Genomic DNA, 72089 nt, shown 5'->3' with positions numbered 1-72089 from the left:
GGAGATCGATTGGGCAATCGAGGTTGTCATGCCCCTACGATGGAAATCGTTTCAGTTTTCAAAGGATGGACAACAAGGTTAAGGATAGCTAGTTCTAAGTGTCGATTGGAGTTGGAGAGACACTTAGAGTAGTTTAGGACTTTGTTTTTCCTTTGGCCGTACTATTAAGGGGGGTATGAACGGGTAGCTTGACCTAGTTGAGTCTAGTGAGTTAGGTATGGTGCACACTTGTTAAAACTAGCTCTAGGTAGCTCATATGAATGCCTAAGATCCTTTGGAGCAAACTTCATTCACATATGTTCGAAAGTTGGAAGTGAATGGAGGGTCAAATACTGACCGGATGCTGGCTCTGGTGCGACCGGACGCTGGCCGCAGGGTCCGGTCAGTTCATTTGACTGAGGAGAACAAGTCTGGTGTGACTGGACGCTGGAGGGTCGTTGTGACCGGACGCTGAGGGCCAATGTCTGGTTGACTCCAGTAAGGGTCCAGACTTGAGAAAGTGCGTCCGGACGCGTCCGGTCAATACTGACCGGACCCTGAGTATCCAGCATCTGGTCGAGTACAGTAAGCATCCAAGAGCGACCAAACGTGTCCGGTCATTGCTGACCGGACCCTGACAGCATCCGGTCACCACTTGAAAACTGTTGCGTGGGTTGAACTGACCGGAGCGTCCGGTCAAAATGATCAGAGCGTCCGGTCGTCCCACAGAAGCTCATAACAGTTCGTTTTTCAGACTGCCTTATAAATAGAAGCTCCACTCATGAGTGGAGTCACTTTTGCTCATTCCAACAGCTGAGAAACACGTTTGTGAGTGCTAAGAAGAGCAAGGTCCTAGTGAGATGTTTGTGATTTGAGAATCCAAGAGTGAAACCTCATTAGCAAATCAAGAGTAGCAAAGTGTGCATCCATCTTCTCATTAGGCTTCGCGTGGTCAAGTGAGAGTTCGTGCTTGTTACTCTTGGTGATCGCCATCACCTAGATGGCTTGGTGGTGATTGGGAGTTTGGTGTTCACCCGGCGGAGCTTGTGGGTGACCCAACTCAAGTTGTGAGCGGCTTTGGGTGAGTCGCCATGACGGAGTGTCGAAGAATCAATCCGTAGAGAGCACTTGATCCTTGTGCGGATCAAGGGAGAGCTACACCCTTGCATGGGTGCTCCAACAAGGACTAGTGGGGAGTGGCGACTCTCCGATACCTCGGCAAAACATCGCCGCGTTCCTTTCTCTCTCTATTTACTTTGAGCACTTACCTTGAGTATTTACTTTGAGCAATTCAATACTTGTTTTACATCCATAGAATTGCTTGCTAGAGTAAGTTTGGAACATAGGTTGCAAGTTCGTTGTGTATTAGTTTGATAGAAACACTTTTCTAGGCACAAGGGGTTAATTGGGCTATCCGTAGGATTTGATTATTGCAAGAGAATTTCGAATTAGCCCAATTCACCCCCCCTCTTGGGCATCTTGATCCTTTCAATTGGTATCAGAGCCTCGTGCTCACATTTTAAGCCTAACCGCTTAGAGCAAGATATCTCACGGGGATGGACCTCCTCCTATCTTCGAGGGGGATGATTTTCCATATTGGAAAATTCGCATGGAGGCTTACCTAGAAGCTCTAGATGTTGGAATTCTTAGAGACGCCTCTCAAGGGTTCCCAACACCTAAGAATGCCGCACAACTTCAAGGTGATGAAGTAAACTATGAAAAATGGAATGCAAAGGCTCGCAACACCATCTTTAGAGGCCTTTGCAAAGATGTGTTCAATCGTGTAAGGAACCACAAAGACGCCCATGCACTATGGTCGGACGTTTGTGCGCTCCATGAGGGAACCAAGAGTGAGCGTGAGGAATGCTATCATCTTGTAATTAAAAAGCTAAATTCTTTTGAGATGTTTCCCAAAGAAAGTGCTAATGAGATGTATTCTCGTTTAAATGTTCTTGTAGAGGAAGTCAATGGGCTTGGACTTACTCAAATGTCACCATCCGATGTTGTGAGAAAAATCTTGAGTGTCCTCCCCATTGACAAATATGGGCACATTGTGACCATGCTACATCAAGGTGATCTTTCCGCCGCTACACCGACACAAATCTTGGGAAAGATCAATGCTCATGAGATGTACATGCACATCACACCTCAAGATGGCTCATCCTCTACAAAGAAGAAAGAGAAGGACTTAGCATTCAAAGCTAGCCAAGATAAGGGCAAAGCAAGACTTGAGTATGAGAGCTCAAGTGATGAAGATGATGAAGAAAGCCTTGCTCTCATGGTGAAGAAGACCACCAAGATGCTAAAAAGGCTAAACAAGAGTGGCATCAAGTTTGACGGCAAGAAGAAGTTCTTCACTAGCTCAAGAAGAAAGCCAATCTCCGAGATGGATTGCTACAATTGTGGCGAACTTGGCCACCTAGCTCATCAATGCACAAAGCCCAAGAAAGACAAGTTCAAAAACAAGGGCAAGAAAGATGATTCAAGTGATGAAGATGAAAAGAAAAAGAACAAGCCATACAAGAAGAGAGATGGCAAAAAGAGGGACTTCTACAAGAAGAAGAAGAGTGGCAAGGCCTACATTGTCGGTGATTGGCTCACGGACATTGATTCATCAAGTGGATCATCCGATGATGAGAGTGACAATGAGAAGGTGGCCGCCATTGCTATTGATCGTGCATCCTCACCGCCACCATCGCCATCATCCTCTACACACCTATGCCTTATGGCCAAGGGTGAACGCAAGGTAACTAAGAGTGATGATAGTAGTGATGATGAGCAAGCTAGTGATGATGATAGCGATAGCGATGATGACTCACCTACATATGATGATATTGTCAAAATATTAAGAAAATACACTAAGATCATTAGAAAGAATAGAGCTACAAATGAAAAACTTGATGCTAAAAATGATTTACTTTTAGCTAAGTGTGATACATTAGAAAAGGCTAATGATGAGCTCAAAGAAACAAATGATTCTATATCATCCAAACTCAAGGAGCTAAAATCCTCTAAGAAAGAGCTTAAAGATAAACATGATAAACTTGAGTGGGTGCACAATGAGCTTATCACTAGTCACAACAAGCTAAAAGATGAATATACAACTCTAAAGATCAATTATGATACTCTTGTTATTGCACAAGAATTCTTACCAAATGAGCCACATGATGCTACTAACCATGTTGTTAAGATTGATATAGCTCCCTCATGTGATGATTTAATTGATGAGAGCATTGAGCATGGATCTAGTAGCAAAGGCAAGCAAGTGGTTGAGTGCAATGACTATGATGAGTATGTCAAGCTCAAGAGTGACAATGAGAAGCTCATGAAAGAATTTGAAGAGATGAAAAGTCACAACACCATTGTGCTAGAAACTCTTGATCATGACAAAGAGTTGATCCTTGAGAATGAGAAGCTCAAAGAAGAAAATATGAAACTCAAGGAAGAGAAGAACAATAAGACTCTCAAGGAAGAGAACAAGAAGCTCAAGATGGAGAAAGAGCATCTCAAGGTGGGATTGAGCAAGTTTGCTAGAGGCAAGCATCTCCAAAGTGAGCTACTCATGAATACCGTCATGAAGATGGATAGAAGTGGCATTGGATATATGGCAAGTGTAGAGAAGAAGAAGGCTCAAGCTCAACACCAACAATCAAAGCCAAAGCCAAAGCCAAAGAGATGTTTTGAGTGTGGATAAGAAGGCCACTTTGCTCATGAGTGTCAAACTCCACCACCACAACCCTTGCCCAAGTATGCTAGACCCTTTGCTTTCAATGCTCACTACATGCTTAGACAAGATTCTAGTGGAAAGATGAAAGTCATGTTCTTAGGACCCCCCAACAAGAGTCGGCCTAAGAAGATTTGGGTGGCTAAGTCACTTGTTGAGAAGGTGAAGGGCCCTCAACAAGTTTGGATTCCTAAAGTTTGAATCTCATGTGTGTAGGTAAACTACAAGACCGGTGGAAGTCATTGGGTTATTGATAGTGGTTGCACTCAACATATGACCGGTGATCCTCGTATGTTCATCTCACTAGATGAAGAGGTAGATGGACAAGAGAAAATAACATTTGGAGATAATTCAAAGGGCAAGGTTAAAGGATTGGGCAAAGTGGCAATATCAAATGATCATTCCATCTCCAATGTGCTCTATGTTGCTTCATTGAGCTTCAACTTGTTATCCGTTGGGCAATTGTGTGATCTTAACTTCCAATGCTTATTCACCGAGAAGGAGGTTGTTGTATCCAAGGTAGATGACAATCAAGTGATATTCAATGGATTTAGATACAACAACCTATATCTAGTTGACTTCACCTCCGAAGATGCAAACTTGAAGATTTGCCTATTCACCAAAACAACACTTGGGTGGCTATGGCATAGAAGACTTGCTCATGTTGGGATGAGCTCACTCAAGAAGCTTATGAAGAATGATTTGGTGAGAGGGTTGAAGGATGTGAAGTTTGAGAAGGACAAGCTTTGTAGTGCATGTCAAGCCGGCAAGCAAGTTGCAAACACTCATCCAACCAAAGCTTTCATGTCAACCACAAGAGTGCTAGAACTCCTATACATGGATTTATTTGGACCAACAACATACAAGAGTTTGGGAGGAAATCTCTATTGTCTTGTGATTGTGGATGACTATTCAAGGTATACATGGGTATTCTTCCTTCATGACAAATCCGAAGTTGCATCTTATTTCAAGAAGTTTGCCAAGAGAGCTCAAAATGAATTTGAAGTGAAGCTCAAGAAGATAAGAAGTGACAATGGCAAAGAGTTTGACAACACAAACATAGAAGCTTATTGTGATGAAGTTGGAATCAAACATGAAGTCTCCGCAACCTATACTCAACAAAATGGTGTAGTTGAGAGGAAGAACCGGACTTTGATCACTCTTGCAAGGACAATGCTAGATGAGTACAACACCCCTGAAGCTCTGTGGGCGGAAGCAATCAATACCGCATGTTATGCATCCAACCGCCTATTTCTTCAAAAGTTCCTTGTCAAGACACCATATGAGTTGCTCAATGGGAAGAAGCCGGACGTCTCCTTCTTTAGGGTGTTTGGTTACAAGTGCTACATCTACAAGAAGCGGCAACACCTAGGGAAGTTTCAAAGATGTTGTGATATAGGTTTTCTTGTTGGTTACTCATTGAAGTCCAAAGTATATAGAGTATTTAATCATGCCACCGGCTTGGTTGAAGAAACATATGATGTGGAATTTGATGAATCTAACGGCTCCTAAGGAGCACATGAGAATCTTAATGATGTAGGTGATGAACCATTGAGGGAGGCTATGAAGAATATTCTGGTGGGAGACATCAAGCCAAAAGATGATGAAGATGATGTACAAGTCATTAACCAACCTTCTTCATCAAATGTACCACAAGATGGTGAAAAAGATGGGAGAGTGGAAAATGAAGATACTCATATCTCCCATGAGCAAATGGTGGTACAAGCACAAGATGTTGATGCTCCACAACCTCCTCCTCAAGTGGTCAATAGAAGAAACACACCTCTCTTACAAGATCATCCACAAGATCTCATCATAGGGAGTCCATCAAAGGGTGTGATGACTCAATCTCAAAAACTTACTTCATTTATTGCTCATCACTCTTTTGTCTCTTGCTATGAGCCTACCAAGGTAGAAGAAGCTCTTAAAGATCCAGATTGGATCAATGCCATGCATGAAGAGTTGAACAACTTCACTCACAATGAAGTTTGGACTCTTGAAGAGTGACCAAAAGGTGCAAGAGTCATTGGAACGAAGTGGGTGTTCCGCAACAAGCAAGATGATCAAGGTGTTGTTGTGAGGAACAAGGCAAGACTAGTTGCAAAGGGGTTCTCTCAAGTTGAAGGTTTGGATTTTGGAGAGACCTTTGCACCGGTTGCAAGATTAGAAGCCATACATATCCTTCCTGCATATGCATCACATCATGAAATGAAATTATATCAAATGGATGTGAAAAGTGCATTTTTAAATGGCTTTATTAATGAACTAGTCTATGTTGATCAACCTCCTGGGTTTGAAGACCCTAGATATCCTAATCATGTTTATAGGTTGTCCAAGGCACTATATGGGCTTAAGCAAGCCCCAAGAGCTTGGTATGAGCGCCTTCGGGACTTCCTCATTGAGAAGGGCTTTACCATTGGGAAGGTCGACACCACACTATTCACCAAGAAGCTTGATGGGCATATCTTCATTTGTCAAGTATATGTTGATGATATCATCTTTGGATCATCAAATGAAGACTCATGCAAAGAATTTGGTGAATTGGTGTCGAAGGAGTTCAAGATGTCAATGATTGGTGAGCTTACATTCTTTCTTGGTTTTCAAGTCAAGCAAATGAAAGAAGGCATCTTCATCTCTCAAGAGAAATACACAAAAGATCTTCTCAAGAGATTCAAGATGGATGAATGTAAGCCAATCAAGACACCAATGCCTACTAATGGACATCTCGACCTAGATGAGGGAGGTAACTCGGTTGATCAAACTCTCTACCATTCTATGATTGGTAGCTTGTTATATTTAACCGCATCTAGGCCCAACATCATGTTTAGTGTGTGTATGTGTGCTAGATTTCAAGCTAGTCCTAAGGAAACTCATTTAATTGCCATAAAAAGAATCCTTAGGTATCTTAAGCACACACCAAGCATTGGTCTTTGGTATCCCAAAGGAGCTTTATTTGAATTAATTGGCTACTCCAATTCGGATTACGCCGGATGCAAAGTTGATAGAAAGAGCACATCCGGAGGGTGCCATTTGCTTAGTAGATCACTTGTGTCTTGGTCCTCCAAGAAACAAAATAGTGTGGCTTTGTCCACCGCCGAAGCAGAATACATTGCCGCGGGTGCTTGTTGTGCACAAATATTATACATGAAACAAACTTTGCTAGACTATGGAGTAGTTCTAGAGAAAGTACCTCTTTTGTGCAACAATGAAAGTGTGGTAAAACTTGCAAATAATCCGGTTCAACACTCTCGCACCAAGCATATAGATATCCGACATCACTTTCTAAGAGATCATGTGGCTAAAAATGATATATCACTAGAAGGTGTAAGATCCGAAGATCAATTAGCGGATATCTTCACTAAACCGCTAGATGAGGCTACATTTTGTAGATTGCGGAATGAGCTCAATGTACTTGATTTTAGTAACTTCACTAAAAATTGAGCTTGTGTTGTCCCTTGCATTCATTGTAATATACAACATGTTTAATTTGTGGCAATGCATATAGGGCTTGTCTAACATGGTTAAGATAACCGCCCAAAAGTGTGTGAAGAAGCTTAACCTTGGATCAAACTTGACAAGCAACTAGATTTACTTACAAGTAGTGCATATGCATGAATGTTGTTTTGTCGTTTTGTTCCATTTGCCCTCTTGTTGCCTATTTTCTTAAAAAGAATTATAGCCTAAGGCAAAATATTTTGAAAAATATGAGGGTTTGAGAGAGGTCACTCACATCAGTCCCAATTAGTGTTTATTTGGATCTTATTCAAGTTGGGACTTGATTGGGAACAGGCAGCGTGAAGGAAGTTTGAAGATTTGCTAGAAAAGGTGCACCGGACGCTGCACCGAATGCTGCTGTCCAGCGTCCAGTCAGTTCAAAGGAGGTGAACTGCTGGTGAAGGAGTGATCGGACGCTGCGTCTGTGTGTCCGGTCAGGAAGGGTTCAGCGTCCGGTCGATCGAAGGAAGGACAAGCAGTACTGACCGGACCCTGTCTGCGTCCGGTCATGGACCACCGGACGCGTCCGGTCCCGATTCCAGAGGATTTGGACCTCTCTGGAATCGATCGGACGCTGGGTGGTAGCGTCCGGTCACTACCACCGGAGCGTCCGATCAGTGGATCTCGCATGACTTCAGGACTCTTTTCGGTTTCCTTTTTTGTCGCGTTTGGGAGATTATTTAACCGTAGCCGTACCCTGTTCAGCCCTTCACCTTGCCTTTGCCCTAGCCAGTGCCGCCGCCTCCTCGCGCCCAAGCTCACCGTGCCGCCGTGCTACTGCCTCGCCGCGCCTCTGCAGCACCGCGTCGGCCACCTCGCGCCCAAGCTCGCCGCACCGCCGTCCAGCTAGCTTCTCCTGAGCTTTCCAGCACAGCCCGCGCCACCATAGCTCACGCACCACAACGCTCGCCCGGTCCTCTCGCCACGTCGCCGCCCAAGCCGAGCCCGCTGAGTTCTTCGGTGCCGTTGCCGAGGTTGCTGGTCATCACGCCAAGTGCCCTAGCCCTACCATCTCCTTGATTGGTAAGGCAAGATTTATTTTTCAATCTTGATCCCTACAATTGTGACCTAGATCAAATTTTCAATGCACTGATTCCCCATTGCATTCAGGGCTGTTTGACCTAACCCTAGCCGGTTCCGAGTTCCCCGCGCGACAACTTATCTTTTCTCGGTTCGCGGATCGTCAGGTAGAAAGCCATTCGATTCAAGTTCGCATCTACATTGCTTTCTCTATTAGGGTTTCACATCTATTAGACATACTATATTTATCTGTATATCCATCTATTCTATCGTGCAGCGAGTCGGTTCCGTTGTGGTTCTTTTGGCAGTTGGCAGTCAACTCGGAGCCAAGCTCATGAGTAAGGATCGAGGCCAAGCCTCGAGAGGTTCAGTTTGTCTGTTGATCCTCATCAGCGTCAGTTCATCATCTTGTCAGTTCAGATGGCCCGCACCAAGAATGTTGGTGGTGGCCCAGGTGATGATGATCAGAGGCCCTTGCCTCGCCAGCCAGCCGGATCAAAGGGCAAGTCAACCAAGCAGGTGACATCCAAGAAGTGGAAGTACCCCGATGCAGAGACAGCGAGAGCAGCAGCTGTTGCAGAGGCCGCAGAGCGTGCCGAGAGAGGTGGTGCCCACAGCGGAGTTGTAATTGCAGATCAGCCGGTTTCACCAGCACTGAGAGCTACGATTGAGGATGTTGAGCGTCGTCACGGTAGTCTAGCTAGGACTGCCACGTTTGTAGGACGACGGGTTGCCATTGAGGAGGGTCCGTCAGTAGCGCAGGAGCCAGTTCAGCAGACTCAGGAGAGCGAGCAGGCTCAGCAGACCCAGCAGACCAAGGAGACTGAGCTGGCACCTCATCTACGCCGCTCGAGTCATACCAGTGCTATAGTTCCACCAAGGCCAGTTACACAGCGTAGGGGGTCACGCCCTCCGCCCAGACCATAGGGTCCGCCTCCAGTGGTTCACCTCGACTTGAGGGCCGCTATAGCCAGGCAGGTTCAGCAGCTGCGTTTTGTTGAGTTTGAGGTTTGGTTTCCTCCGAGGAGGGATGAGAGAGTAGCTGAGAGTTTCTACACGCCACTACAGGAGGATTTCTACAATGCTTATCTCAACAGTGGGGCAGTGTTCAGATCGCAGAGAGTCTGCTGCATAGAGTCCATTGTGGCCACAGCCGGAGAGCACATTCGGCCTTACTTATCATATCTGCTAGGGTTGACAGATTTGATTGGACGGATGGGCATATATGTACCATCTTGGGTCTGTCAGTTTTATGCTTCACTCTACATCGATCCACATCACAGGTTTATTCACTTTGCTTTCAGAGATAAAGACTACAGAGTGATGAGTGGCAGGGCCAGAGAGATACTAAGGCTACAGGAGCAGCCCATCAAGATGCATGAGGTTTGTTATGGACAGCAGGGGCCTCCTAGGCGTCCTCATGGAGGGCAGGTGCCCCCTACATATTTAGTGCGCCATTGCTTCAAGGAGCCCTTTGGTGAGGGGTCGAGCAGGAACCCTAGTGACTTGACTCCTACAGCGAGAGTGCTAGAGGCCATCATCAGGAGGACATTGCTTCCTAGGTTGGGATACAGGGAGGGCCTGACTCGCTTATAGCTCTGGCTTCTCAATGCCATCTTGCAGCAGACAGTATTTGATATCTGGGATCTCCTGCTTTCAGAGATGGAGGATACAATAGCTGAGGGATTCAAGGGTCATAGGCAGCTTCCCTATGCTCACTAGATCATGTTCCTCATCCACATAGTTATGCTTGATAAGCCCCCTGGCATGATGGATGAGTATATAGGTGCCACCACAGAGTTCCTAGCTTACAACCTATCACAGAGGATCAGACACACCGCTCCTCAGGCACCCAGACAGCCTAGCCATCGTCCCGATGTGCTAGAGTCCATAGCTTAGCAGGATGAGATTATTAGAGGGATTGTCGCCACAGAGGAGGAGGAGCTAGAGGCACAGCAGGAGGTGAGCGAGTATAGTGACAGCTCTGACGACGACTACCAACCTATACCTCAGATGCCTCCATGCAGACACGATGCAGAGGCCGGTAGCTCCAGTTCTGCTCCACCTGCTCTATAGACAGACCCCGCTCTCATAGCTATTCTTGAGCGGATGCAGCAGGACTAGACACGATAGGCATAGGAGACAGCTGCCAACTTCGCGCAGTTTTAGGCTCGTCAGGACAAGTTCCAGCGGCAGCAGCAGCTCCTTCAGCACCAGCAGTTACTTATGCAGCAATAGCTCATGGGATTCATGCAGCATGTAGTGACAGCTATTGGGGTCCCACCACCATAGCCTTCGCCCCAGCTTGCACAGTCTCCTACCACTTCGATGACTCCAGCAGTACAGCCCATCGGGCTTCAGAGTCAGGGATAGCCTCTAGTTCAGTTTACTTCACCTCTTGTACAAGTGTCTCAGTGGTTAGCCTCACCTGGTGTAGCCCCACAGTTCACTCCATTTCAGACGGGCTTCACACCTGAGTAGTCTTCCTCGCTATTCGTGCCTAAGACGTCAGTCTCCAGGAGTCTTGGAGCATCCTTCAGCGAGTTAACCAGCATGCCTACTCCACCTCATATGCATACCGCTGGTTCGTCTACAGCAGCTCCAGCTATCATGACTACTCAGAGGCTCCCCTCGTCTGTTGCCTTGTCAGATCCTACGACAGACATTCTCGCAGCTTCACAGGCAGCACCAGCCCTAGCTCAGACCTAGACCGCTTCAGCGACACTCCCTGCTATAGAGGGTCAGTCAGTTCAGAGCTCAGGGTCAGATGATGATGGCGCCCAGTTCCATCTTGCTCCACGTACTTCAGCGCCTGACTCGTCCGCTGCAGCCCCGCCGACCGACCCTTAGGTTTTGGTGTTTGACGCCAAAGGGGGAGAGGGTTTGAGTATGTAGACTCAGGGGGAGCGAGTTTTAGGGGGAGCTAGTTATATAGTATTAGCTTATTATATACATTTGAAGTTTTATTTGTGTGATACACTATTACTTATGCATTTGTGTGTTTACTTTCATGCATACTATTATATTTATGTGATAGTGCTATCTACGTGATTGTGATATATGACATGTGTGATTTCTACTTTGCATTATCTATATGTCATATCACTTGTGTTATGCTCATTTGCTTTTGCTTCCGCGTTTATACTTCGAAGCAAATGAGCTTTGTGATTTGTACTCATGCTTAATTCATATCCTTTGAGTACATTGTGTTGGCTTGGGTCATATAAGCTTGCCTAACTCTTTTGTTCTTATCGACAAAAGCTTATATGAACTAAGCCCATCAAAAACCTCACTCCATAACATACTCGAGGTAGTATTGTCATCAATCACCAAAAATGGGGAGATTGAAAGCATCTAGGCCCCTAGTTGGATTTCGGTGATTAATGTCAATACAAGATTACTATGACTAACGTGTGTTTTGCAGAGGCAATTAAGTTAGGTCATGGTAATGGAGATCGATTGGGCAATCAAGGTTGTCATGCCCCTACGATGGAAATCGTTTCGGTTTTCAAAGGATGGATGACAAGGTTAAGGATAACTAGTTCTAAGTGTCGATTGGAGTTGGAGAGACACTTAGAGTAGTTTAGGACTTTGTTTTTTCTTTGGCCGTACTATTAAGGGGGGTATGAATGGGTAGCTTGACCTAGTTGAGTCTAGTGAGTTAGGTGTGGTGCACACTTGTTAAAACTAGCTCTAGGTAGCTCCTATGAATGCCTAAGATCCTTTGGAGCAAACTTCATTCATATATGTTCGAAAGTTGAAAGTGAATGGAGGGTCAAATACTGACCGGACGCTGGCTCCGGTGCGACCGGACGCTGACCGTAGGGTCCGGTTAGTTCATTTGACTGAGGAGAACAAGTCTAGTGTGACCGGACACTGAGGGCCAGCGTCCGGTCGACTCCAGTAAGGGTCCAGACTTGAGAAAGTGCGATCGGACGCGTCCGGTCAATACTGACCAGACCCTGAGTATCCAGCATTCGGTCGAGTACAGTAAGCATCCAAGAGTGATCGGACGCGTCCGGTCATTACTGACCAGACCCTGACAGCGTCTGGTCACCACTTGAAAACTGTTGTGCGGGTTGAACTGACTGGAGCGTCCGGTCAAAACGATCGGAGCGTCCGGTCGTCCCGCAGAAGCTCATAACGGTTCGTTTTTCAGACTGCCTTATAAATAGAAGCTCCACTCGTGAGTGGAGTCACTTTTGCTCATTCCAACAGCTGAGAAACACGTTTGTGAGTGCCAAGAAGAGCAAGGTCCTAGTGAGGTGTTTGTGATTTAAGAATCCAAGAGTGAAACCTCATTAGCAAATCAAGAGTAGCAAAGTGTGCATCCATCTTCTCATTAGGCTTCGCGTGGTCAAGTGAGAGTTCATGCTTGTTACTCTTGGTGATCGCCATCACCTAGACGGCTTGGTGGTGATTGGGAGTTTGGTGTTCACTCGGCGGAGCTTGTGGGTGACCCAACTCAAGTTGTGAGCGGCTTTGGGTGATTCGCTGTGACGGAGTGTCGAAGAATCAACCCGTAGAGAGCACTTGATCCTTGCGTGGATCAAGGGGAGCTACACCCTTGCGCGGGTGCTCCAACGAGGACTAGTGGGGAGTGGCGACTCTCCGATACCTCGGCAAAACATCGCCGCGTTCCTTTCTCTCTCTATTTACTTTGAGCACTTACCTTGAGTATTTACTTTGAGCAATTCAATACTTATTTTACATCCATAGAATTGCTTGCTAGAGTAAGTTTGGAACATAGGTTGCAAGTTCGTTGTGCATTAGTTTGATAGAAACACTTTTCTAGGCACAAGGGGTTAATTGGGCTATCCGTAGGATTTGATTATTGCAAGAGAATTTCAAATTAGCCCAATTCACCCCCCCTCTTGGGCATCTTGATCCTTTCAGTGATGATAGTGAAGGCAGTTCAGAAGTGGATTTTGTTGACATATGATGTTGATGATGGTGATGATGACCTATTTTGTGACAATGTTGATGAAGGGGTGGTTGATGAGGGTGCAACAAAAGGGACAATAGTCAGAGCAGGGAGAAAAAGAAATGCCCCAACTGGCACAGACAAGGACTCAGCAGGCAGAGAACAGGATGAGTTGAACTCTGATGAAGAAGAATTAGAGTTACTAGAATCTGATGAAGAGGGTCAGGCTAGGCAGAACATGAGAAGTTTCATACCAGAAGATTTGCACAACCCAATTTTCAAAGTTGGCATGAAGTTTGATTTAGTAGAGGTGCTTAGAAAGGCTATTACTGAATATAGTATCAAGAATAGAGTGGAGATAAAGATGACCAAGAATGATAGGATTAGAATCAAAGCTCATTGTGATGAAGATTGTCCATAGTACTTGTATGTTTCATTGGACAGAAGGGTGAACTATTTTGTGATCAAGACTTTTGTTGGGGATCATACTTGTTAGAAGAAATGGGTACTGAAAAGGTGTACTGTAACATGGCTAGCCAAGAAGTATGTAGACAAGTTCAGAGCTGATGAGAAGATGACTTTGACAATTTTTGCAAGGACAGTGCAGCTGTAGTTAAATTTGACCCCATCTAGGAACAAATTATCTAGAGCTAGGAGACTGACATGGAACATGATATATGGAGATGAAGTGAAGCAGTTTACTGACTTGTGGAACTATGGGCAGGAACTTAGGAAGACAATCTAGGCAACACTTTGTGTTTGAAATTGCTTGATGGTTGTTTTAGTTCACTGTATGTCTCATTGGATGTATGCAAGAGGGGATTTTTAAGTGGATGCAGGCCTATCATATATCTTGATGGTTGCCACATCAAAACTAAATTTGGGGGTCAGTTGCTAACTGCTGTAGGAATAGATCCTAATGACTGTATCTTTCCTGTTGACCTGTTGCAATGGCAGTGGTTGATGTTGAGTGTCTTGCTTCTTGGAAGTGGTTCTTAAGAGAAGTTGAAAGAGGATCTTGGAAAAGAGAACACTACACCTTGGACCATCATGACAGATAAACAGAAAGGTCTAATCCCTGCTGTGCAGCAAACTTTTCCTGACTCAGAACACAGGTTTTGTGTGAGGCACCTATACTCCAACTTCCAAGGACAGTTCAAAGGGGAAAATCTAAAAAAATTAGCTTTGGGCTTATGCAAGAGCAAGTACAGTACCAAGATGTAGTGTCATCCTTTTGTACATGAAAAATAGTTGCCTTTTGTGTAGCAGCTAAGGTTTTCTTTTGTCCAGAAGCACTGGCTGCCTTTTGTCAAGCAGCTAAGGTTGCCTTTTGTGCAATGATCATAGAGATATAGATCATATGCAATGACAATGTACTGTCTAGTTGCAGTTTGATGGTCATAGAAGGAATGGCCTAAACTATGGTATGTAATTGCAGTGACTGAATTGACACTGATGGTAATGGTATGTCAGCATGTTGATCTGGTATCTTCCAGTGCATGTTATCAACTTCTTCAATTGATGGAGAGAATTGCATAAAACAAACTGAAACAATATTGCATTCATACAAACAGAAATTCCATTCACTGAACATGACTGCTAACTGAAACAAGATGCAGGTTTTTCATAACACTTGAACACATAATTAATGAGATTACTAAGCTGCCACTTTTACTTGAAAACATGATTATTACACCTAGAACAACAAACACAGCAACAACTACAAGGCACACTGCTATAATTTTTCCTAGGTCTATCAACTTCCTGTAGCTTTTCAGCTACTCTATCACTTCCATTCTTCAGAGACAGCACATCATCAAGCAAAGGTGTCAATTTGGTCTTGTTGGCTTCTGGTACTCCCTCAATGCGTCCAATTGTAATCTTGATCTGCTCAACTTCAGCCAATGGCTCAGGCCTAATGCGGCATCAGCAGCCCCTCTCTTCTCAATAATCCCCCTCTTAATCAGCAGTTTCTCATACTTGTTGGCAAACAGATACCAAGGGCAAGTTCGAGGGTCCTACAATTTATACAGCAAGGGTTTAACAAAAGCAAAAGGAGCAGAAAGCTACAGGATGGTTCAAGGGTTTACATCTCTCTCATGAAGCCGACACTTGAAGAAGATGGCCCCCGGGACCTCAGATCCTGGACCCGAGAAGTGAGCTCCAAGATCTCCTCGCCACATGTGGGGCACGGCATAAGGGGCAGCCTAGTGCGCTTCTTGAATTTTGGGGCCTCAACCCTTTGCGCCGACGACGAGCTGCCGAGCGTCCTTGCAGAATGCATGGAGGCGCTGTATCTTCAACCTAACAGACGACGGCGGGAGGCTGCGTGCGTTGGACCAGAGAATGCGGGCGGCGCGGTGGCCGACGAGCCAAGAACGCTAACGAAGATTGGGGAAGAGAAGGCTACAGTACCCACTAATGAACAAAACATTCACGGGGGGCTTTTCTAAATTGGCCTTTCCATGGCCGACGAGCCAAGAACGCTAACGAAGATTGGGGAAGAGAAGGCTACAGTACCCACTAATGAACAAAACATTCACGGGGGGCTTTTCTAAATTGGCCTTTCCAAATGCCACTATGGCACCAACACGTCGGACTACGTGGCTCGCGTGGCTGCTTTTGGACCATAGATGCACCGCGGAAATAGCTCAAGAACCTACATAGTCACTTTAATAGTTCGAGGACATAGATGTAAAAGCACCAAAGGACCCACGGTGTATTTTACTCTTTAGGTTTCAAGATCACAGACGGTTAACAGGCTAGAGCTTCACCACTGATCGAGCACAAGCTTCTGCGATGTAGCAAAAATAGCATAAACCAGGCAATCAAGTAACAATCCACAAGCCATGTACGAACTGAATACAATGAATTACACAGGCTTACAGACGTAACGTCGTAGTCAGGATTGCTCGCGCTTGGTGCAATCTACATGTACATACAGGCTGCCGAGGCTGGGTGGTGTTCAGATGTCAATATGGCCACGCCGCGCTAGCCTCGACAAGTTCAAAGACCACTATGGCACACTTACAACAAAAAAGCTTCAGGAAACAGGTGGCGACGGATCTAATACACTAGCTAAGTTACAGTGACTGATACTGCGGTACAGGCAGTTCCGAGGATGTTGCGATTTTGAGGCAGCTGGAGAACAGAACTCATGCTTCTTCCACTTGTTCTTCCTCTTCCTGGAGAAGGTTCTCCCTGTTGTCATGGGCCCAGAAGCCACGCACATCTATAAGCATGCTGGCGATAGTCCCGCCTTGCTTGCAAGAAAGAAGATCCGACAGCGAGATCCTGAGAGGATCTGCGGGCTTCACCATGTCCCAAATTTCATCCCTCACATCTTCTATGCAAAGCTCATAGTTCCCGCCCTCAATCCACTTCTGGTGTACGTCTCTGAAAACATGAAAAAGGTTGCATGAGAAACATGAATGATCAAATTAAACAGAAAGCAGCCTACTGATGTCATGGGGCACATCATAGAATAAGTTCAATACATAAGCCTCCACTAGCATAGTGTTGTAAGAATTTATAGCACTACTTGAAAACATATTTTGAAGACTATTGAGAAATGAGTATCAGAATTCAGAAAATGATCAAATATCTGAGTTGACTAACTTGTTGTATTGAGCATTTTCTAGTATCAGCTATAATAGTTGAAACTATTTTTAATCAACAAATTACAGTAAAATATTACAGGACTTAATAAATACACATTTAGCTAGTTAGATTGCATAAAAGCTAAACAGCAACCGAGCAGCCCCTGTTCAAGCCTTCTGGGATAATACTTGTCAGTCACATCCCACGTGTTGCCTAACAACATTGCAACTGGTGATTCAAACTAAATTTAAAAGAAAAAAATAAAATAGAGGATGCCTGTGGCTGTGGGTGCAAAAGGGGAACAGAAATACATAACAGCATCTGGTGGTTAGAGATTAACTATTGAAGCAACTGATATACTGCCTGTTAAGGCCAGCAGAACAAACTAAAAGTTCAGCAAGCACATGGTTTTTATTGACTTGGTGAAGGCTTATGATAAAATACCAAAGAATGTTGGCTTTGGACAAACATAAAGTCCCAACGAAGTACGTCGGGCTCATTAAGGACATGTACAACAATGTTGTGACTAGTGTTAAAACAAGTGATGGAGACACGGATGACTTCCCGATTAGGATAGGATTACATCAAGGGTCAGCTTTGAGCCCTTATCTGTTTGCCTTAGTGATGGATGAGGTCACAAGGGACATACAAGGGGATATCCCTTGGTGTATGCTTTTCGCGGACGATGTAGTGCTAGTTGATGAAAGCCGGACAGGAGTGAATCAGAAACTGGAGTTATGGCGGGAGACTTTGGAGTCCAAAGGTTTTAGACTAAGTAGAACTAAAACTGAGTATATGAGATGTGACTTCAACACTACTACTCGGGAGGAGGAAGATATTAGTTTGGAAGGTCAAGTAGTGCCTAGGAAGGATACCTTTCGATATTTAGGATCAATGCTACAGAGAGACGGGGATATTGATAAAGATGTTAGCCATAGAATCAAAGCAGGGTGGATGAAGTGGCGCCAAGCGTCTGGTGTTCTATGTGACAAAAGGGTATCACAGAAGCTAAAAGGCAAGCTTTATTGGACGGCGATTAGACCTGCTATGTTGTATATGGTGCAGAATGTTGGCCTACGAAAAAACGACATGTTCAACAGATAAGTGTCGCGGAAATGCGTATGTTGCGTTGGATTTGCGGTCATACAAGAAGGGATCGAGTTCGGAACGATGATATATGTGATAGATTAAGGGTAGCACCAATTGAAGAAAAGCTTGTCCAACACCAGTTGAGATGGTTTGGACATGTCCAACGGAGACCTCCAGAGGCACCGGTACGTAGTGGAATCCTAAGCCAGGATAGTAACGTGAAGAAAGGCAGAGGAAGACCGAAGTTGACTTGGGTAGAGGCAATAAAATAAGACTTGAAAGGATGGAATATACCCAAAGACTTGGCCTTAGATAGGAGTGCTTGGAAAACAGCTATTCACGTGCCTGAACCTTGAATGCTTCTGCTGGGTTTCAACTCTAGCCTACCCCAACTTGTTTGGGACTTAAAGGCTTTGTTGTTGTTGTTGTTGTTGTTGTTGTTGTATTCAATCTAGGAAGATGGCATCAGGTAGGAATGTTAACTCTAACAGCCTCCTTTCTTTTCTTCCAGAATACAGGTGCTTCCCAAAATAGGAAACGAACAGAACCCAAGCTTTGTACTTCACAGTACTATTTAACACAAATTTCAATTTTTTTATTGTTATACATGTAAATCCATAATGATGACAGGCTGACTCTAGGCAGCTTGGAATAACAGAAATAGGTAGTGCAACTGAATCGGCGAAAGTAAGTTTCAAGCCAACCTCATGTAGTTTAAGAGTCGGTCCTTTTTCCCCTCTTTTACTTTTATATAGGCAGGTAAATTTTCGCAAAAATACAAATAACAGAGTAGAGCATCACAATGGAGCAAGTCAAAACCAAAGTTCGTTCGGTACTGCTTTCAAGCCAAATAGATTGATCAAAAGGGTATAGATTTTCAAACTTGAGTTTGAAATGTTATGCTAAAACACTTTAATTTGGCCATCAGAAAAAGGGGGGCTGCATCTGCATGTCCATGACTATGAACAAGTAGATCTATCATCAGACTAGTATAGTGTAAATTAGTCCATAAATAATTACATACCTAAATAGAGTATGGATATCTGCAGTTGTAAGGAACCCCCTTCCATTAAGATCAAGGCATCTAAATAAATATGTCAAGCCTTCAGGGGTATCTTTGTTTTCTAGAGCCAAAACAAAATCAAGAAAGCTTTCAAAGTCCATCTCGCGACTGTTTCCACCTCCAACTTTGCTCCGGCGAACATGCTCATCAAAAACTGAAAAACACAACCACATTGTTGTTATGCATTCATGAGCAAACTCTGAAAGACAGTTCATGATCTATGCCTAAAGACACTAGCTTTGGGACAACAATAAAGTTTAAAAATAACAGTGGCAGAGTTTAACCTCTTTCAATGAAAATCTCAGTCAATGTACCATCTGCATATTCCTTGAGCTCTTGTTTGCTCAGTGTACCGTTTGTATCCTTATCTAGTGCAAGAAACATGTCTGCGCAGGCATCAGGTAAAAATCAAACACTGACCATACACCACACTAGAATGGTACGTAGATAATACTTTTCAAATCTACGGGGCAAAACAACTATTTACGAGAATTCCAGCTGACATACCACATATGCGCTGAGCTGAAGTTAAGGAAAACCAGTTTTCTGCCTGCTCGGCATCGGTTACCTCTTCCTCGCTCTCCTGAAAATACAAGTGATGATAATCATCAAAATGCGCAAATCCCCAAAACCATGTGGAATACGAGTATGCAGCAAGATTTCAATGTAGAAGTACCAAGATTATCAAGTTCACCACATTGAACAGTGCAAAAAATATATTAAAAAGTACCTGATGTAGTTCCATTAGCTCCTGAAGACAATTGCTCAGCAACACTTTCTTTATGCAAGCTTTCCCTGCAAGCATAAACAGTATAATACAGCATAGGAAGTTAATCTCATAATGTTGTTTTGGATATAAATCCACTGTATAAGTCTAGTTCTTTTTTCTTATACCCCGTCTATGTGGATCGCAGAAGAAAAAGAACTTGCGTGCAGCTATGCGGCAGTACATCTGAACAAATGCAGTGGGCATGTCACGCAATTGTGCCAAATTGGGGATGAGTCCTCTAATATATGCTTCCATTTCCTATGAAAATAAATGAGTGAGTCCTCTTACACATGCTTCGATTTCCTACGAGAACAATTAAGGCATAAAAAACACTTCTAAGGTGCAAACAATCATCAACGTGTCCTGGGGTGACCTTACATGAGGCTGAAGGAAACCATCAGAATCCTCATCGAGCTCGCTCATATCAATTCTTGCTTGAGTAAGAGAAACCTGCAGAAGCACCAGTAAGCAAACGATCAGTATATAGCACCATAATTTGCACAATTAGATTCTAAGGTGTAGCCTAACAGTTATTTAGACAAACTTGGTATAAATAATGAAACAGAATAATTAATGGAGTAAAAAATTACTTCAGATAAGAGTAGAGAACGGAATTGCTAACAATGTGGGTTTTAACCAACCCACAACTATTAGACAAAGTGAAGCATGTGGGACAAAACTAGCTGGCAATTTTAACTACTCTTTCTTGCAGAAAATAACTCACTGTTCGCATGACATAAAGATAAAATGGTAGGATAGCAATCCTCCCAGAATCATCCTTCTCAAACTTCATGAAGTTTGAAGGGCTGAAGAAACGTTTGCATTTCTGACCAATCTGCTCCGTGCAGACTGTGGCGATATGGCAGAAATCTTCATAATTCATCTGCAGTATTCCAGGAAGAAATAAGAAAGGGTGATAGTAATAAAAATAGTGCTACATAAACAGCTAAAGAAACATAAATGGAGATCACGCATGTAGCTATTAGTGGTGAACCGGTGAGCCCGGAACGAAACTAGTATGCTGACATTCAAACATGCAACAAAAACTAAGACTTTACAAATGGATGTGATGTAAAATACATGTATCAAAAAAGAATCCTACCTTTTCAGCACCTGTAGCATCATCAATAACACAATTTTCTCTGAGACAAACCCACATGGCATCAAGATCATCAGCATTCAGCAGAAGTTCTGATTGTTTCTGTAATTGATTTTGAAAATCTCCCATAAGGCACAAGTCATGAAAAGGAAAATGCCAACAAAATAAAGCTTAGCATGTCATCAAAAGATGCTACCTTTAGAAACCTGTACTTGGCCAACCTCTGAACCCTAGAGCTAATGGATCCTTCTTCAGGTTTCTGGACACAAGATGGAGATTAGTTTAGTATCCACAACTAGGGTGTTAGATTCTACAAATAGAACTAAGTGAAATTACTGAGGAAACCCAAAAGAAATTACTATTCTCTATGCAGGCAGCTAGAGCTGCTACTGTTCTATTTTAAGTTAAGCTGTAAGTTCCATCTTACGAGGACAAATATAAAAGGACAAGAACACTCAGCAAACTGAATCATGCACCTTCTTGTAAAAACTTGGGATGGAACCAGCTTCAGCACTCTTCCGCTGCCGCTCCTTGAAAATCTCAAGCAATATCCTTTTAGTCTCCAGTTCTGCAAATTGCGCGTATAGAACAAATCATGAGTGTAGTGCGAAATGTATATGTTGATTAATAAAGCAACCACCAGAGTCTAGTGTAGCATTTTATTTTAAGCTTGTTTCCAAAGAGAACATACTAGTTTTTTGTATCAATTTCCTGCACCCATGGATAAGGAACTACCAAAACTACTTTAATTCAGTAAATGTGATAAATTACAAAAGAAAAAGGGTCCTAGTTCTCCGTACAGGTGCAGCGACAGAGAAGTACTAGCACTCAGCCCACTGTCCTGAGGCCAGGTATCCCCCTATCATCAAATAATGAGTATAGGTGCAAGCTCAAACAGCACACATCCAAAATCTATAGCCTTCCTAAACGTCACTACCTCTTCAGAAAGCACCATTCTCTTCCCCAATGAATCACCACCAAAATCAACAGCTGCAAATCAGTATCCAAGGTACCCGTGGGGCTGCATTACATCACCATAAACCCTATGGTGCACAGATCCCATCCTCCTACCACACACATTTCAACCTGGGGCGGATGTAAACCCTAGTCCTAGCACCTAACCACCACCACCTCGAAATCCAAAGCGCGCAACTCCGACCGAGCCTAGCCTAGCGCGGAGGCCGGAGGGGCTGGCTAAGGGAGGAACAGAGGCGAGAGGCACTGACTGACCCATGAGGGCCTCGGATCCGAGGCCGGCGCCCGTGCCGACGAAGCGGCGGAGGTTGCGGACCCACGGCATGGACGAGGCGGGCGGGATCCGTCTCCCGGCGGGCGCCGACGCGGCCGCCGCCGCAGAGGAGGCCCCGTCGCCGCCGGCGTCCGCGCCGTCGCCGGAGGCGGTGCTCATCGCGGCCGCGGTGGTGGATCGGGGGCGGGGGCGAGCGCGTGGGGGAGCAGTGAGTGGAACGGGCTCTGGCCGAAACAGGGTGGTGGCCCGACGCGGTCCGGTTTGGGCGTGTGTGGGCAAAGATGAGAAGGACAAAGATGTTGATCGGCGACTCTACAAGGTCGAGATTTGAAATTTGAAACGCGACGATTTTTGCATCAGCGTTTGGCTGTTGGACAAGATGTTGATCGGCGACTATACAAGATCGGCAAAAGATGGAATTGACTTGAAAGAAGAACAAGAAACTTATTTACGTCCGGTTCGTTTAAACATATTAGCATGGTTTATCAGACATCGTACAATATTTTTCTCCAACAACAAAACAACGTCTGAGCTATCAAACGATACTCAATAGCATGTACATTAGAACAGAAATATTTCGTGCAGGGCGTTCGTCCATGACTCTTCTGGACGTGGCTCCCTAGGAGTGGGCCCCATACAAAAAAAAAACAAATTACCATTCCCTTGCGCTTATCCGCTCGTCCCTTCCAAGCCCACACCTCACTCATTCGTGCTTATCCACCCGGCCTCAAAGCAGCATGGCTGCTCATACGTCCGCCCCCTTCTCCAGCGCGCGCTCATCTGGCTATCGCACCGTGCCCTTACCCCCATCACCAGCCACATCGCGCGCCCTCGCTCCCTGCACCGCTCACCTGTGTGGCAGTCACCTGATTGTTCGTTCGTCGCCCATCGCCGTTGGGCACGCAACTGACCCCGCATGGCCGCTGGGGCACACGTCCTGTGGCGCCTCTAGTCTTCCCTGGTCAAGCCAGGCACCCACGAGCGTGGCCGGTGCTGGTGGTGCTTGCGCGCCGGCTTGCCGCCGGCTCCCACCCCAACGCCCAGAATCGACTGGCCCGACCTTCTCTCCCATACGTTGCATATATATGTGTGTGTGTTTTCAAGTGTTTCAGACATTTCAAATGTATGTTGCATTTATTTGATCTTTGATGTTGCAAAAAGTATATCGGAGGATGTTGCACATGTTGCATATGTTGCAAGTGTTTCAGAGACATGTTGCAAGCGTTTGTTCAAAATATTTCATCTGTTTCTAGATGTCTATTGCAATCTTTCTTTATCTGGATGTTGTAGATGTTTCGAGATATATTGCAACAGTGTGTTCCAAATGTTTCAGTTGTTTTAGTCTTATGTTGCAACAAGTAGTTTCATGTTGCAAGTTGCAAATCTGGATGTTTCGTGTGTTTCACACACATGTTGCAAGTGCGTGTTCCAAATGTTTCATATACTTTCAGACGTATGTTGCATTCAAATATTTCCTATGTTGCAAGTGTTTTATATTGTACGGCCGGGGGCGAGCAGACAGGGCGCGGCGCGGCGGGGGGCTGGCGGACGGTGGTGCTGTGGTCTGGGCGCGCTAGGGGCGTGCTTGTCCTCAGTTGCTCATCCCGGCTTCTGAGTGCTTCCCGCGCACTCACGCAGAGAGAGAGGAGGGGTCAGGGGCGACCAGCGGGCGCAGAGATGGGGCGAAATGCGCACGTGGGATGGGGTGAAGGCGGACGGGGCGGGCTGCGCGGATGTCCGGACATCCGGGCGCTAGCCACGCCCATATTAGAATGATGTGATTTAAGATATTCTCCAACATTACTTCGATTTTCAATGGCCCAAGCTTTTTGTAACAACTAATTAATAATGAGAAACTCAAAAGTGCTCCAACTTTTTCTTTAATATGTGTGTGTAAGCCAACAAAAAACAAATCAGCAAAATCATTTTATAAATTATCAAATTAAAACATCAGTTTTTAATATCTCTAAATCTTTTAATGAAATCAAAGACAGGCCGTCACACCCTTGCTTAACCGATACCAAAGTGATGCTTAGCTGACGACAAGTCTTGTGTGCACAGATGATTAGGACTACCATGGATATAAAATGAAATCCAAAGGAAAGACATCCTGAGAGCAGGGTTCAAATGCACCAATTCATGTGGGACCTGCATGCTTCCATCACAATATCAACAATGGTACTCGATCAAAATAACAAAGAATTAATAACTCTGTGTCAGTAGATAATACGTTTAATTAAAACCTTAATTCATGTTTTTACACCATAATTATCTCCATCCAAACAAAGTCTTACATCATCCCATCTTAGGCCTGTTCGGTTGGTATTAAAGTCGGCTAATAAGTTGGCTAAAGCTATTTTGTTGTGAGAGAAAAAATACTGTACATTCTAGCTGATAAGCAGGCTGATAAATTCAAGCGAACAGGCCTACATCAGTTTGTAGATTGTAGAGCCCTCAGACCTCAGTCATCAGCTTGATTGAGCCTCTTGTTTGCAGTTTCGCCAACCATCAAGGTAGCTTCACGAACAAGTGCCGCATGAGTGTCACCTTAATCTCCCTACATCTTTTGGCACCCACCAATTCTTCGAAGACTTTCAGCCTATTCGCTTGCTCGTATCTGGCTTATAAGCCATGATTTATCAGCCAATGAATAGTATTTTTCTTTCACACCAAACCAGACAACAGTACTTTCAGTCATGGCTTATAAGCCAAATCAGCCTAAACGAACAGAGCGTTTAGCGACATTGTGCTTGATGATCTTATCGTTATATTTACTTGCATCTTTTTTATCTTCGATGGCTCATCTTTTGAGAACATCTGATAGAAACAGACATACACAAAACCTCAGACCAGGCAAGTATATGAGATTCGTATATATGACATATATACGCATAGCGACTGCATGGTGAATGAAGGCTGCGTCTGGGAGCGCTCCATGGATCAGATTCTCTAAGAGAATTGCTCCTCGGCTGCCAAACACAAAAATACGCTCTAGCTTCTCCAGTGAATTTGAGTGCTCCTCGGCTGCCAAACACAAAAATACGCTCTAGCTTCTCCAGTGAATTTGAGTGAATCGCTCTCTATTCTGTGTACATCCGAGGGAACGGTAAAAACATGCTCCCCCGGACTCACTCAGTCACTCCCGATCCCCACTATCTGAGGTTACAGACCTCCCCACAAACTTTCATGATATTTACCCACAAATGCCACTGATATAAAAATAGAAATCCCTTCGGTCTCCTCTCCCACACCGTCTCTCTGTCCCCTCCGTGCGGCGCCCGCGTCGCGACTCTCGCGCGAGCGACGAGCGGAGCGCGCCGGCCGCCGTTCCCCTCCCCGACGCCCGCTCCTAGTCCCGGTGCAACGCCCACTGCTCGTCCGCACCGGCCGCCGTGCCCCTCCACTGCTCGTCCGCGCCGGCCGCTGGGCCCCTCCCCGACTGCTCTCCGGTGAGTTGAAGGCCGATACTCATCCCATCCCTCTCAAATACGTTCTCTCCCTCATATCCATCTGATTTTGTCTCTGATTTGTATTGCTGCAGGCTGCCTCCTACCTCCTCTCGCTGCCGTCCAAGCCTCTCTTGCTCATATCTACAATTTGGAGACATGTTTCTTCTTGTATTATGGATTTTGTATGTGATGCTGGTGTGTAGCTAGCTGAAAATAATTTTTTTTGCATGAGTGTTAGTCCTTTACATGTTTGTGAAGTATGACTACTAATACTAATTCTAAGACATGAAACAATCGGCCTGTTCGCTTGTTGGTTTCAGTCATGACTTATCAGATAGTCAACAATGTTTTCCTCTCACAACAAACCAGCACCAGCTGAGCTTATCAGTCCAGAAACCAAACAGCGAACATGCCGAATATCAGCACCACGAAGGAAGACACTGCAGACTGGTGTGATGAGAATGTAAAAAATGTTTGTGTTAGTCCTTTGCACTGCATGCAAAAATCACGAAATACATGGAGAATTTCACTAGTCTCAATTTCTAACAAAACCATAATGTATCATACAAATATTGGGCATACTTCAGTTCAGGGGTACTATGGACAATTCTAGCAAAATCCTTCCTTTCAGGAATCACTTCGCAGACAACTTGCTAAACGATTTTATCACAAAGAATCAATTCTAACAGAGAATCACTCAGAATCACTTCACCGGTGAATCAGGGAGCACAACCGGAGAATCAGAGAGCACAACTCTGCCAAACAGGCCCGAAAACACACTTGGAGCGTGTTTAGTTGCCTAAATTTGGGAAATTGGGCTACTGTAGCACTTTCGTTTTTATTTGGCAAATAGTGTTCAATCGTGGACTAATTAGGCTCAAAACGTTCGTCTCGCAATTTCCAACCAAACTGTGCAATTAGTTTTTTTTCGTCTACATTTAATGCTCCATGTATGTATCGCAAGATTCAATGTGATGGGTACTGTAGCACTTTTTTGGATATTGGGGTGGGAACTAAACACGCTCTTGCAAAAGTAGTATTATGGCTCACCTCAGGAGGGTGCTCAACTTTTTCGTCTGGATAAGCTATCATCTTCATAGCAGTTGCAATCTTCATAGTATCCCAGTCCTGGCTGTTGAACCCAGATATCTCCATAAGATCTGAATCTGACATGTGAAGGCTCCTGGAATGCTTCTTTACAACCAAGTCACCAGTCATAAAAGAAGCAAGCTGTTTCCACTATTTCATCGTTGACCTAGATGAAGACAAATAAAGGGGCATTGATCAAAGTTAGGCATGACCCAACCTTTTTTAGATAACACAACAGGTTTGTAAAGAACAAGACAAATATTTTATCCCTGTGCCATAAACAAGGCATAATTCTTTACTTGTTTATAAAAACTAACCTCAGAAACTAAAATGAATAGGCAATAAAATGAGTAACTAAATGTATATCTATAAGAACTGTGAGCCTTCTTCCACCCCTAGGGGCTTGTTTCTTCTCCTCATTTCAATGAAATTGGGCATAATCTCGTGCCATTTTGTTAAAAAAAAGAACTGTGAGTCTTCTGTTTAATTACAACAAAAAAAGGTTTTGGGTCAACCATAAGGGTTTCAAGCGCACAGATCAGTACTTGACACATCAGGTAAAAGGTAACTAAAGACAGGCTCTGATGAAAACTCACCATCTCTGGCTTGACATCAAAGTTATGACAGCGCAGGATCATTTCCAGCCCATAGGGAGGCGCTCCTCCTTGGTCAGCACCTTTTGTTCTTGAGGCACTAAACTGCGCATGAGATTCTTCATTCCCCACATCATCTCCTCCACAAGATCTTCACAGAAGCACGTTATCCCCTGCAAAGAGCCAAAGACTACAGTGAAAATGGTGATGAATATTATCCATGTGTACAAATGCAATTGAAACTACTGGAGCCTACACAGATCGATTAATTACCAGCTCCTGATCTGCTTCAATTATTTCCTTATATTCGAGGCTTCCAACCAATAGCTTGTTCAAACAGCGGCACCAAACCTTCAGCATATCTCTCAGTTGTTTCCCAACACCAGTGGTGCGGTTAATGGCAGCCGACTTGTCCTCAAACTCTTGAAATTCTCTCAGCCCCAGACCTTGATGATAAACAAAAGCACAAAGATGACATGACCACCATGAGATGGTTCAACCATCACGCAGAACATATCTCAGCTGTGGCCACTATGGGAAAGGGAGATGTGCAGATGGAGAGAGAGAGAGAGAGTGGATGGGGGTGTTCGGTGATCATGCAATGCATCTCAACTGTGGTAGGAGAACAAATCCAGTTTGTGTGTTTTTTAAGTTTATGTTTATCAAAAGGTATTCTTCCATGTAGAGGTAGGAAACCGAATCATATATGTTACTGTAATGCCTTTTTTGACCAAGAAGTTACTGTAATGCTTTGTAATTCAGAAACAAGCAATGTAACATGTGTACACACATCACTCTAACAGCTATGGAATTGGTGTCACCTAGGTGTCCACCCATTGTGAATTGCTTGTAAATCAGTTCATTAAAAAGGTGAGTTTTGTTGGCCCACAGGACACCGGCTCAGGTGAGTGAACCACTCACCAGTCTTGCCGAGCACCCGCTAGTGTTGTCGAGCACCCACTAGCCGTGCCGACCACAAACAAGCATTGTCCGTCCCCACACACTATGGCTAGAGGTTGAAGAAGAGGGAGAACAGAGCATACATACACAGTACAAGACATCAGCGTTGGCCGAAGCCCTGTATGGGAGATGTCAAATCTGAACTCTCTTTACTGAGTTGCCATGGTATTCTATTTATACAGGTCTATCCATCAAGTCCTAGTACAGCTGTCCTGCTGGAACAGTGACTAGATAACACAGCAGGGCTAACTCTGTGCCAGCCTCTGCATGTGGCTACAGTGCTGCAGGTGAGCCGTACGGCGCCTGCACCTGCATCGCTACAGTATCACAGCAGGATGCCTTTTCGGCACTGCCTTCCCTTGCTGTGTTCACACAAGGAAAGCAATAGTTTATTCTAACAATTCTTCCCCTAAACCTATTGCTATCCCTTGTACCCCCTCCATGCCGATCATCTCCTTCAGCTCCGTGAGTCGAAGACATCTGAGCGGCTTGGTGATGACGTCCGCAAGTTGCCAACCAGTTTCGACAAACTCGATGACGATCTGCCCTCCATCGACATAGTCCCTGAGGAAGTGAAACTTCACGTCGATGTGTTTACTCTGGTCGTGCAGAACCGGATTCTTCGTGAGGGCGACGGCGGGATGGTTGCCCACCATCAGTGCTGGTGGGTGAGCTTCTATGTCGGTCAGCTCGCCCAGCAGCTGACGTAGCCACCTAACTTGGCACGCTGCTGTGGCCGTCGCTACGTACTCTGCCTCGCACGTAGATAGCGCCACCACCTTCTGTTTCAGTGACAACCATGAAATTGGAGCCGACCCGAGGAAGACGAGCACGCTAGAGGTGCTCCGTTGTTCGTCGATGTCTCCCGCCATGTCTGCATCACTGAACACAGTGAGCTGCAGCCTACTTCCACCGGTATTGGGAAAGATGATCCCCTGATCCATCGTCCCTTTGACGTAGCGCAGTAGCCGTTTCACCGCAGCCCAGTGATCCACTCTGGGATCCTCCATGAAGCGACTGACGTAGCCCATGGCAAACGTAATGTTCGGCCTCGTGTGAACTAGGTAGAGCAGATCACCGATGATGCTCTAGTAGAGTGTTGCATCCACCTTCGCTACGGTGCTAGCCTTCGTCAGCTTCAGCCGCTCCTCCATCGGAGTCACGCATGGCTTGCACTCAACCATGCCGCTCCTCTCCAACAGCTTGGAGGCATACGCGCTCTGACCGAGCATGAGTTCCTCCTTCCCCTGTCTCACCTCGATGCTAAGGTAGTAGGAGAGTGCGACGAGATCGCTCATTCAAAAACGAGCCACCATCTCACGTTTGAAGTTGTTGATGTCCTCCATGCACACGCCGGTGATGATTAAGTCATCCACATATACGCCGACGATGAGCTCCTCCTTCCCCCGTTGCCATGTGTAGAGCGCGTGCTTGGTTGCGCACCGCTGAAACCCAAGCTCGCCCAGCATGGCGTCAAGCTTGGCGTTCCATGCTCGTGGGGCCTGCCGTAGCCCGTAGAGCGCTTTGCGCAGTCGGAGCACCCTGTGCTCCTCTCCCTTGACTACGAAACCTAGAGGTTGCCTGACAAAGACCATCTCCGCCAGCTCACCGTTGAGGAAGGTCGATTTAACGTCCAAGTGATGGACACGCCAGTCCTTTGCTATTGCCAAAGCCAGTAGCAAATGGACAGACTCCATGCGCGCTACCGACGCAAAGACCTCCTTGAAGTTTATGCCCTCGCGTTGTACAAAGCCTCGGGCGATGAGGCACGCCTTGTGCTTGACGATGGCACCGAGCTCATCCTGCTTGACCTTGTACACCCACTTCAGGCTGATCGGACAACATCCTAGAGGTGGATCGATGAGCTGCCAAGTCCCATTTTCCTCGATCATCTTCATCTCCTCCAACATTGCCCATCGCCAGTTTCCATCGTGCTCGGCTAGCGTGAACGTGGGTGGTTCCTCAGCACTGATGAGTAGCAGCTCTGCGTCATTGAGTAGCCGACCAACTAGGCCTGAGGGCCTTGTGCCATCGATGATGTCATCTAGCCTGCGGAACTGCACCTCCTCACCTTTGTGGTAGGCATCCATGAACTCAGTGATGTCACTTGGAGGTGAGGTGAACTCGATCGGCGTCAATGGAGTTCCCTATTCCACCGGAGTGCTCGGCACTACTTTTGGACAGCTCGACATTACTCCTGCAGTGTTCGACCACACTGTAGGAGTGCTCAGCCTCAGTCTTGGAGTGGTCAGCACCACTGCAAGATGTCTTGGCTCAGCCATGGGAGTGCTCGACACCCGTCCTGGAGTGGTCGCCACCACTGCAGAACCTCCTAGTGCCACTTCTGGTGTGCTCGGCATCCCTCTAGGAGTGCTCGACACTCCTCCCGGAGTGCTCGATATCCCTCCCGAAGTGCTCAGCACTGCCCTAGGAGTGCTCGGCTCTACCGCTAGAGTGCTCGGCACTCCTCTTAGAGTGCTCGACACCTCTTCCCCAGTGTCTCCACCATCGTGGATGACCAGGTGCTCGACGACGAAGGTGTTGGTGAAGCCACCAGCTTTCCCCATGCTTAGACTGTTCCAGTCCCAAGCCGCCTTCTCATCGAACACGACGTCACGTGAGACAAGCACCTTGTCTCCACGTGGGTCATAGAGTCGGTACGCCTTGGTACCCTCCGTGTAGCCTAGGAACACCATTGGTGTGCTCCTATCCTCTAGCTTGGTGAGGTTTGGCTTTGTCTTTCGGATGTGGCCAATGCAGCTGAATGTCTGGAGGAAGGACACGCTCGGCTTGCACCCATACCAAGCTTCGAACGGCGTCTTGATCGTCAGGGCTTTGGTCGGAGCGCAGTTGAGGATGAACACCACCGTGGTCACCGCCCCACCCTAGAACCTAGCCGGCATGCCTTTGGCCTTCATCATGGATTGAGCCATGCCGACCACCGTCTGGTTTCACCTCTCCACGACGCCATTCTATTGTGGTGAGTACGGTGCGGTGTGGTATTGCCCCACACCCTGATCCGTGTAGTACACAATGAACTCCACTGAAGTGAATTCGCCATCGCGATCAGTCCTCAACACGTGGAGCTTCTTGCCACTCTTGGCCTCCGCACGCATCTTGAACTTCTTGATCGTCGCCACCGCTTTGTCCTTGCTTGTTAGGAGTTGCAGCCACATGTAGTGACTACAATCATCCATGAGCAGGAGGAAGTACCACCGACCATGGTTTGTAGCAGGCATGATCGGTCCGTAGAGGTCACTATGGACGAGCTCGAGAGCGTCCTTCGCGCGATACTTGGCTGCCTTTGGGAATGGTAGCCTCCTCTGCTTCTTGGCCAGACAGCTATCACACAACTCATCTCCATGCTTGATGTGGGGTAGCCCTTAGACCATCTTCTCTAGTTGACTAAGCGCGTTGAAGCTGAGATGTCCAAACCGGGCATGCCACATCCATGGTTCCTCGGTGTGTCTTGCCGCCAGGCACACCGGTTGCTCTACCTTCAGGTTGAGTAGGTATAACCGGTTTAGGGACCTCTTCACCTTGGCAAGAAGTTGCTGCTCCCGGTCCCTGATCCTAAGGACTCCGTTCTTGATCAGTACCTCGCTACCGTGCTCATCTAGCTGACCAATGCTGATGATGCTGGAACACAGCTGCGGGATATAATATACATCCGTTAGCGCGCGGTGCTCCCTGTTTTGGCACCTAAAGATGATGGTGTCGTGCCCTATGATTGCCACCTATAAGCCATTACCAAACTTCACCGTACCGGTAACATCGTCGTCGAGCTCGGAGAAGGATTCCTTGGAGCCTGTCATGTGGTTACTGGCACTAGAGTCTAGATACCACCGCTGCTCCTAGTCAGCAAACACATGTCCGAGGTGGACTTGGGCGCATGGTTTGTCGAGGTTGACAGTCTTTAGGGCCTTTCTAGGTCCTTCCACCATCATCGCCTCTTCCCTCTCCTCGGCCTCAACGTCGTGCAGTGCATAGAACGTCGCCATCAGGATAGTGGCCTCATCCTCATCATCGGCTTACGCTAGATGAGCCTGAGCCTTCTTTTCCTGCTTGCGGTTTGGGCACTCTCATGCCCAATGGCCCATCTTCCCATAGTGCCGACAGGCGTTGGGGTCGACTTGCTTCTTCTCCGAAGAAGTCTTGCCATGGTGCTTGTCATTGCCACTGCAGTTGGAGGAGGCCGCCTTCCCAAAGTTTCTCCAAGCAGCCCACTCCTCTTCCATCAGCAGCAGTTTGTCGCTGTCCTTCATTACTATTGCCTGCCCCAGGCACTCGTCTACCATCTACAGATGGCCTATCACATCCTCAATGGTGAGGATGGACAAGTCCAGCATCGTCTCTATGGAGAGAGCGATCTGGATGTACTTTGCTGGCACGGAGTGGAGGTACTTGGAGACCACCTCCTCTTCATCAACGGTGACGCCATGGCTCTTCAGCTTGCTAATGAGCATCTGCAGGTGGAGGGAAAAGTCCTCCACTATTTCACCATCCTCGAACTTGAGGTTGGTATACTCCTACTTTAGAAGCTAGGCCGTTGCCTTCTTTGCGCGGTTGGAACCAACGTGCATCGCCGCAATAGCCTCCCATGCATCCTTAGCAGAGCTCTTCGCCCCCAACGGCAACCTGTACTCCGCCGATATAGCAGCGAGGATAGCCTCCAACACTGACATGTCATCTTCTTCATTGTCGGTGCCCTTGTCAAGAGCATTCTAGAGCCGTTGGGCTCTGAGGTTGACCTCCATGGTCATCGACCACTCTCCATAGTTGGTGCAATTCAGCGTCGGCCAACTGGTGCCGCTGACCTCCTGCACCATGCGAATGACCTTCGGTCATGGCTAGATAGCCACAGCAGTGCCACTACTGTCACCCATCTCTGAACCACCCATCATCGCTAGCGGTTAGTCTAGCGACGACGCTTATACAACTCTGATACCACTTATTGGCCCATAGGATCACCAGCTCAAGTGAGTGAACCACTCATCAGTCTTGTTGAGCACCCGCTAGTGTTGCCGAGCACCCACTAGCCGTGCCGAGCATGGACAAGCGTTGTCTGTCCCACACACTATGGCTAGAGGTTGAAGAAGAGGGAGAACAAAGCATACACACATAGTATAAGACACCAGCGTTGGCCGAAGCCCTGTATGGGAGATGGCAAATCTGAACTCTCTTTACTGAGTTGCCGTGGTAGTCTATTTATATAGGTCTATCCATCAAGTCCTAGTACAGCTGCCCTGCTGGAACAGTGACTAGATAACACAGTAGGGCTGACTCTATGCCGGTCTCTGCATGTAGCTACAGTGCTGCAGGTGAGTTGTGCGGCGTCTGCACCTGCAGTGCTACAGTATCACAGCAGGGGGCCTTTTTGGCGCCGCCTTCCCTTGCTGTGTTCACACAAGGAAAGCAGTAGTTTATTCTAATAAGTTTATGTGGCAGCATCACAAATTATTGAGCATTGTGTACCATACAGAATTAAATCTAATAGTACCAACTAATGCCATGTCCCCCTCATCATAGATAAAGGAACTGCAACCAACGATGAAGAATTTCAATAAGAAAACAAGGTGCATTACGAAGTACGCACAGAGAAAGAGAGAAGGAGGAAGGTCTACTAACAAAATTTTCCATCATATAGTCCTTGACGAAGTTGGCCCAAATGTGCTGCACGAGTAGAAATAGTCAAGTAGCCAGTGATTAAAATCATCGATTGGGGCAGAAGAAATTATAAATTAGAATTAAAACGCAGACGACGCATCCATATATATGAACCTCGATGGCATTCTCCTTGTCCAAGAGCGAGGCATCGATGGAAAATACGACGAATCCAGAGGGTGTCTCCAAGAGAAGAGACTTAAGCTAGGGTATGCTCCTAACGATCCTGCCAAGAATTCAATTCACAAAACACATTAGGTGGTAATTGTTGTGTAGAATAGGACCTTAGCTGTAGATCTAGCGGGTACATCTTACTATAAACATGATAAACACACCCTAGAACTTTGAACTACTAGATCTAGAGGGAGAGGAAAAGATAAAAAGGGCTGACCGTCTGTGCCCTTGGAGGATCCGCTCGCGTCCTCCATGGAGTCGGTGAAGCCGAAGGGCGTCAGTGTAGTGGTCGTAGGTGACATCGTCCGGTGGCGGTAGGTTGGCGAAGGCAGTGGAGTCCGGTGATGTAGTCCGGTGGTGGCGAGGCAGTGGAGCTTCTCGTCACTGGTTGCGCACCCTCTAGATCGAATTAGGGATTTTGGTGAGGAACTGTAGCTCGGTCAACCTCGTACTCAAAGCCGCCAGCCCCCACCTCTATATATAGCATAGTGTGACAGGGGCCTTCCAGCCATAGTGGGCTGGACGCCCTCGATCAGAGCACGGATCAAAGGCCCAACTAGGCCGTTGGGCCCAGTTTGTGATTAGAGATCAATCTAACAATCGCCCCCTTGATCTCCTACTATCTTTCAATTTCATATCATTTACTTTTGTTCATTCCATTATAGATTAGCGCATAGAGCATGTTTCATCGTCACGGTCAATTGCTGATAGATTTAACAACTACAACACACCACTCTATTCTAAAATAGATACTTAACTTTGGGCCTTCTTTTATACAGGAATTATAGGCTTTTCCTTAAACCCATGCCGGCTACATGTTCTCTGAACATGTTGGGTGGTAAGCTTTTTGTAAGCAGATCCGCGAGCATCTTTTCAGTACTTATATGCTCAAGACTTATGACATGATCCCAGACTTTATCTTTCATAACATAATACTTTATGTCAATGTGTTTGGCAGCACCACTTGACTTATTGTTGTGAGCATACTGTACTGCCGGATTATTATCGCAGTATAACTTAAGTGGTCTATAGATGTCGTCAACCACCTTCAAACTGGGTATGAACTTCTTTAGTCAGTTCACCTACCCCGTTGCCTCATAACACGCTACAAACTCGGCATACATTGAGGACGATGTAGTGATGGCTTGCTTTGAGCTTTTTCATAAAATAGCTCCCCCTGTGAGAGTGAATACATATCCAGACGTGGATTTTCTATCATCTCCCGCATAATCAGAATATGAATATCCCACTATATGGAGTGAATCTGATCTTTTATACGTCATCATGAGGCTTTTTGTTCCTTGCAAATAACGCAAGACTTTCTTTACTAATTTCCAGTGTTCTGTTCTAGGATTGCTCTAGAATCTACCAAGTAACGCGGTAACAAATGCCAAGTCAGGGCGCGTACATACTTGAGCATATTGCAAGCTTTCGACAGCTGAAGTATATGGAACCGTTTTCATTTGATCGATCTCATACTGATTCCTGGGGCATTAAAAATCCCCATATCTGTCGCCCTTGACTATAGGAGCAGGTGAGGGACTACATTTGTGCATATTGAATTTCTTTAATATCTTTTCTATGTATGCCTTTTGTGATAGTCCTAATACCCCTTTACTTCTATCTCGGTGAATCTCGATTCCTAGAATGAACGAAGCTTCACCAAGATCTTTCATATCAAATTTTGAGGACAAAAACTTCTTTGTCTCCAGTAGTAGACTGACATCACTACTAGCAAGTAAGATATCATCCACATACAGGACAAAGAAGGTAAACTTCCCATTCTTAAACTTTGCATAGACACAATTGTCTTCTACATTCTCTTTAAACCCAAAATTCCTTATTGTCTGATCAAACTTCAAGTACCACTATCTTGAAGCTTGTTTTAATCCATAAATGGATTTCTTTAAGCGGCATCCCATTCGTTCTTTTCCTTCCATGACAAAACCTTTCGGTTGTGCCATGTAAACATTTTCCTCCAAGTCCCCGTTGAGAAATGTCATCTTTACATCCATCTGATGTAATTCTAAATCATAATGTGACACTAATGCCATTATGATTCTGAAGAAATCCTTACATGAGACTGGAGAAAAGGTCTCATTGTAATCAATCCCTTCTCTTTGCGTAAAGCCTTTTGCCACAAGTCGCGCTTTATATCTCTCTATATTCCCTTGAGAGTCAAGTTTTGTTTTGTAGACCCATTTACAGCATACTGTTTCATCTTCTTTAGGAATTATTTCCAAGTCCCAAACTTTATTGGCATTCATAGATTTCATTTCATCTTTCATGGCCTCAAGCCACTTTGATGAATGATCACTTCTCATGACTTCTTCAAATGAGGTGGGATCATCCTACATTTGAAATTCCTCAGTGTTGTATACTTCATAGTCAGCAGGAATAACTGATTTTCTAACTCTTTGAGACCTTCTAGGGGCCTCCACATTTGGCACATATTTTGTTTGAGGTTGTTGTTGCTTCCCCTCATGTGTGGCAATAGGTTCTACAGAATCCTGAAGAACAGGTTCCTTATCATCATTCATTGTTGCCACAGGCGGAATAACAACAGGTGCTGGCACCACAGTATCTTGCACTATCGGTGCAGCGACAGCAGGTAGTGAGAAAAATGGCTCATGAATCATCGGAGTGGGCGCATACACCCACTTCTCTTCAAGGTCAATTTCTCGAGCTACCATGCTCCCCCTCATCATTTCATCCTCTAGGAAGACAACGTGTCTCATTTCCACAAACTTTGTATATCTGTCTGGACAGTAGAAATGAAAATCTTTTGACTTTTTTGGGTAGCCAATGAAATGGCAACTTACTATTTTAGGATCTAGTTTCCCAATGTTTGGGTTAAATTCTTTAGCCTCAGTAGGACTCCCCCACACACGTAAGTGGTTTAGTGAGGGTACTCTTCTTGTCCACAACTCATACGGTGTTTTGGGCACCGACTTACTTGGTACTCTATTGAGAATATGAATGGCGGTTTTTAACGCCTCCATCCACAGGCTCAACGGTAAGGTGGAGTAACTTATCATACTGCGCACCATATCCATCAGGGTACGATTGCATCTTTCAGCTACTCCATTCTACTAAGGTTCGTCTGGTGTAGAATACTAGGCTACTATGCCATTCTCCTATAAGAACCTTGCAAAAGGTCCAGGAACTTGGCCATATGGGGTATGCCGACCATAGTACTCCCCCCCACGGTCAAACCTGACTATCTTAATCTTTAAATTATATTGGTTTTCAACTTATGCCTTAAATATCTTAAATTTATCCAATGCTTCTGTTCTTTGTTTGATTGGATAAATGTAGCCATAATGGGAGTAATCATTTGTGAATATTATGAACGAATCGTAACCATCCACACTCTTTACAGGAAATGGACCACATATGTCTGTGTGAATAATCTGTAAAATTTCTGCGCTTCGTTTGGCATCTTTCTTCATTTTCTTTACATACTTTCCTTTTATACATTCTCTGCATTGTTCTAAATCTGAGAACTCTAATGGAGGAAGAATATCATTCTTAACTAGTCTTTCTATTCCCCCTCGAAATATGACATAAATGATAGTGCCATAATTTCGACGACGCATCGTGAGCTCTCTTCTGTTTTCTGTTTACATTCGTAGACGAGGATACATTCTCATTGTCGCACGCAACGTTCCCATCATCACATATAACATTCACATCATCACGTAGTGATAACAAATAGTATGTGCTATCTTATGCCACCATTTCTAGAGTACCTCTCTGTCACCAGCTACTTTATCAGCTGGGTAGTATATGTCTTTGAAGAGCCAGTGAACTGAATCTTTATTCTATTGATGTACTCGGTGACCGTGTCACACTCTAGGATTAAGCCCATAATTATAGGCTCAATCATGTTCTTTATCACAGCCAAATATTTCTTGTTGGCAGTGACCCACTTCCTATGCTCAAGGTCATAGGACATCTTTTGGGATTCAAAATCCCTCTCTCTAGTTGCCCAAGTGGCATCAGCCTCGTTTGTCTCCCTCACCAGTGACACAGGTTCAGTGGGATATGATGAGGTGACTACCCAGTCCACCTCAGCCAAGATAAAGGCCAGGTCAATCTTTTTCTTCCACTCCATGTAGTTGTCGCCTTTGAGAGTGGGGATCTCTTTGATACAACCCATCAAGTTGTATCCGCCTGAAAACACAATTCATATAGAGTGAGAACATCAATAATAACAATAGTTGCATGCCTTGATTCCAACATTGGTCAAAATTAAAACATACAATTGTTTATACATTAAATCTATATCACCGTTGGACAGAAATAAAAATAATGCATAAAATCATTAAAATTATGATATTGTTATTAACAACGTTGGTCAGAAAATAAGAACATCATAATCATGTCAAAATCTCTTTTTCTCCAATTAAATATCACGTTGGTTCAAAATAACTAGAGAATAAACAATTTCTTTAGCAGCGGAAACATGAAAAATTCATTATCTATTTTTTAGAAGCATTAAACTTTTCTCAAATATTCTCTGAAAAATTATCCCGTTGGTTCAAATTTTAATAGAGATATTAAACTAGACAAAATTCATCGAAATCTGCTTATAAAAATTAAATAAACTCGAAACTTTATTTACTGTTCATTCTGGCCCGACCTGGCCGGTGGAGTGTGGCCCGCGTAGCCTGCTTCACCCGACGCGCGCCCGCTGTCCCGTGCCTAGGCCGCAACCTGGGCTAGGGCCAGGAATCTACTGCCCCGCCTGGCCCTAATGCCGGTCCAGACAATCTCGGCCACTGGTTTCCATCCGACGGCCAGGCGTCAATATCGTGAGATAAAAAACCCCAGGCGCGGCTCATCCCCAAAACCCTAGACTCATTTTCTTCGTTCCATTTCTCTTTCCTCCTCAGTGCCGCAGTCGGAAGAGCGAAGGAGCAGCGCAGCAGCCGTGGCGGCCAGAGGAAGTGGCGGCACCACCGTGCGCCCTTTCGTCGGTGCGTGCGTCCACTAGAGGGTGAGCGCACCACCGTTGAAGGGCTACGCTGCGATGCCCTTGACACCCGAGCCCGAGGCGGAGCCACGCGGTGGCATGACCTGCCCGGTCGACGCCTCTAGTTCTTCCCGCGCGTCGGCCATGGAGATGGCCGGCGGCAAAGACGGGACGACCAAGCCCCAGGTAGGAAGCCCTTTCTCTACCGTCCCCTTTCTCTTTCTAGGGTTAGGGTTTCTTTTCCCGATTTGATTCATTCGATTCGGTTCATCTCTTTCATTTGATTTCTTTTCTTTTCTATTTGTACCCACACCGAGATCTACTCAATAGAACCTGGCTCTGGTACCAATGTTGTGTAGAATAGGACCTTAGTCGTAGATCTAGCGAGTACATCTTACTATAAACATGATGAACACACCTTAGAACTTTGAACTACTAGATCTAGAGGGAGAGGAAAAGATGGAAAGGGCTGACCGTCTGTGCCCCTAGAGGAGGATCCGCTCGCGTCCGCCATGGAGTCGGTGAAGCCAGAGGGCGTCGGTGTAGTGGTCGTAGGTGACATCGTCTGGTGGCGGTAGGTCGGCAAAGGCAGTGGAGTCCGGTGACGCAGTCCGGTGGCGGCGAGGCAGTGGAGCTTTCCGTCACTGGCTGCGCACCCTCTAGATCGGATTAGGGATTTCGGTGAGGAACTGTAGCTCGGTCAACCTCGTACTCAGAGCCGCCAGCCCCCACCTCTATATATAGCGTAGTGTAACAGGAGCCCTCCAGCCATAGTGGCCTAGGCGCCCTCGATCATGGCGCGGATCAAAGGCCTAACTGGGCCGTTGGGCCCAGTTTAGAATTAGAGATCAATCTAACACTAATACGTGTCACTTAGCAGCACATTACATATGTTCATCCTTTCTAACGAGATAGGATAGCCGGAGGCCCGGAGCGGACTAAATAACCTATCGATTTCGGCGGCTTCTTTGTCGCCGGCCCTCTGGCGCTGCTTTGCGCGCCCTCGTCGCCCCATCGCGCGATGGCGAGAGATGGCAAGGCGGCGGCGGCGGCGGAATGGATCGCAGTGAATCCCAGTGTCTCAATCTCTATCTCTGTCTACACCTAAAAGGCGGCAGATATACAGGTGACAGGACCAGGGTGAGCGACCGACCCACCCTCCGGGCGATTTTCGCCAAGTCGTCTCCCGGTTTTTCTCCATGCAGATTTTCCTTTCCTTTTTACTTGCCGTGCGTCAAGGAAAGGAAATGCGCAATCACCCACCTTGCATGCAGGCAGGCATGCAAGGAGGACATGCACGCATGCAATGGGGCAGATTTGCCTTACTTCCTTCTATTCAGTTTTCTTCCTATTCTTTCTTTTGATCACGTAAGAGTAACTCCTACAGGTTAGCTAAAAATAAATGTTAAATCTTTTGATTTAGCCATCATATAAAATAGAAAAAGCTCTAAAAAAGATGAGTGCTACAGCAGCCTCACTAAATATGGTCCTTTTGTATATTTACTAGGTAGTGTGCCCGTGCGTTGCTACAGGATAACTAACATTTTGTACTAAAATTTTATACTAAAAACACTCGGATCGCACGATAAGATAAAAATACTATACAAATTAAATATTAACATTAAAGTGACATTTAATCCAAAAAGCAAAGTTTATGAATTTAACACAGTCACGGAGTGCGCGGCGTCGCAGGCTCATAAACTCTACTTCATAGACCTTTCCGTGATGCGGCTAAAATAATGTTTTATACCGGCAGGAAGAAATCTCCAATATCTATTTCTTTCGTGCGCCAATAAATCCACGAATAAGTTCCGCACTTCCGCCGCATCTCCATACCACCATATACACATATTCGAGTATATATGTCAATATTAGTGCCTATCGCATGGGTAATACTGCGTCTCTTGAAAAATCCTCCACAAAAACTTAAAACAAAGTGTTATACTCACCGTATAAATATGTGTGGCTTTTGGTCTATTCCACGTAGACATATACTGTAGAATAAGATATTCACTTAAGTGTCTATGGTAAGATTCACGATCAGCAATATGTAGAAATAGTTAAATCATAGGTATTATTATTGCAAGCGACGGTGACTCTGAGTTAGTTACCCATCTATGTCCTCTGCGATGTTTCTTCCTATTTGATTTCCATTTGAAGACATCCTCTTTCCATGAATATGTTTATTCACTACGGCCGTGTAGTTGAAGCTAAATCCAAGAGTGTACTTGGCATACATCAGCACTGGTGTGTCTTTACACCACTCTTCAATAGGTCTAGGGTCAATCATGGTAAACATCTTTTCCCGCTGATCGAAAACATAAAGCATACATTTTTGAACATGCAGCCATGGCAAAAGAAACTACAAACATGGTAGCGATTAGGAAACAAGTAATAAAAGTAGGAGCAAGCGACTTGCGTATCTGCACTGTGCTAAGTTGTATTCCATATCCTCACATACACCAATCACAACAGCCATTTCTTTCGTATTGTATTTTTTACGGAATTCTGGCATTTTTGTTAAAACACATATTTTCTGAAAAAGAAGGACATCGAGAGTCAGCATTAGTATAACTTGGCTTGCTGACCACAACGGTCACCGCAATCTCCTACTATCTTCGCTAATTTCTTTCTGCTTCTTTCTAGTGTTTTGCAAAAAGAAAATGCAAGCGGTGAGGTAACTCGACAATATTTGTATACATATTGCAGGAGGAATAGTCAGTCTCAACTTAAAGATTCTGACTACGACAAACTCCAAGAACTTGGTGCTGCGCATGGTTTTAAGCAAAGGCCTAATGAAGGTTCTGCCATCGACAAATTATGCATTTGTGATATCTAGTCAACATGATCACAAAAGGAGTGGGAAGTGAAACGTAGTTGAAAATATTGAGCAGGACTCAAATTAGCAACGACGCAGAATCTAGTGCTTACTTGGACAACTCCCATGGAGGCTGAAGAATAGTAGCCGTGCTCACGAGCTTAATAGCGTTGAGAACTTCTATTTCCCAGGTTGCCTATGTCAATTAAGTTCAAAACGTTGCCATTAGCTGTGTTCCAAGACATAAATAACACATATCAGTTGTTCCACCTCCTGAAGCCAGAAGTCTTCGGTGATATGAGGTGGGCATGCTATATGACAGGGGAAAGTTTACAATCCTTTTCACAAAGTACTATTTAGGATTTTGTTTAAAATATATGACAGGGGAAAGGCATCCTTATGATGTGTATATACATAACAAAAAGCACGTCACAAAGTACATTTAGGCTTTAGTTCAGGAACGATGAGACTCGCGAGAAGAACTCGGAGTACTCGTGCCTAATCCTGCAGCTGTCACTACAAAAGACAGTGCAGCCCCTGGTTCATCCTTCCGCCACGCCGCAGCCGCTGCCCTTGCAACTTACCGCTGCGCGGCGGCGCTGGCACCAGGTCCATCATTCCGTCCACCCTCCATATCACCTCCCGGACCGTGTCGACAGCTTGCTCACGGCACTTCACGCACTCCCGATTGGTCTTGCTGGCCTCCAGCTTGCACCTGTGGGCAACGACGTCGCCCTCGCCCTCACCTTCCACCTGCCTGATGTACTGCTCGGCCTCCTCGTCCCCGTAGTGGAGGACGCCGAGCACGTAGGCTGCCACCTTGTGGTTAGCGACGGCCGCCTGTCTAAGTAAGGCAGTGCCGACGGGATCCATGCGGCCCTGCGTGAAGATGAGCCTGAGCCCGAGCACGAAGCAGGCCTCCGGGTTGCCGGCGGCGGCCAGCTTGTCGATGAGGGCAAGGTAGCTGTTGTGGTCGAACCACCTCATGGAATCCTCCCGCTCCAGTGCTACGCGTCTCCCAACGACGCGCTCCATGCACGCCGCGTGCATGGTCTGGCAACTGCAAGACACACATGGTAAAGGTAGACAAATTAAATTTGTAGTAATGCGACTCATGCGTGGGTCACAGTGGCGGATGCACGATGCGGGATAAGGGGGGGCTAAAACAATGGAGATGTTGATTTGCATGAAGATTTAATGGTGAAATCAAGCTTTTGCTATAGTGATTAGGCTTGAAATCAAGCCATTAGGGGGGGCTGGAGCCCCCCAGCCCCCCCTTTGGATCCGCCGTTGCGTGGGTGGACTGTGGACACGTACGTGGCACGGAGGCTGCAGAGGTCCTCCATCGGGTGCGGCGAGGTCGAGGCGACAAGCCCGGCGATTTCGATGACCATGTCGTCCGGGAGCGCAAGTAGCGTCCGCCGTGGCGCCATGCTCCACGCCTCCACGTGACTAATTTTGGTCCTTACTGTAGGAAAAAATGTGTAGGAAAAAATGACAAAATTAACGCACGGGCATGAGTAATTTGTAATGCCGTGATTGACCATGAAAAGGAAAAAAATTAATATAGAAGGGCATGCAGTGGCCTTCCTTTTTTATAAGGGGAAAGAAAATCCCAGCTCGGCCACCCTCTCTATGGAAGGGCATGTAGTGATTGACTGATTGAGGAGGGGAAAGGAAATCCCAACCTGGCTGAAGATGGCAACGGGCACAGAATGCCCGCATGCCCGCGGGCATGGAACCCGATGGGCAAGGATACGGGCACCATTTCTTGCCCGCGGGCACGGACGCGGGCACCATCCTGAACCCAGAGGATAGTTCTTCACGGGCAAAGAAATTTGCTATCCTCGCTCGCTTATCCGCCAGAGCCGCTCCACAGGTCTGACATGTGGGACCTACAAGCAAATATATGTATATATACACGATTTGTTGTGAATATGTATCTTCGTATCTCTTGTAATGCACTATGATTTATGTATATGCTCAACCTAACGGGCACACGGGCATGCCCGCGGGCATTTCATGCCCGCGGATGGAGGGCGCGGGCGTGGTTTGTTGCCCGTGGTGGGTCGCGGGCGCGGGCGAGAGATTTAGCTGGCGAGCGCGGGCGTAAGAAGGTAGTATCCGCGGGCACCACGCTCGTTGCCATCTTTAAACCTGGCCAATCCCTCCTCCCTGCCACAGATCGAGCACCACCCATGTGTATCACCGGGCCCGGCAATAGCGGTAGTACATATTGTATCAAGATTAGACATACAATGTCAAAAGTATTGCGCGTGCATGCATGTCTCCTACAACTAAAAAGAACAAAAGTAAGATAATTTTTTGGTGCGACTTTTTTTTTGGGTCGCTCCTCCCTTCCGGCCGTACGATACCCCGCGCGATAGAAAAAGAAACTGCCATCCCTGCGATCCCCACCTGCTTTGATGGAAACAAATCGATCACCTGAAGCCACATGCATGGAAGAAAACAATAATCATGCATAGAAGAAAACAATCATGCATGGAAGGAAACAATAATCATGCATGGAAGGAAACAATCATGCATGGAAGGAAACAATAATCATTTACTCTTTTTTCAAATAGTGGTCTTCGTTTCGGAGCCCTTCATGCAGTTTAATAATGGCTGGGGAGCTAGGCTTGCGAGAACTTACTCTTAATTGGGTTGCGAGCTAGGGATGTAGCACTTCAATAGGTGTCTTGGTTGAGTTCTACAATTGCCAAAAATTGATGGTACTGATAAGATTGACAATCCTGTAACTCTGCAGTACCTTTCTTTTTTTTCAAAAAAAGAGGGCAAATGCTACTTATGGTCGAATCCATGTTCTTTTTGTTGTTTTGATTTGATGCCCACAGCCCACAACTGTTAACTTTCAGATGTGTTTGTAAAGAATCAAAAGGAGTTGGCCTAATGTCAATCTTTCTTATCGTCTTTTTCATTCTTTATATTTATATTAGGTAGCATGTCCGTGCATTGCTACGGGATAACTAACAATTTATACTAAAAACACACGGATCGCACGATAAGATAACAATACTGTAAAAATTAAATACCAACGTTAAAGTGACATTTAATCCAGAAAGCTAAGTTTATGAATTTAACACAGTCACGGAGTGCGCGGCGTCGCAGGCTCACAAACTCTACTTTATAGACCTTTCTGTGATGCGGCTAAGATAATATTTTATATTGGCAGGAAGAAATCTCTGATATCCATTTCTTTCATTGTAATCCATTTATCTAGACAATGTTTGAGGTGAGGGCACGGTTACAGTTTTTAGTAGTTTTGCAATATTGTCCGAAGCTATGAGATGATTGATGTCTTGCAATGATCCTTTCATTAATTTAGTTTTCTATCTATGTTTAATTGTTTATTCAGTCTATTTTATAGGCACGCCAGTAGATATTGGATGACAAAATTCAAGCATCCATAATTTATCTCTTTGACTTTGAGCATGAGTTTTGTTTTTATTTTTTAATTGATATATTGTCCTTTTGTTTTTACCGTAGCGTTAGCACGGGCATGCATGAAAAACGAAGATGTCTTTACACTACAGAAATCTTTCAAGAAGATCATGCATAGATTATACTTGTATTGAATATTATATATATACAATCACCTCAATATTCTAATTAAACTACAAAATTTTGAATTAGGATACGAGGTAAGACATGCAAACAGATATTTCAAAACTACCTGTAGAGTCCAAGGAACTTAATAAATAAATCCTTCTGAAGGCAATGCAAATTCTCTCTAATCTTTCATTTGGTGTAGTTAGTGTTATCATAGTACCCGCATGTATTCATGGGAAATAAATCGTGGACAAAACGTGGACACTTTTTGGTACGACATTCCAACATGGGTCTATCGTCCTGCCAATATCCTTGAGGCAGATCACATAAAGAATGAGAGTCTCTCTATGAGATTGCTCACAAGAGACTCAAACTTATATCTGATCATGGTAATGTTGAATTGCTTTGCATCAAAAGCATCGACAATGATAAACGGGGACATAGGTTTTAGTATGCATAGTGGAGGAAAACTCAACCTTGGCCTTCTCAGCAGCTTTACTGAGCCTTTGCAGTGCTAACTTGTCCTTATTCAGATAGTCAAGAGGTGGACCATAAAATTATGCACCACTAAGAAAAGTGTCGTCATTGGTTGCCTTGACCTGAAAAATATGTCGAAATTAAGAATTACAACACCTAATTCAATATCTTGGAACAGACACTCAAGTGGATACCTTATTCTACAATATGTCTATGTGGAAAAGTCCTAAAGCCACACATATTGATACGGTGAGTATAACATACTTTGTTTCACTACTACAGGAATCAATTTGCGCAGCGTGGCCAAAATGGGCTCCGTGGCGGGCACCTCTTTTGCCCGCCACGGTTAACCGGTGGCCGGCCAGCGAGGCCGGCCACCGAGGCACCCGATGTGGGAAAAGGGTTTACCGCGGCGGGCCACCTAACTTGCCCGCCGTAGGAAATCGTTATTTACCACGGCGGGCGGTATGAATCGCCCACCGCAGTTAATACGCTTTACCATGGCATGCTCTTTAAACTGCCCGCCGCGGTAAAGGGTTAATTTACCGAGGCGGGCGCTTTATCTTGCCCGCCGCGGTAAAGCCTATACAAATACACAGCACCACCTCTTCATCTTCTCCATGGGTCTTCCTCTCTCAAACTCATGGGGGGAGGCTTTGCCCTAAAATTTGAGGAAACTTTTGATTTGAGTTGAAGGGCTTGGATTTGAGGGAGGAGGACATCATAAGAGGTTCATAAAGGCTCTCCCTCTCTCCTTCCATCCTCTCTCTCTATTTCCATCACCTAGAGTTCTCTCTAGATCTAGATCTAGATTTAGATCAATTTTAATGGAAAAAATGATGTCATGTATTTCTTTAACTTTAGATTCATCATAGATGCATGCTTCATCTTTCACATCGTCGTTTCCTATCTTTTTCATGATTTTGGACGTAAAAATCATCAATTTCTCCTAATTCTTCTTTATTTAATGTTGATTGTGACGGATAATGTTCGTAGGTATGATGGATAGGTCGGAATGGATGTACCGGATTGATAGAGTGAATGATCCGCAGTACCTCTTTGAATTAAGGAAGTTTATTGCTGCTGGTAAAGCTCACCGTGAGAGACTGAAGCGGATGACAACCATATGTCCAAGTTCTCGTTGCAAGAACCTGAAAGCCCACCGAGACAGCGAGGTGCAAACTCATTTGATCATGTATGGTTTTGTCGAGGGCTACACAGTCTGGACATTTCACGGTGAAAGAGTTGGTGCGAGTGGCGGTGCATCTAGAGTGAGCTCTTCGACGCCGACGACGATAGCACCACCGATGAATAAAGATCCTTTAGAAGCACCCGGCTCCTCATCATCTTCAGTAGCAGCTACACCAGCCGACAGTGACAACAGTTGTCGTGATTACATCACGGTGGATGATCTAATGCAAGACATGGCCGACGAAGCCGGCGACGGTGGTGATGGTCAGGATACTGTGAGCCAACCCGAGGATGTGCAGCTTGTTGAAGATCTAGTCAAACACTTCGATGAAGACGATGTTGTGTTGGGTTGCCCAAAGTGGTTGGAGAATTTCAGAGAGTTGAAGCAGGCGGCAGTTGATCCTCTCTATAAGGGCGGCGGCGATTATCCGAAGGACTGCACGGCGCTCCGTTTTAACCTCCATATGTTGATGTTGAAGGCTCATCATGGTTGGTCTGACACTAGCTTCAATGAGTTGTTAAGCTACCTTGCCACCACGTACCCAACGGCTAACAAGGTGCCCGCCAATACTTATCGGGCCAAGAAGCTGATCCGGCCAGTGGCGATGAAGCTTAGAAAGTTTGATGCATGCCCTAACCACTACATCCTGTATCGGGGCAATGAGTATGAGAATTTGACGAGTTGTCTGCACTGTGGCTTTAGTCGATACAAGAAAAATGCTGGTTGTCGCGTGGATGTAGAAGATGAGGGAGGCTTGCGGGGTGGTCGGAAGAAGAACAAGAAGGGGGCAAAGAAGAGCAGTGTGGCCAAATAGATCTCGGCTCAGTAGGATGATGAAGAAGAGGGTTACACACACAGGAAAAGTCTAGCACTATCGGTGTGGTACCTGCCCATGACCGATCGCCTGCGTGCAATATTTAGGAACCCGGACGATGCTAAGCTCATGTCCTGGCATGCATCAGCTGACTGCCTAAAAGACGATGGCAAGCTACGGCACCCATCCGATGGCAAGCAGTGGAAGGATTTTGACGAGGCCTACCCGGAGTTTGGTAAGGAGCCCAGGCATGTTAGGTTCGCGCTGAGTACCGACGGGATGAACCCATTCGGTGAGCTTAGTAGCTCGCACAGCACTTGGCCCATCGTGCTCACCATGTACAACCTACCTCCCCATCTATGTCAGAAGCGTAGGTACCTTATGCTGACCATGCTTATCTCTGGACCGAAGCAGCCTGGCAATGATATAGATGTGTTCCTGGAGCCGTTCATGGAGGAAATCAAGATACTATTTGATGTTGGGGTCCAGATGGTGGATGCATCTTGCAAGGAGAAGTTCACACTAAAAGCAATCATCTTTGTCACCATCACCGATTACCCCGGTCTCTTCTCACTGTCGGGGTAGATCAAAGGGAAGACCGGCTGCGTAATTTGCATCGACGAGACCTGCTACACTTACCTTAAGGGATCCAATAAGATGGTGTACACAAGGCACAGACGGTTCCTCGCCAAAAATCATAGGTATAGAAGAAGTATTATGAACAAATACTTTGACAATCAGGACGAGCCATAGTGTGATCAACCGACGTAGACTAGTTGGGGGACAAAGGTGTATGAGATGGTCAAGGACATGGATCAGGTGGAGTTTGAAAAGAAGAAGAAGTCATCTGAAGAGGGGACCAAGCAGACAAGGAAGCGAAAGCGGGACCAGACGGAGGAAGTCCCCGCTGCCGTTCCTTTCAAGAAGAAGTCAATTTTCTTCAAGTACCTGTCGTATTGGAAAACACTGAATACACCCCATGCCATCGACTGCATGCACCTAGAGAAAAATGTCTTCGAAAGCACGATCGATGTCCTGCTGGACATCAAGGGCAAGACAAAGGATGGTATCAAGTCACGGATGGATCTTGTCAATCTAGGCATCAGGCCGGACCTTCACCCTAGCCCGCCTCAGAACGGTAAAGTCGATATCCCAGGTGCGGCCTGCAACCGAACGCAAGATAAGAGGATGGCTTTTCTTAAGTTGCTTAGGGGGTATCAAGGTGCCGACTGGTTTCTCTTCCAACATCAAGAGCCTAGTCTCCATGAAAGACCTCATAATGACCGGCTACAACTCACACGACTGCCACGTCATGCTGATGGTGTTCCTACCAATTGCGATTAGGGCTATCCATCCAGAGTACGTGAAGATGGTCATCACACGGATGTCATACTTCTTTAACCACATCACCTAGAAGGTCATTGATAAGGCTGAGCTGCCTGCCCTAAAGGAGTTCATCGCGGAGACCCTTTGCCAGCTCGAGATGTGCTTTCCACCATCTTACTTTGATATTATGCCACACCTAATGATGCATATGGTCGATCAGATCCATCAACCGGGCCCCATGTACCTACACTAGATGTGGACATACGAGTGGTTCATGTCCACCCTCAACAGATACATCCATAACTGCGCTTACCTGGAGGGCTCTATGATCGAGGCATACACAACGGAGGAGGCCATGAACTGGTGTATGAGGTACATAAGAGATGGGAGGGTGATTGGGCTACCTGTCCATCACCACGAAGGCAAAACCTCAGGGATGGGGTGCACAGGCCGAAAAGTACGCACCGATGTGGCAAACCGAACGGTGCAAGAAGCTCATTACAACATCCTTCATCAGTTAGTGAGCATGGATAAATACATTGAAAAGCACCTGGAAGAGATCCGCGCTGCTAATGACGGACAACGCATGGAGGCATGGGTCCAGAACCATCACAAGAGCAATTTCATAGAGTGGCTCAAAGAGCAACACATACCCCTTGAAGGATGCCCTGATGAAGATACGGAGACCGTTAAGAGGCTTGTGTTAGGCCCATCCAGCCAAATCACCACATGGCAAGGGTATGACGTCCAGGGCTATAGGTTCCACACGAAAGACAAGGACAAGAAGAGCTCAGCACAGAACTGTGGTGTTCGATACGAGGGCGAAGAAGAGTCCACGGGCCAGAGGAGGCAATACTATGGGCAAGTCGAAGAAATATGGGAACTTGACTATGGCCAAAACCTACGCATAACCGTCTTTCGTTGCCAGTGGGTCAAACCGAATGCGGTTGTAGTGGACAGTTATGGGCTAACCACCGCGGACCTCAAAAGTATCGGCTACAAAGATGACCCGTGGGTACTAGCAACCAATGTCACGCAAGTGGCCTACTATATATATGCAGAGGACCCAAAAAGGCATGTGGTTGTGTCCGGAAAGCAGTAGATTGTGGGAGCTGATGGGGTGCAGAGTCCCGAACAATACAACAACTACGCAGAGCTCGAGCTTTTTACCGATCATCCAAAGAAGATCAAGGCCGTCGAGGACCGATTCAACAAGTCCAGGATGATGCCGTGGGCCTGCCCCGACGGTGAGAAGAGGACGGTGAAAGCACCTACACCAAAATGATATATGTATCCCAGAGACATATATGTAATAATATAGCTCGATCTATTGAAGACAAGTTTTGTAACTTATTATTAATATCATGGAACCATACTACTCTACTAGTACTACTGAATCTACTACTACTACTCTACTAGTACTACTCAACCTACTACTACTATCTATTGTACTAATACTACTCTCTACTACTCACATGTACTCTACTACTACACAACACTACTCTACTACTACTACTACTACTACTACACAGCAAATGCAAAATGCAAAAATAAGTTTTAGATTGATAATAAATATCAGTGTTAGATTGAATGAGCAAATGCAAAAATATTAACCATGGCAGGCACGTAACAGCGCCCGCCGCGGTTAATAGATTAATCGCGGCGGGCAGTCTAAGGTGCCCACTGCAGTAAACATTTACCGCGGCGGGCGGCTTATATTGCCCGCCGTGGTTAATCCGTGGCTATATATGTGCCCGTGCCCGTGCCCAAATTTTCTAAGTCTTTCGCGCCCATCCTCCTCCCCCGTGCCCATGCCCGCCGCCGAGCTCCTCCGCGGTGACCCCCGCCGCCGTCCTCCTCCCCCGTGCCCGTGCCCCGCCCCCGTCCTCCTCTCCCCGGAACCCTTGCTCCGGCCGCCGAGCTCCTCCGCGCTGGGCCCCGTCCCCGGAACCCTAGCGCCGGCCACCGAGCTCCTCCGTGGCCACCGCACGCGCCCCGCGCCCCCGTCCTCCTCCCTGGTCACCATCCACACGCCGGGGCCCGTCCTCGGAGCCCGGAGCCATAGCTCCGGCCACTGACACCGAGGGCCGCCGCCGTCGCCCCCGCTGACCTTGGTCGACCACACCGACGCCAAGGGCCGCCGCCTCCGTCCGCGCGTCGGAACCCTAGCACCGTGTAGGTTTGTCTTCTGAATTCTTGCACTGTTTTTTCCCTATTCTATTCAAAGTGTTCTGTATTTCTTTTTAGTTGTTTGATTACAGCTTCATGAGCCTTTTTAAAAACACAACTCTTGCAGTTTTTAAATATTCACATATAGATAAGGAAGAAGTCCAACTTTTGCCCGAGTTTGTGTTTGGATACAAACCCTAAACCATAATGATTTATCTATTTTGTTCAGTTTCAGTTACTTATATTTTATTTGTTCCTATTCCTAGTGTTTAATTTAACCATCGATTTAAACCATACTATATTCAAGATTTATCAAATCATCGAATTGAACTATAAGATACCTCGGATTGACCAACAGAATTCACATCACAAAAGACTAAGAAAGATACAAATGCTATGGGGTACAAATGCTATGGGGTACTGAGATACTTATCAGAACCCCCGAAAAAATTGAACAACTGAAACATTGTTGTGCTATTACTGCAGTTTTCGAATATTAGAACACATGGCTAGTGGCTTACTGTTTTTGCAGTTGCATCTTCAAGGTCCGAAGCTGCAATCCACTGGATAGATGGCTTTAACGAACAGGCAACACTGGCATGTAAGAGAGCCTGGAATAAATTAAGATATGCACAAACTAATTAGAAAAAACATTTTTCATGTATAGTACATGAACCCAAATTGCATCCACAGTAAAAACACATTGTGGCAGCTCAAAACCTTAGTTATTTAACAATTATTAGAGAACAATTGTCTATACTCTAGGAAACCATGAAACTGTAACTATAATAATTATTTCACCACATAAAATATTAAAATATATAACTTAAATTTTGTGCTTGCAGACTAATTATCACAATTGGCAAACTACTTAACCTCGCCACTGATATGTAAGGATCATCTGTACCAACCTTCACCACTGATAGGTAAGAATCTGTCAGATTAGTATACTTCCCAACCAAAGCAACTTTAACCTGCATAATAATGATATTCGTTCATTCGGACTTATTCTGCACCAAAGAAAGAACCGACAATCAAATACTATTACAACACTAACAGAGTTCTTGAGGTTGTCATACGACTCAGCCATATCTGTCCAATCTCGTAACTCAGGTGGTCCAGCAGATCTATAAAATAAAATCCAAGATGATATTGCTCCAAGATAATAGTAACCACAAGACCATAACACAATACATAAAAACAGGGTATGCCATTGCAATAAATACAATGTAATCATCTCAATCAATCACACCAAACAAGTCTGAGCAAGCCTTTCAACATTAATTAGGATGATTTCAAACATAGTAAATTTTTTTTGGAAGTTTAAACCAATCATCTGCCAATATTGGTAATATATGGTTTCTCAACAGTATATGAATCACTACTTAAAAACAACTGTCTAGCCCATCTAGGTGCTAGGTAGTTGGCATAACTGGTGCCAAGCACTTCTAAAAACACTGTTATGGGTAAATTACAAAACATTCCATGTGCAGACCATCCTAATACTCTACATGCATTGATAAACACTGATTTTCAGTAATTGTCTGACTCACCTAGCAAGGTTTAGTTGTTTGATTACAGCTTCATGAGCCATGTGGACGGTTACAAGGTGAAAGAGAGAGATCAATGCTATTTTTGGCAGTGTCAATTTTTGGATTTCTGTTGCTGCCTGTGATGCCAGACTTCAATGCTGAGCAATGCCACTGCCTATGATGCCTCTAATATTGCTGCCGCTGTCTGTGAATACTACTACTACTACTATACAATCTACTACTAAACTCTACTCAATCTTCTACTAAACTCTGCTAACACTGCTACTACTGAACTCTACTACTACTGTCTTGCTAGCTGCTGTCTTGCTGACTAAATTGAGCAGTTCCTCTACTACTCTTACTCTTACTGACTAAATTTGATTGAGCTGTGATGGGGGTTTATTGCTGCCTATGATGCCAAACAAACTTTTGAGCTGTACAGCTCTTACTCTACTCCTCTTACTCTACTCTCACCTCCTCTAGTCTTCTACTCTATCTTGATGGCCGAAGGACTTAGCCCTTTGGGGCCGAATTTTGAAACTATCTTGATGGCTTTTGTTTGGTATTTGCAATGATGATTCTTTTCACACTTCTAAGCTGAGGCAGTGGCATATGCAATGATGTGAACCCTTTTATGCTGAGGCAGCGGCGATGATGATCGAGTGCCCCCGCTAAACTAGGATGGCTTGTATACCAGATACAAGCAACCAGTTTAAAAGCGATGTGATGACAATGGGGCAAATCTGAGCCAACTACTACTACTTTACAACTCTACTTTACTACTCTAGTACTACTCTACTCTACTACTCTATAACTGTGTCTATACAACTGAAATATGTATTCATTGTAGCTTTCCAATGGCGGAGGAACCGATAAGCGAATGGCACGACCCTACCCCTAGTGCATCATCATCAACTAGCCTCGAGAGCCAAGTGTCCGTGACCCCGAGGCCAACAAAGAAACATCGTACAGAGGATGAAGATGATCCGACCTACCAACCGAGGGACGACGAAGTTGAAAGTGCGCGGTCTCCAAACCCTGAACAGATGCCGGTGGTGCCTCGAGAATTGAATTTCGAGGAGGAACAAGTCAGGGACAAAGAACCCCCGCTCCATCTCCAACCACTTCAGGCAAGTCTAGGGGTCAGAGGACAAAGCTGAGAAGGGGGGAACACGGGAGGCACCGGAGGGAAACCCACGGCAAAGTCCATGTGATCCATGAGGTGGGACCAGAGGGAAACCCGTTGTCGCCACCCACGGTCCTTGCCAAGTTCAGCAACCAGGTGGCATGTATAGTCAAGGACAAGGTGGAGATCACTTGGGAGGAGTGGAACAATGTCTCGGTCAACTACAAGACACATATCTAGGGTGAGGTGACGAGGAGCTTCCATTATCTCGAGGACACCGATCTGAACAAGTGCAGGGAGTGGGTCATGCATATGGCAGGAAGAGCCTTTAGAAACTTCAAGTCCATGCTGACCAGGTACTACCTGAAGCTAGGCAAGTCACCCTGTGTCAAATACACTATGGTGAAGGAACATCACTGGGAAGAGTTCTGCAAACAAAGAACAACAGAAGAAGCAAAGGCAAAGAGCGCCAAGTTCAGCACACTCGCGAAGAAGAACCTGCACCCCCACCACTTGGGCATGACTGGGTTTGCTGGTAAGAGGCCCCAGTGGTGGGAGGAAGAAAGGGCTAGAGCTGCCGTCGGGCTTCCCGATCCGTGCGACAGTGTAGACTTGAGGGCTAAGGACTTCATCTATGCCCGCAAGCCGAAGAAGCTCAAGGAGGGCGCGAGCAAGTTCAATGAGCCCAAGTTCGAGGAGGTGGAGAGGGCTCTCATCGAGGCCGCTAAATCCAAGGACAGCTTCGAGGTTCGCAGGGGCCAGGACTTGCTGACCCTGGCGCTGGGAACCCCCGAGCACCGTGGCCGCGTCCGTGGCATGTCGTCGAAGATGAGCTGGAACTTAGTGGAGTCATGGCAATCCGACTCTGCCACATACCGGTCAAGGCAGAGGTACAAGGAGGGCATCTTTCAGAAGGGCTATGATTAAGGCATGGCCAAAATGATCAGTCAGTCCATAAAAGAAGCCTTCACGAGCAATGACCCAGATATGGTGTCGATGAGGTCACAGATGCTTCGCCAGGCTGGCATGGCCATGCCTCAAGTTCCACAAGGGCAGAAACAAGGGCAGCCACTGCCAATGATCGAGGATCACCCAAGGCACCTCGTCGGCGACATCTGGGAACCCATGCACGTCCACCTCATGATCCCGTTCGGTAGGGCGAAAAAGTTGACCGTGGGTGAGGGTTACATGCACCCCAAAGAAGATATCAATGATTTCAACCAAGACCAGATCCCTGCCAACTATATTGTTGTGATACTTACATGGTATGCGACCGAATACGAAGAATTTGAAATGGAATATCCAACTGTAGAAGGGGTAACGATCCTTGGAGATGCCTTGGGTTCCGAAGTCCTGTGGAACAAGGACGACATAGAGATCATTTTCTCAACGCCGACTTCTACGCTGACGGCGACACCAGCATCACAACCATCCGTTGCCAGATCTTGTCCCCCCGATGATCCAGATCATGGCGATGGCGATGACGAAGGCAATGGTGGAGATGACAAGGGAAGGAACTCACCCCGAGGCACAAGCCCTCACCCTCGTTCTCCTCCTCCAACAATAAGTCCACCTCCACCTCCCGGTAGTCCATCTAAGGGCACGAGCAAAGGACCGGGAGGCACAAGCCCTCACCCTCGTTCTCCTCCTCCAACAACAAGTCCACCTCCACCTCCTAGCAGTCTGTCTAAGGGCACGAGCAAAGGACCGGGAGGCACAAGCCCTCACCCTCGTTCTCCTCCTCCAACAACAAGTCCACCTCCACCACCTCTTGGCAGTTTGTCTAAGGGCATGAGCAAAGGACTGGGAGGCACAAGCCCTCACCCTTGTTCTCCTCCTCCAACAACAAGTCCACCTCCACCTCCCGGCAGTCCATCTAAGGGCACGAGCAAAGGACCGGGAGGCACAGAGGAACCGAGGGCAAAGACGCCACCTGCTGCCATTGCGAGCACAAGCCACTGTCCTGCACCGTCGGCGAAGACTAAAGGCGACCAAGGACAGCTCACATACTCACTTGAGTTTGAAAGGTATGGTAGCGGCGAGCATAATTTGCTAATAACTTTTCTTTGCCATAATATGGTACTAACATTTCTATCCTAGGCCGAGATCACCTTTCCATCTATTTCCTGAATCGGATGACTGCCCTGGCCATTACGAGCATGGGAAGTTCATGATAACCAAGGCCCAACTCGTCGACGAGGAAAGGTGGGAGACAAGGAGGTTTCATCTCTGGTACATGGAAGCGGCAAAAGATAGCCTGCATGGTTTTCTAGTCAAGGTTGTGGCGGAGTACTTCCACTTGCCCGGCAACGATGTAGAACTCCCCGTGGACTTCCATGACATGTACAGACTACTGCGGGAACAAGACCTTGACATCGTCCAAGTCACCTTGTTCTCTATGTAAGTGATGAATTGCGAGTTTCACATATCACCTACCTTTGAATCGGTCAAGACTACTTATATATGCCACGATGGCTTGTCCTTGCAGGTTGATGGCCTATATATCCAAGGAACTAAAACTTGATGTTATCTATCTATCTCCAATGCATATTGCTCAAAGAATCATCATTGGTTACCACCTAGATGACAATCATCCAACCATGAAAGACTTGACCAAGCGACAGAGAGAGGCGCACAGGAAGAAACTGATGGACAATGAGAAGTTGAACATTTCAAGATACATACTAGGAGCAATGAAGAAGATCAGGGAAAATGGGTGTATCCTAGCTGCCTACCACTTTGGGTAAGTCGAAGACATGCCTGTAGAGATAAGTGGGTAGCTAGCTAGTATTATTATTTCTCGTCGTAACCTGTATTTTGTTTCAATGGCGTAGCCAAGGCCTCGAGGGTCACTGGGGTGCATTTATCATCTACCCTCAGGATGGCAGGGCCTGCGTATTTGATTCGTTGATAGTGCCAAACTTAAAAGGGTACAAGGCCTTTGAAGATTGCCTCAGAGTGTAAGTGACTGAACTATCTTCTCATATGCGTTCTAATGCCCTGCCTAATACTAGTACATTTCATATAGTGCTTATAAGGAGTACGTGAAGGATCCTGAATACTATGATCGAAGAACAGAGAATTTTAAGGCTAAGCATAAGAACCGCATCAAAGTCAGACGCAACTTTTTGGTAAGTATTTGAAAGGTTTAATTGTGCTTTCTGTTCATATGCGTTCTAATGCCTGTGTTGTAATACTTGCGTATCGATCATGCAGTGTGCCAAACAACCGGTAGGATCACAAACCTATGGCTTCTACGCCTGTGAGTTCCTGAGGGTGTGCAAGCAGTACAGCAGCAGTTGGAGGGTGCTCAAGAATGGATTGAACTGGTCGAGAGACGTGCAGAGCACCCAACACAGCTTCAAGCAGATAAAGGCGGACATATGTAAGTTTGTCTTAGACAAATGCGTGCTTGAAGGGGGCACGTTCTTCCATGAGAACAGCCCACTAGCGATTTTACCGGAGTACGAGAGGCTGAGGAAATGGCCCACGATGATGCGTCCGCAGGATTACACCTTAACGCATGTATAACGACTTTAATATGTAAATGTAATGAATTAACGATGACAAGAACGACTAAGTGAATATATATATATATATATATATATATATATATGTATATTATCTCATATGTAATGTCTGCATACTTTTTAAGTTTAATCTGTGAAATCTGGATGTTATTTGAATTTGAATTTATATGCCTGCCGTATTTTTTTTAATTCAGGAAATAATTTACCGAGGCGGACAAATAATAAAGCCTGCCACGGCTAATGAACATAACCGCGGCGGGCCACAAAATGTGTCCGCCGCGGTAAAATAATTTACCGCGGCGGGCGGTGTAACGTGCCCGCCGTGGTAAAAAGTATATTTACCGCAGCGGGCACGTTACACCGCCCGCCGTGGTAAATCTGTTAATCGCGGCGGGCAAAGCCGCCCGCCGTGGTTAAGGCATGATTTACCGTGGCCTCTAGGCCACGGCGGACGGCTTTGCCCGCCGCGGGAAACCGAAAACGCCTGCCTTCAGTAAAGTTTGTGTAGTGGTGTTTTAAAATTTTATGAGAGATTTTTTAAGACACGCAGTATTATTCATGTGACAGGTACTAATATTTACATATATACTCGAATCTGTGTGTACAAGATTATATGGAGATGCAGCGAAACTTATTCATGGATTTATTAACGCATGAAAGAAATGGATATCGGAGAATTCTTTCTACCGATATAAAATATTATCTTAGCCATATCACGAAAAAGTCTATACAGTAGAGTTTGTGAGCCTGCGACGCCGCGCTCTCCATGACTGTGTTAATTTCACGAACTTTGCTTTTTGAATTAAATGTCACTTTAACGTCGGTATTTAATTTAACAGTATTGTTATCTTATCATGCGATCCGTGTGTATTTAGTATAAAAGATTTAGTTGTTCCGTAGCAACACACGGGCACGCTACATAGTATATAGAGTATATATTGATTGGAAAGCTAGCTGGACAAAGAAGCCAGCTATATACGTACACATACACATCATGCATGCATGCGTGGAGCTCTTTTACTGTACGTATGCACGCATGTGTATTCAGTATTTGAGCCAATAATCTTCTATGACCGACTTCTATTCCGTGGACCAATATAGGCCTAATTAGCACTGTACCTAGTAAAGCCGCCTAAGAAGTCAGGATCATCATGTCCATAAAATTTAGGGCTTCAAATCTCCGTCGTGTAATCATTTCAACTCGGATTAAAGTAGTTCTCTTTGTGATAGTTTCATAGTGTCGAGCTCTACGTAGCACTGCTAACGTTCTTCATATATCTTAATAATTATAAATTTATTGATTAAAATATTAATTTGATGAAAAACTGTCCGTTATCCAATTGAGTTTCTAATTAATCCTATCAGCACATATTATAGGTGATAAAGATCATGAAGTGTGTTTTATATTTTCTATGTTTTTAGTCTTGTAGATTTCATGAAAAAACTAATGACCCTGATGCAACAAAGAGAAATACAAATGAGCTATCCTCCTGAATACGCGGAACCAACGCCACTACGATCGTGCCATCCTACGACCACTGGTATGGTGTTGTTTAGCATTATTGTTTATTATTATCGCTAACTTGCTTCGTTGGTTTTATTCAAGTAATTTATGTTTGTAATTATGCAGGTGCTAATTCGGTTGATCCCACATTGGCACATGAGAAAAGTGGGGGAAGTCGACAAAACTCATGGTTTTGAGAACATACATGTGTAATAGTTATGAATGGTTACAAAACGAAATATTATGAACAAAACACTCAAAGTGTCATTTTTATAACAATAATATAACACATGTTTAATTTTCATTATGCCAACATCTCCGTGTAGAGTCTGATAAACCATTTAAAAATACCTAGGAACAGCAACAAATATGGCATTAGTGAGATATTATTTGTACAATATAAATTGAGTGAAAAATGCATTGTATGTGTTAGTAATGTTCTGTTACCTCGCCTACGGCGTTAGAACCTCTTTAAATACAATATTCTTTGTGAAAGTTCCATCCGCTATTGGGGTCTTCTTATCCTTATCTTTTTTATTTGACGCATTCTTATTTTTTTCCCTCGGCATTCTTTTTAGCATTTTTCTTCTCCATCTTTTTGGCCTCCTCCTCTTGTGCCTCCGCATCAGGCGGGAGGGCAAGGATCTTAATATTGGTTCTTGACGTGGCTCTAGACATCGCAACGTACAACTGACCATAAGAGAACACTGGTGCGGGTAGGTACACACCCACGTTCGGGATAGTTTGGCCCTGTGTTGTTGACCGTCATGGCAAAGCTCAGCCTGATAGGAAACTGCTTCCTCTTAAACTGGAATGAGAACATCTCGTCATCAGACGGGCGTAGCGGTATTCGAGGAAGGAATATCCGCTTCCCAGCATGCTGCCCCACCATGATTTCCGCGTCGATTGTATTTCTTCAGAACCCCCACACCACCAGCCTTGTACCGTTGCATAGCCCATTGGCAGCCTTGTATCGACGCCCTGTCATGTCCCTTGTATATGTACTTGAATAGATACTTTACTGATTTAATGCTCCCAAAGGCCTCAACATTAATATGGCAGTTGAAGGTACGTAGCAGGCAAGGGTTGTAAGGCATGGCCCATTGATTGTCTAGGTAATGGCCTCGAACTTTTAGCGTGCGGCCGTCATTGTGTCGCCGATAGATGGGGTACGAATCCTTTCCCTGTGACGTTTCCTCACAGAATGGGCGTGGGTAACAGTTCTTGCATGACCTGCGGCCTAACGTGCACGGACAGTATGGATTTAGCATCCCGCAAGGACCATGCATCATATGCTTCATCACCATCTTGTAGAGCTCAGGGTACCTCTTCTTGTTTGGTAGCTCTGCACTGATAATCATGTCATATTGCTCGGGACATGTGAGCTTGTACTTTCGTTCCATTATTAGCAAGAAGTGTGCATGCGGTAAGCCCCTCTTTTGGAACTCCACTACATATACGTAGGCCTTCACCTTCCCAAGTATGTCTTTCTCTATCAACATTTTCCTCGTCGCCTCTAACTTTGCCCTGAAGACCCGTGTGACAAGATCTAAACGGTCCTGTGGTGTTTGGCGTAGATAAAGTTCATTCTTGATCTCATCCTAGTTAGGGTTGCACGTCATTGTGAGGAAGATATTAGGTTTACCATACTTTCGCACTAGAGCCATTGCATCCATGTATTGGCGCCTCATATCATAGGGTCCTCCTATAAATGACGAAGATAGGATAGTATGCCTTACGACATTCTCAGCAGATCCTTCACCCAAATGCATGCTATCCACCAGGCCTTGGTATAGGTCAGCCCTCAAAGTATCCTGATTGTTCCTCATGTAGTCTAAACACGAGCTCTCAATCTCGATGTAGGTGTCGACAACGAACTGCTGGAAAAGACATCGGCCATAGAGTATTGGATTAAATATCCCTGGCCGCATCTAGAACTTGTAGCAGTAGTAGTCGCTCACGGAGACACATGTATTCGAAATAGGTTCTATAGGGAGACATTGTTTGAATTAGTATCATGCGTTAACAGAAAATAGTTTATATTGCATTATTGAAAAGAGTTCAAGTTACCTCCATCATCATTGTCACCATTCTCGGCATTCTCGGCATGCCTTTTGCGGATTGCTCGAGCTCGCTCAACTTGAGCCATAGTCACACCCAATTTTGGAATGTAATTGTGCCACCCGAGCTCACCCCTTGGAAAGAACAACGGGTATGACAGTGGGTTGTAGCATGCATTATATGAGCGGATGCCATGTATATACCGATCCTTCCCTTGCAGGAGAACACTATGCTTGAATTGGCCATGATGCTCACTCCCCTCAACCCAGACGGCGGCCACCTCTGATGTTAGTGGCACGTTATATGTTCTCTGGTCAAGCCGCTGGTCAAGGTTTAACTCGACCCGGTAATCCTCCAGATTTTCAACATGTCCCATACTCCTTAGTTGCTAAGAGTAGGGATTCCCATTAAAGATACTAACCAATTGCTCTATAACTTCTTTGTCTTTTTGGGCGCATTGCTCACGACACTTGCTCATTCGATGCTCGAGGGATGGATCGTCATTGTAAAAATAAAGCTCGAGGTGTCTTTTTTAGACACCCTCCTCTTTACCAAATGAACGTATGTTATGGTAAATCTGGCCATGGGCACGAAACGTGTAGACACCATAGATTCACATGTTAGTGGTCACACGATCTAGGTGGCAGTACAGAGAAGTCAAAGAGAAGTGGCCGTTGAAATATCTGATGTTTGCATGAAAGTGCCTAGCATCAGTGTCCGAGCTTGACCACAACCTCATGAGCTCTGGAGGTGTCTCATGAATTCAAAGATGAATCTTTCCACCCCGACAATAGAATCTAGGCGGTTCACCCTCAAATTTCTTTGCGTTGCAGTGCTCGCAGTTTGGTACCGATGGTAGCATGTGTGACTCTAATGGGACATTAGCGTAAACCTTGTCATATGGATCCAGGACATCAGGCTCACTGTTGTCTTGCTCATCTATGTCGAGATTGTGCTCGACGTCGGCTCCCTCGTCGTCGTCTTTTGACAAAATGTTGATGTGTTACGCTTTGAAAGAAAGTCTGTGAAAGAATGCTTTGACTATTACGCGGTGTACCTTGTCCGGCGAAAAAGTATGCCTCATCCTCTTCCTCGTCCTCCTCAAATATGACATCCTTATCATAGTCTGTGCAACACGGCCACATATATGATGAGAGAAACATAATGGCATACAAAAAATAAAAAAGGGATAAATTTAATGAAGAAAATACCATCCTCGACCATAGAGTCTGGCGTATGAGCTTGTGCACCGTTTGGAGGCATTGAAGAGGTACCATCAACTATAGACGGTTGTGTCTGTGTACCTGTGCAATTATTAGGTGGTGGAATTAGAGGTTCCTGGGTGACACCACCTGTAGTAAGAAAAGTTATGAGTTTTTGGAATAGAAGAGCGAAGGTGAAAGTACCAACAATATATAGTGCTCAAGGCTAATTACCGTTGTAAACCACACTCAGTTGAGTTGGGTTGTTCGAATCATTGCACTTTCCATCTGCACACCCTCTAGCCCTTCTTCCAATGTTTGCTTCAAAAGCCTGATTGCGACGGAATAGAAGGGCATTTCTCTCTCTAGTGGTCACTTGCTGCCTATGTATGGTCTGTGCCGTAGCCAATTTAGGGGTCTGGACTTCTAGATTATGAACTACAGATGGCGCGATGTCAACAGGCGTGCCCCTCAATTCAGGTATTTCCATATCGTATGAAGGCGCTTCAGGCGATTGAGCTGAAGAAGGGAAAATAAGCTGAGGGTTAAAGTGAGGGCTCTCCATGGCGATTGAGTCCGGATGCAGATTGTTGGCTCGGTGTTCTCTCACCGCCATATTGTATTTTTTGTTGATCTCTTTTCGTTTCAACTTCTTCTCTTGTGGAGTCGTTTGCAGTTTTCTTGCAGCATTTTGTGTTGCATACAAGTCACGCCGTCTCTTGTTTATTAGCGCCTTTTGTTCAGGAGACACTACAGCCCTTCGTGCTCTATCTAACTCATGCTTACGCTCTTTTGGACACGTGACAATATCATCGACGGAATTGGATGCATCTACAACACCTATATTTTATAAGAAAAAGTACAGTCTCAATGTCTCATCGATGAAGGACACACAATAATTCAAGTTTATGCAACAGTGTCAGCTTTGATGGTGTTCAAACTCTTTTTGTAATTAAAAAATAAAAGCCACAATTCTATAAAGGCGTAACCGGTTCATGAACAGTGTTGATATCCATCTCAGTTAAAGTGCAGTCAATATCACCAGGAACTCCAATGCTTAAAGGGACGGGACCGTCTACAAAAAATGTTCAGTCTCAATGTTTAATCGATGAAGGACACACAATAATTCAAGTTTACGCAACAGTGTCAGCTATGATGGTGTTCAGACTCTTTTTATATTTATAATTAAAAACCAAAGCCACAATTCTATAAAGGCGTACCCGTTTCATGAACAGTGTTGATATCCGTCTCAGTTAAAGTGTTGTCAATATCACCAGGAACTCCGATGCTTAAAGGGACGGGACCGTCTAATTTTTTTTGATATAATAAGTATCCTGCGGAACTACGATATTTTTTGGTTTAAAGAAATCAATATTATTACCATACCTGTTGACTGGGCAGTGTCCTTTGGAATCATGTGTAGCATCTTTGTAGACTTTTTTGGTGCATTTTTTGTTCCATACAACTCACGCCGTCTCTTATTCAGTAGCGCCCTATGTCCAGGAGGTATTGCAGCTCTTCGTGCTCTGTCACGAGCATTCCTACGCTCTTTTGGACACGTGACAACCCAATTGATTGGACTGGGTGCATATCCGGAACCTATATATCATGGAATGACACTTTAATCAACGGACGCTAGGATGGCACGATTCACCAGAATCTCAGACAATGGAAATAAAGTGTATATGCTTTATGTACAATACTAATATCTTGCTCAGTGTTAATGTCATCCACGTTACCGGTGCCACCAATGTTGCTTAAAGGTACTAGACCATCTACAGATAGAACCATACAATACAAATTGAACCATACAATAACTAAACTAAAGTGACCTTATCCCATAGGTAGTTAATTAAAGTGACACTCAGCAACACGACCATAGGTAATTAAAGTGACACTCAGCAACAACACCATACCTGTTGAATGGGTAGCCATATTGCTATTTAGATCAACATGACCTTGGCTATTCATCGCATACCTCTCACGGTGTTTTTGTTTATTTCACTCCTCTTTTCACCAGACATTGTTGCATACCATTCTCTCTCCCTCTGCCTCTTCTTTTCATTACGATCCCCATCTGGTGGCACCAACCCTGGTCGGGTATGATTAGCTTCAATGAATTTTGGTGAGGAGTTGCCAACATATGAACATACTATGTAAAAGTTTATATACCTCCATGGGTTGTATTTGTAAGGTCCCCGAAAGGTACCCGATCACTGGTTGGCCTGCGCGTGCCCATCAACACTACCTGTCAAATATGTAACTGATATATATGAGTGCAGCAATTGGTGACCCATGTGCATGAAATATAGTTGGACACTGTTCATGAAAGTTGCATTAGGACTATGCAGGAGGCAACAACTGATCCAATCTGCATCAAATGACCAAGCAGGGGACTCATGCATGCAGGCAACGATTACACAATAGAACTCAGGCACATATCCATATCATATGTTAATCAAAGTATCAGTGCGCTCTCATGATTGCAACCAAATCATTTTTTATTTAACTGCAAGATAGTGTTACATTCATTATCAGGTAGCGAGCTAGTAACCACAAGAAATGAGAATAGATGAATCACCTTTGCTAGTGCTGAGATGGAGTCGTCGACGTTCTTGTATCAGGTCCAGACTCTGGAGCTGGCACAAAATTATTTAGTATCTGCTATTGTACAATGGACTTAATTCTACAAATAAACAAATTGCATATGAGAAGAGATGAATCACCTTTGCTATGTCTGAGATGGAGTCAGTGGCGAACTTGTATCAGCTCCAAACACTGGAGGTGGCAGGAAATTATTTAGTATTTGTATTAGTATAGTGGACTTAATTCTACAAGTAAGCAAAGCTCATTATGAATAAACATAGATATATTTATCCCGACTATATATATATATATATATATATATATATATATATATATATATATATATATATATATATATATATACATCCCGAAACTAATGACTTACAGGATTATTTCTAACATACCTACAGGAACTCTGAACGTCGAAACTGAAGTTCATAAGAAAGAAAAGTTTGTAGGCATGTATTTCATGTGTTCATATCCAATAATTGCAGCAAGCATTTCAACTCCAGTGGACGCTAGCACTCCAAAGCTAAACTGCACACAGAGCAATGAATAGAGAATAGTTTATGGTTAAACAGAAACTTTAGAGGCCTTTATTCAACCAAAAATACTATGGAAAGGCAGACCGGATTAAAAAAACTATGGACACAATGCAACTCTTGAAATCTCAATAGATCACATGATAGCTACGGGATAAGATGAGTCTACTGTATGGGGGCTAAACAATCTGCGTAGCTATCATGACAAAAAAACAATCAATAGATCACATGATGTTCAAATTGACAGGAGCAGCATTTGGCCCTAAAGTTTTTTGCATCATGCCACAAATAAATGACCAGCTGATCCTTGAGTTGCTTCTCAGGCTGCAATGCATCACTACTGGACTCGCATGCTTTGACCAGAAACCCTCGGCAAAGGCTTTGCCGAGGGCTGCCCTCGGCAAAAACCCCTCGGGGAATTTTTAGACGGCGAAGGGGTCTTTGCCGAGGGCCCTTTATCGGGCACTCGGCAAAGCCTTTGCCGAGGGACAGGACGGCCCTCGGCAAAGAAAAGAAGCCGTCACGCGCCGGCGCCGTTGGCGGTTTCTTTGCCGAGGGCCGACCCTCGGCAAAGAAATGGTTTTTTTTTGAATTTTTTTTTGCCGAGGGCCGTCCCTCGGCAAAGAATTTTTTTTTAAAAAAATCTTTGCGAGGGCCTCCTCCCTGGCCCTCGGCAAAGAAATTTTCAGGATTTTTCCCAAAAAAACCTTTGCCGAGGGCTATTGCAAGGGCCCTCGGCAAAGGTTTTCTTTTTTAAAAAAAAATTTGTTTACCGAGGGCCGGCCCTCGGCAAAGAAATAGTTTTTTTTTGAATTTTTTTTTAAAAACCTTTGCCGAGGGCCTGCTCCCTGGCGCAAAGAAATTTTTAGGATTTTTAAAAAAATCTTTGCCGAGGGCTATTGCTAGGGCCCTCGGCAAAGGACCCTTCTTTGTCGAGGGCCTTGGTCATTGCCCTCGGCAAAGAGACAGAAATTTAATTTTTTTTTTTGTTTTTTGCATTCCATCGACACAAGCATTTCATATATATATATATCACACAGAACCCATTTTCTCACAATATATCACAACCATAATTGTGAACCACAAATCACAATATATTACAACGACAAGTCACATGTTCATCATCATTCACATGTTTATTACGACAAGTTAATGAAATCCAAGCACAAGTCACAACCATAAATCACGCTAAAGTCCAACCACATCACCTAGCACGAGTCCTCATGAAGCTAGCCTATGAGACGATGGTGAAGGAAAAGCAGGATCACCCGGTGACGCACGGGTTGATTGGAACCCGCGGACGAAAGCTGCACAAAGGAGCAGAGATTGCATGTGTGAGTAATCCGGGAAAACAGTTTTAGAACTTAGAGATTGCATCTAGTAATCTAGGAATACAAAAAGATTAGACTCAATTGAAAATTTCGGCAGCACCTCCCCTGCACGGGGAGGTTTCCAAAACCTGCAAGAAACGACGGCACGAACGCCGACATCCACAACGGCACGAACGCCGACATCCACAACGGCATGAACGCCGACATCCACAACGGCACGAAGGCCGACATACATGCAAAGCACAAGCGAAAAGTGAACTTTCATACTTACAGGAGTAGCTGCAGGAGTAGGAGGTGGAGGAGCTGAAAACTACACAGGTACACCCGATGCTTGCCCAAGACTTTGCATGATCACCATCATCTCCGCCATTTGCTTCTGCGCGGCCTCGAACGCGACCTTCTGGGCCTGCAGCTGTGCGGTCAGCTCCGCGTTCTGCTCTTGACTTTGCCTTCTTGTTTCTTGCAGGCCGGCCTACAATATTTCACTCCAATGTATCAGTAATGCAATATTTCACATCCATAGTTACTTACCTCTTTGCCATAGGCCGAATCACTGGGCGGTTGTGAGGAAGCGGAACCGGAGGGAGGCTCGCGGGACCTCGCTCGTAGAGAGTCCGGGTAGCGGTACCCTCTCCCTCGCCCTCGAGCGCCTCGCCTCCCTCGCCCTCGAGCGCCTCGCCTCCCTTGCCCTTGAGCGCCTCATCTCCCTCGCCCATCTGCTGACCCCTCTCGTCCTCCAACGAGGACGAGGCCATGGCCGTCATGTGCTCCTCCTCCAGCACCTCGTCACGTGTCGAGGGAGGAGACCACTGCCTCCTGCGGCGGCCGAATTTTTTACTATTTGGCCCTTTTTTCAAAAGTTTCTCTCAAATAGACCCCTGGCGGAAAGAACTCTAGAAATGGACCCTTGGCTCGGCGCCAGAGTGACTGGCGCCGAGCTCGACGCCACGGTCACTAGCGCCGAGGTCCTGGGCACGGGAAGATGGGCAACTTAGACACGCCCCTGGCAGGCCATTTCCCGTGCCCAGGACCTCGGCGCCAGTGACCGTGGCGCCGAGCTCGGCGCCAGTCACTCTAGCGCCGAGCCAAGGGTCCATTTCTGGAATTCTTTCCGCCGGGGATCTATTTGAGAGAAACTTTTGAAAAAAGGACCAAATAGTAAAAAATTCGGCTGCGGCGGCTGCCCCTGGTCCTCCTCTCGTCACCTCCTGCGGACGCTACCCCGGACGACGACCCCTCACCTCGAAGGAGAGAGCGGTCTCTCCCGTAAACCGAGGGCGTGTCACGGCGTGGACGTCTGCTCGCCATCTTTGTCCAATCACCTGCAATCACAAAGAATGAACAAGACTAATTAGTACATATATTAGAAATAGATTCAAAATATATAAACAAAACACAAATTAAAAAACCATAGTATTACATGTATTAGGAATAATCTTCATGATTGGGATCATAGGTCTCATCATCACTGTCAAAATTGTCCAAATGGGCAACACTATCCGAAGGTTCTATGTTGTCATCGTCGTCATTGCCTAGAAGTAATCGCTCAAGCATTGCTATGTCCTTGGCATTTACCACCACATCTCCATCGACCTCGTCATCAACCGTTTCGTTGTCTACTTCCATTTCGATTGCTTCGGGTAAGACTATCTCAAACGTGCCTGGTAGCCCATCTTCTTGATAGAACTATCCATCATATGTGTTTGCGTTGAAGTTGTAATCATCATCGTTTAGGGCAGGTAGTTTACCATGTGGAGATACCTGGTGCACAATAGCCCAACCCTTAAGATCCTCTTTGTCTTGGTTGGCGTATCGAGTATAATACACCTGCACGGCCTGTTGAGCCACAATGTAGACATCTTTTCCAGGATAGATGGAATCTTCTCGAATCTCCACTAGCCCAAGATGAGGGGTTTGTCTTGTTGATCGAGGATTAAACCAGTGGCATTTGAACATGACAGGTTTAAGAGGTTCGTCTCCATGAAATGAGAGTTCATAGATTTCCTCAACTCTACCATGATAGTCGAGGCCATCAGTGTCGGGCGTACAAACTCCGCTATTTGTGGTTTTTCATTTGGGCCGAATCTGCTCGTAACTTGTTGTGTGGAAGCGATATCCGTTCACGTCATAGCCGGTAAATGACTTCACCCTAACATCATAGCCATTTGCAACCTGTTTCAACTCGTCGCTCATGGACGAATCGGTCTGGGCCTGCAAGGTGAATCATGATAGATCATTATATTAATCAAACATATGATCACCTTGGATGATCGAACGTACGAGCTAAATTGGATATTACCTTTTGTTTGAACCAAGAAATGAAATCAGGCCTCCCCGCTCCCGCACCCCACGAAACAAGGGTGTCTTGTTCATGCGAGGTAGGATCCCTTGATTGATGCCAGAATTCATGAACAAATTCCCTATCCGAACGAGAATCAATGGGGTTGGATGCAGAATACTGACGGCATATTGAAATAAGTTTGTTGAGAACTTACTTGATGAACGACTGCACCTCGGTAAGGTTATTCAACACATATAGCATGATACTGTGCCACTCTTCATTTCCCAATAGCTTTGGGGTTGATCCACTTGCGCTGTCGAGTTGGCCTTGGAAAAGGCTCAGGGTCGATTCATTTTCGCCAGTATTGTAACGAGGGGGTGGATTATGATTGCTAGGAAGGTTCGGCTTGTAGTATAGCATTGTGAAGTTTGCCACCTCCTCCCGAAGGCATGCCTCTGCAATGGAAGCCTCAATTCTGGCTTTATTTGTACATTTTTTGTGAAGAGTCTTTAGACATCTCTCGATTGGATAGCACCAACGGGCCTGCACGGGCCCCCCAAACGTGCCTCAGACGGGAGGTGCACAATCAGATGTTGCATCGGCAAGAAGAAGCCAGGTGGAAAGATCTTCTCCAGCTTACAGAGCAACATAGGTGCTGCTTTTTCCAAGTCCTGAGCGACGGTCCGAGATATCTCCTTGGCATAAAGCTGGTGGAAGAAAAAGCTCAACTCTGCCAGCACTTGCCAGACATGCTCAGGGACATAGCCTCGGACCATCGCCGAAAGAAGCCGCTCAATCCATATGTGGTAGTCATGACTCTTCATCCCGTTGACTCGCAGAGTGCCTAAGTTCACTCACCTGCTAAGATTCGCTGCATATCCATCTGGAAACATTAACATCTGCATCCATTTTAGTACCTCCCTCCTTTGATTGATTTGCAAGATGAAATTGACCTTAGGCCTTTTCCAGTTCTTGTTTCGGCCACTAGGAGGCTGCATCGCTTGATTCGGTCTATCGCACAACGTCGCTAGGTCCACTCTAGCCTTAATGTTGTCCTTAGACTTGTCAGTGTCCATGAGAGTTCCCCAAAGTGCCTCGGCGATATTCTTTTCAGTGTGCATTACATCAATGTTATGTGGCAGAAGAAGGTCATCGAAATAGGGGAGCCTCGTCAAGCCGGATTTATGAGTCCACATATGTTCCTCACCATATCCCACAAAACCACCTTCTTCATTGGGCATGAGAGCATCTATCTGAACACAAACCTCGGCACCAGTCCTCAAGTGTGGTTTAGGGTCTGTCACTTTGACACCTTTCGTAAAGCTCTTGATGTCTTCTCTAAATTCATGGTTTAGAGGGAGGAACTGACGATGCTGGTTGAACGATGAATACTTGCCACCCTTCTTCAACCAAATGAACCTCACGGCTTCCTTGCATACTGGGCATGGGAACTTCCCATGAACACACCAGGCGGTGAATAACCCATACGTCAGGAAGTCATGCAGGGAGTAGTGGTACCAAACGTGCATTTTGAAGCTTGTCTTTGTAGCTCGATCGTATGTCCATACCCCCTTCTCCCAAGCGTGGATCAATTCATCAATCACAGGCTCCATGAACACACCCATATTACTCCCCGGGTGTCCAAGAATTATCAACGACAAGAATACGTTATGCCGTTGAAAGGAGATGCCGGGAGGGAGATTGAGGGGGATAACAAAAACGAGCCAGCATGTGTATGGGGCAGCCATCATTCCATAAGGATTGAACCCATCTATTGCCAGCGCGACACGTACATTATGGGCCTCAGCTGCATTGTCACGATGTTCGTCATTGAAATACGTCCATGCTTCAGCATCAGACGGATGTACCATCTTCCTAGGATTGTACCGTTTGCCATCTTTGTGCCATGTCATCTGTTTCGTGGATTCCTTAGTCATGAATAGCTGTTGGATCCTCGGTAGGAAAGGAAGGTGACGTAGCACTCTCGCGGGGATCGGAAGCTGCTTCTTCTGACCATCACCAGAGTCTATCTCCAGGTACCTAGAGGATTTACACTTCGGACAGTAATTTGCATCCTTGTGTTCTTTCCTAAATAGGATGCACCCCTTCGGACAAACATGTATCTTGTCATACGACATCTTAAGCATATGAAGGAGTTTCTCTGCCTCATACAAGTTCGTCGGCAAAGTGTGCTTCTCTGGTAGCATGGTGCCAAACACGACTAACATCTTATCGAAGACTTCTCGACTCAGGTTTAACTCGGCCTTCAACCCCATTACGCGTCCAATCGCATCTAGGTGAGAAATCATTGTACGCTCGTGAAGGGGTTTCTGTGCCGAGTCCAACATTTTGTAGAAGTCCTTTGCGGATTCCTCCATCTCCTCCTTCTCACGTCGTTCAGCGAAGTGAGCTTGGTGGGTGTCATCTAGCATGTCTGCTACCCCGGCATCATCATCAAAAGCCTCGAGGCGTGGTCTCACCACCTCCGCTCTTATACGATCTGCTTCACCTTGGTAGATCCACTGCTGGTAGCCAGGCGTATAACCATTGAACACAAGATGTCTACCCATGGTCTTCTCGTCTACTTTTCTCCTGTTGTCACATTTGCTGCAGGGACACCAAACTAGAGAATGTCCTCCTGCTCCTGGGCCAAATGCATGTTTCAAGAAACCATCTGTCCTCTTCACCCATTCATAGTCGTAGTCACTCCCGCTTCTCCAGCCCGTGTACATCCACTGATGGACCTCCATCCTTTAACATTTATAGCATAGAGTATTGTGACCATCAATTGCATCTACGCGGTGTTCCTACTGTCTAATAGGTGAGGATATGTCCTAATCCCACCCGCGGATGCGTAGATGAGGTTAGTTTCCATGCTCCGCTCCTCTCCAAGACAGAATTTTGGCAGCACCTCCCCGCTGTTCTTTCGATACACGTCCTGCAAGGAAGAGTGTGTATCCAGAGAACAACAGAGAGGTGTTGCCGAAACTCCTTCTCGGACCGGAGCGGACCATGGAAACTAACCTATCTACGCATCCATGGGCTGTCCAAAAAACATGGACAATCTAAAACAGATACGGTCGCAGATACGTAAAGATCCGCATACCTAC

General features: G+C 45.5%; 1 protein-coding gene, 1 long non-coding RNA gene and 1 pseudogene across 2 annotated transcripts; all 3 read right to left on the bottom strand.

Annotated features, from left to right (window-relative positions):
• Nucleotides 1-15933: 15933 nt before the first annotated feature.
• Nucleotides 15934-22279, bottom strand: LOC136516946 (probable serine/threonine-protein phosphatase 2A regulatory subunit B'' subunit TON2). The gene is made up of 12 exons (XM_066510450.1): nucleotides 21993-22279; nucleotides 21239-21330; nucleotides 20959-21021; nucleotides 20766-20864; nucleotides 20388-20546; nucleotides 20042-20113; nucleotides 19789-19921; nucleotides 19625-19689; nucleotides 19402-19477; nucleotides 19179-19280; nucleotides 18856-19048; nucleotides 15934-16538 (listed from the first exon to the last, which is right to left on the bottom strand). Exons 1-12 carry the CDS (start codon nucleotides 22168-22170, stop codon nucleotides 16298-16300), a joined length of 1473 nt encoding a protein of 490 aa, XP_066366547.1. The 5' UTR covers nucleotides 22171-22279; the 3' UTR covers nucleotides 15934-16297.
• An 18342-nt stretch (nucleotides 22280-40621) lies between these two features.
• Nucleotides 40622-41864, bottom strand: LOC136515430 (uncharacterized; annotated as a pseudogene).
• A 9895-nt stretch (nucleotides 41865-51759) lies between these two features.
• LOC136516231 (uncharacterized) lies at nucleotides 51760-52880 on the bottom strand. Its single transcript, XR_010773971.1, has 4 exons — nucleotides 52838-52880; nucleotides 52342-52411; nucleotides 52196-52258; nucleotides 51760-51895 (listed from the first exon to the last, which is right to left on the bottom strand). It is a non-coding gene; the product is annotated as an uncharacterized lncRNA (long non-coding RNA).
• Between the last annotated feature and the right edge of the window lie 19209 nt (nucleotides 52881-72089).

The sequence above is a fragment of the Miscanthus floridulus genome, chromosome 17, assembly GCF_019320115.1.
Source record: "Miscanthus floridulus cultivar M001 chromosome 17, ASM1932011v1, whole genome shotgun sequence".
In the NCBI taxonomy this organism is placed as follows: domain Eukaryota; kingdom Viridiplantae; phylum Streptophyta; class Magnoliopsida; order Poales; family Poaceae; genus Miscanthus; species Miscanthus floridulus.
Note: the sequence above shows the minus strand (reverse complement) of the source record. Positions and strands in the feature narration are given on the sequence as shown.

What these genes read in the sequence shown, in the direction of transcription:
- LOC136516946 (XM_066510450.1), bottom strand. Translation starts at nt 22,170, where the DNA reads ATGAGCACCGCCTCCGGCGACGGCGCGGACGCCGGCGGCGACGGGGCC. An exon ending in ATCTTTATGTCATGCGAACA is followed by an intron (nt 20,114 to 20,387) that starts GTGAGTTATTTT and finishes GTGCTTCTGCAG; the next exon opens with GTTTCTCTTACTCAAGCAAG. An exon ending in CTGCGATCCACATAGACGGG is followed by an intron (nt 19,690 to 19,788) that starts GTATAAGAAAAA and finishes TTATGCTTGCAG; the next exon opens with GGAAAGCTTGCATAAAGAAA.